The sequence below is a fragment of the Mustelus asterias genome, chromosome 1 (genome assembly GCF_964213995.1).
Source record: "Mustelus asterias chromosome 1, sMusAst1.hap1.1, whole genome shotgun sequence".
NCBI classification, from domain to species: Eukaryota; Metazoa; Chordata; class Chondrichthyes; order Carcharhiniformes; family Triakidae; genus Mustelus; species Mustelus asterias.
In genome coordinates this window covers 93,774,101-93,846,189 of record NC_135801.1, presented here as the reverse complement: position 1 = coordinate 93,846,189, position 72,089 = coordinate 93,774,101, and positions in this window count along the sequence as shown.

Sequence of the window (72,089 nt, the reverse complement as noted above, 5' to 3'; positions counted from 1 at the left end):
AGGGACAGAGACCTACAACTCCAATTGCTCAACCTAGTATCAGTGGAATTGAAAATCAGGTGGCTAACCTAATTAATTAGCCCATGTTATAATAGTGGGAAGATATTTTCCATTATGCCTAGATGGCAAATTAAAAATCAATTCCCTCGTTGAATCTTTTGTAATTTTGCATTAGAAAAGATTCAATAGCGATTCCCAAAGGGAATTCCCAAATGCTTGCCCTTACAGCATGGGAAAACTACGTAAAAGAGGCAGCTTCAAGCTCATTTTTCTATTTCAGTGGTACACTGGACTCCTTGAAAAATCTGCACACAAGTACAAAAGTCTGAAAGAGGCAGGCAACAGAAGCAGAGGTGAACTAAAAGATGTACCTGAGAAGACCGCAAAGCCCCAAGCATTTTTAAGCCATATTCAAATACTCCTAAAGCCAGCTCCAAAAGGAAAATCCCTTGTCAATTAAGCTGAACCAGAAAATACAAATGGGCTCTGAGAATGTTTGAAACAGTTTTGAGAGCTCTACCTGATTTTCTCTCGGCTGCTTTTGGGAGGGGGGGTGGGGTGGAGGGGCAGGGGGGATACGGTGGTAGGGGTGTGAGACTTCAAAACTGGCTTGCTAATAAGAGGCAAAGGGTGATGGCAGAGGGCTGCTTTTGTGTGAAGGCCTGTGACCAGCAGAGGGATTGGTGCTGAGATCTTTGCTGTCTTATATACGTTAATAACTTGGATGTGAATGTAGAACATAAGAACTAGGAGCAGGAGTAGGCCATTTGGCCCCTCAAGCCTGCTCCGCTATTCAGTAAGATCATGGCTGATCTTTTCATGGACTCAGCTCCATTTACCCGTCTGCTCACCATAAGCCTTAATTCCTTTACTGTTCAGAAGTTCATCTACCTTTGCCTTAAAAACATTCAATGAGGTAGCCTCAACTGCTTCACTGGGCAGGGAATTCTACAGATTCACAGCCCTTTGTGTGAAGAAGTTCCTCCTCAACTCAGTCCTAAATCTGCTCCCCCTTATTTTGAGGCCAATGCCCCCTAGTCCTAGTTGCACCTGCCAGCGGAAACAACTTCCCTGCTTCTATCTTATCTATTCCCTTCATAATCTTGTATGTTTTTAAAAGATCTCCCCTCATTCTTCTGAATTTCAATGAGCGTAGTCCCAGTCTACTCAGTCTCTCCTCATAAGCCAACCCTCTCAACTCCGGAATCAACTTAGTAAATCTCCTGTGCACCCTCTCCAGTGCCAATATATCCTTTTCTCAAGTAAGGAGACCAAAACTGGCATCACCAGCAACTTATACAGCTACAACATAACTTGCTGTTTTTAAACTCCATCCCTCTAGCAGTGAAGGACACAATTCCATTTGCCTTCTTAATTACCTGCTGCATCTGCTCCTTTTGTGTTTCATGCACAAGGACACCCAGGTCCCTCTACACAGCATGCTGCAACTTTTTACCATTTAAATAATCAATTTTGCTGTTATTCCTACCAAAATAGAAGGCATAATTAGTAAGGTTACAGATGACATGAAAATTGGTGGTGTTGTTATGATGTGGAGTTGCCGGCGTTGGACTGGGCTAGGCACAGTAAGTAGTCTGACAACACCAGGTGAAAGTCCAACAGGTTTATTTTGTAGCATGAGCTTTCGGAGCGCTGCTCCTTCATCAGGTGAAGGAGCAGTGCTCTGAAAGCTCATGCTACCAAATAAACCTGTTGAACTTTAACCTGGTGTTGTCAGACTACTCACTGTGTTGTTGATAGTGAGGAGGATAGCTTTAGGCTATGGACTGATATTAATCAGCTGGTAAGTTGGGCAGAGCAATGGCAGATGGAATTTAATCCTGATAAGTGTGAGGTGATGCATTTTGGGAGGTCTAATATGGTAGAATATACACAATGAATGGTAGGTTCTTAAGGAGTATTGAGGAGCAAAAGCACCTTCGTGTACAACTCCATAGGTCTCTGAAGGTGGCAGCACAGATAGGTGGTGAAGAAGGCATACGGGAAGCTTCATGATCCGGGCCATAGAACATAGGAGCAGGGAGGTCTTGGTACACACTTATAAAACATTGGTTAGACCACAGGTGGAGTATTGTGTACAGTTCTGGTCACCACACTATTGGAAGGATGCAATTGCACTGGACGGGATGCAGAGGAGATTCACCAGGATGTTGCCTGGGATAGAAATTTTCAGCTATGAGGAGTGACTGGATAAGCTGGGTTTGTTTTCCCTGGAGCACAGGAGGCTGTGGGGAGATCTGATGGAGGTATACAAAATGGAGAGGCATAGGTAGGGTAGATCGTAAGTATTGTTTCCCCATGGCAGAGGATCCAAGACCAGGGGTTTAACTTGAGGAGCAAGTGGTTTGGAGGGGATCTGAGGAAAAAATGTTTTACCCGGAAGAACCTGCTGCCTGAGGGGGTGATGGAGGCAGGTACTCGCACAACATTGAAGAAGCATCTGGACAAGCACTTAAAAATTATCAAGGCATAGTAGGTTGGTAAATGGGATTAGTACAGATTGTATTTGATGCTCAGCATAGACATGGTGGGCCAAAGGGTCTGTTTTTATGCTGTTTCACTCTGAGGGAAATGAGATTACAGGCGGCACGGTAGCACAGTGGTTAGCACTGCTGCTTCACAGCTCCAGGGACCTAGGTTCGATTCCCGGCTCGGGTCACTGTCTGTGCGGAGTTTGCACGTTCTCCCCGTGTCTGCGTGGGTTTCCTCCGGGTGCTCTCGTTTCCTCCCACAGTCCAAAGATGTGCGGGTTAGGTTGATTGGCCAAGCTAAATTGCCCCTTAGTGTCCCGGGATGCGTAGATTAGAGGGATTAGCGGGTAAATATGTAGGGATATGGGGATAGGGCCTGGGTGGGATTGTTGTCGGTGCAGACTCAATGGGCCGAATGGCCTCTTTCTGTACTGTAGGGGTTCTATGGTTCTATGGTAAGGAGTTAACTGAATGAATAGATGAGCATAACTATGAGTATTTAAGGAATAGTAAAGGAACTGATGAGAGTCACGTTTCCTCTCCCCAGTCTAAATGCTACACTCACTTTCCAAATCAGATGCAGCATTGGTGACACCATTCTGTGCTACCACCACCACCAGCTCCCACCCATGAGTGGAGGATGGAAAGAGAGAAAGAAAGAAGCAGATTAGGGTAGACAGAGAGAAACAGCAAAACAAAGATGCCAGAGACCAGTAAAATTGAAAATAAATTCTCAGATGTGTGAAATGTAATACTCTGGGAGATCATCAAGGAATAATACATACTCTCACAAAAGGCTTCATTTCATATCCTTGGTGAAATCAATATGCTTGTTGAGACCAGTTGATGGAAGTGGAGCCCATCTGAGAGCACAGTCTAAGGAAATTTAATTTTTAGCTTGAAAACTTATGAAGTTGAGAGGATAAGATAGTTTCTTATCTGGGGATTGGGTGAAGGTGGGAGTTGAAACCTGTCATTGGAATGCAAAGTTGGAAGGTAGTGTTTCAGCAATGAGCACTGTTGATTTAAACTAAAGTTCTGCAGCATGTTGAAACCACAGAAGCAAATGAAATAGCACAATATTAAAGATATATTTGCCTGGAATTTGCAATGCTTTTGGTGAATTGTCAGTGTTAACCGTAGGAGTCAAGGGTTATGAAGATAAGGTAGGAAAGTGGAGTTGAGGATTGTTGTTCAGATCAGTCATGATCTCATTGAGTGGCAGACTGATGAGCCAAATGGCCTACTTCTGCTATGTCTTATGATCATCACTCCTTCGTATTGATGGCATCTTCAGGGTTTAGTGGAGGTTAACACAGAAATCATGAAGTTGTAGCTCTGCCACTGGCTATGATGTGCCCTCTCACCACCAGAGCCAATAATCAATTGATATGGCTAGAATTTCTCCTTTTCCACTCACATATAACTGTTATTACAAACTTCATAATATAAGCCTTGTTCAGTCAAGTGGACATGCACATTTAGTGGTGCTCTAAGTAGAAAAAACTTCTGCAAACACCCTTGAAAGGGTAGATGCTGAGAGGTTGTTCCCCCTTGTGGGAGAGTCTATGACCAGAGTGCATAAACTCACAGTAAGGGATTGCCCATTTAAGACAGAGATGAGGAGGAATTTATTTTCTCATAGGGTAGTGAATTTGTGGAATTCTTCACAGAGGGTTGTGAAGGCCGAGTCGTTGGGTATATTCAAGGCTGAGACAGATTTTTAATCAGTAAAGGAATCAAAGGTTATGTGGATAAGGCAGGAAACTGGAATTGAGGATTATCATTTCAGACCAGTCGGGATCTCATTGAATGGCAGAGCAGACTTGATGGGCCAAATGGCCTACTTCTGTTCCTATATCTTGGGATCTAACAACAATCCAGCCCTGAAAAAATAATTTTCTATTTGTGAAGGCTGGTAAATGCTTCCATTATGGGTTAAGTGCGAGAGTTTTAATTATTTTTAAAATTTGTTGTTGATATTTCAGCTTTTCCCTTAACCGCATGTGAATGTCAGAATCTTTGGGTGGAATTTTCACTCTGGGAACTAAGTGCTGTGGTGGAACGGTTAAGTGGAACATTTCCTGCTGGGCAGCAGGACAGTTTTTCATGCCCAATTGAATGCTTGGAACCTCATTAATTGTACATTGGCAAGTTACTGTCTGAATCACATGTGGAGGAAGCACTGATTCATCCACCCCACTGTCACCTTATGGGCTCAAAGGTCCTGGCACCATATTTAAATGCCACTGGGAGATGCACGTTCAATTTCTGCAGCTCAGCTGTGTGGTCTGTATTCCCTGAGATGGTCCCCAGGAGAAAGAAGCCATGTGCTTCAAAATTCAACAACAACTCCCTCGTGGCTCTTATCAAATGCTGTGATGTCCTCTTCCCAAGGGATAAAACTAGGAGGACTACCAATCTCATCCTGCCAGCCTTGGAGGGCATTGCAGTGGAGGTCATTGCCATTGGGACCCAAAAGGAAATGTCCTGAAGTGCAGAAAGAGGATGGATGATCTAATCTGTTCCCCCAGGATAACCTTCAGCTCGTTCCAAACTCTCATTCTCATCAAGTTATCAGGCACTCAAAGGGTTACACTCCTCAAAGATCTTGCACACTAATAGCGAGGAGACATCAGCACTGAATGTCTCACACAAACTTTAACATCACTACCAGTCTTGCAATCACTACTAGCATCTTCAGCCCTTACTGGGGAGGGCTCAGTGCAAACAACAGGTATGCATGCTTTCCAAACTCTCCTCCATCCCTTCTCAAAACATCCCATCCATTTATCTTCGTGCAGGCCATGCTGGAACATAACCGGATTGAGAGATCCCAGCTGGGAGGAGGGACAGAAGAATCCAGAAACACACTACTTTTGAGGAAGATGCTGCCATGGAAGACTAGAATTGCTCCTGTGGCAAAAGCAAAATTATCCTCCCAAGCAACCCAACCTGAATGAGTTCTCCATGAGTTGATCACATCCTGAAATTCATGGTGAATGACATGTAATTGTGCATTCTGCCGGCTCATTAAGGGAATCTCTCTTCCTTGCAGGCCCAGACAGAGGTCCAGCCAGACCGTCAGCCCCAGTCTCCAGTCCATCTCGGATGAAGATCCATTTGCTGAAGACCAATCACTGTGTTCCCCTGCTCCCTCCACCAATGCTGCGACACCCACCTTGGTGGATCACAATCTAGATTAGGCTTAGAGTCACTTTCTGGTCATGTCTCCACATCTTGAGGCTGTGTGGATGGTCACAAACAGGCAATCCCCAAGGGTTTTGAGCCCCCCCCCCCCGCCTCCCCCCTCCCCCCCACCTCCTCCTCCCCCCCCCCCCCCCCCCCGCCTCCTCCCCTCCCCCCACCTTCCACCCTCCCCCATTACTACTTTCTTATTTACTGGTGGCTTCCCTGACCATAGCTATTCCATCTGAAGCACAGCACTGAGGATCATCTTATGTGAGGCACTGCCCATCATGTTGTGCATGACCCCAATTGAGTAGACAGGCTTTGTGCAACCTTGAATTGGCACACAGAGCCCCAGGATTGCCTTCAATCTCCCACCCCGACAATATGATCCACAGAGCCTCAGGACACACACTCTTCTTGACTGTTTGGCCTCAGTCTCACTAATGGCTGTTACTCAGTCACTTCCTCTCAACCTCATCCCACCTGTGCCTCTCCCCCCCCCCCCCCCCCAACCCCAGTCATGAGTTACTATGTACCCCTTCTCGCTTGTTCAACACTAACCCCCCACTTTCCTCCAGTGATGAACTTGCATGCATCTCCTCCCTCTTGTGCCATATTAAATCCACCTATTCCCCTTCCGAATCTGCATGCACCCTTTCCATTTTGGGTTCCAGATCGATTTCCTGATCCTTCAGCTCGCCATTTCCCTCCCTCCCCTTGCACCTAATACACTCGCCCCCAGTCAACATTCAGCTTGCCAGTCCTCCCAACCTCATCCCCATCGCCCTCATGTCTCTGCCTATTTCTCCTTCCCAGTTTCCCAATGCTGAAGCTACAGAAGGATATAGATAGGCTGGAAATTTGGGCAAAGAAATGGCAGATGGAGTTCAATCCTGATAAATGCGAAGTGATGCATTTTGGTAGAAATAATGTAGGGAGGAGCTATACGATAAATGGCAGAACCATAAAGGGTGTAGATACGCAGAGGGACCTGGGTGTGCAAGTCCACAGATCCTTGAAGGTGACGTCACAGGTGGAGAAGGTGGTGAAGAAGGCATATGGCATGCTTGCCTTTATAGGACGGGGCATAGAGTATAAAAGTTGGGGTCTGATGTTGCAGATGTATAGAACGTTGGTTCGGCCGCATTTGGAATACTGCGTCCAGTTCTGGTCGCCACACTACCAGAAGGACGTGGAGGCTTTGGAGAGAGTACAGAGGAGGTTTACCAGGATGTTGCCTGGTATGGAGGGGCTTAGTTATGAGGAGAGATTGGGTAAACTGGGGTTGTTCTCCCTGGAAAGACGGAGGATGAGGGGAGACTTAACAGAGGTGCATAAAATTATGAAAGGCATAGATAGGGTGAACGGTGGGAAGCTTTTCCCCAGGTCGGTGGTGACGTTCACGAGGGGTCATAGGTTCAAGGTGAAGGGGGGGGGGGAGGTTTACCACAGATATCAGACGGACATATTTTACACAGAGGGTGGTGGGGGCCTGGAATGCGCTGCCAGGCAAGGTGGTGGAGGCGGACACACTGGGAACGTTTAAGACTTATCTAGATAGCCATATGAACAGAGTGGGAATGGAGGGATACAAAAGAATGGTCTAGTTTGGACCAGGGAGCGGCAGGGGCTTGGAGGGCCCAAGGGCCTGTTCCTGTGCTGTATTGTTCTTTGTTCTTGTTCTGATGTCTGCTAGTAGATTGCAGCCATGTCTAAACTCTGCAGGACCCAATGTGAGCAACCCCGCCTGTGCCCATTAGCACCCAGTGTGAGCATCTCGGCGTGCATGCTGAAGCACTCAGTATGAGCTTCCTCACCTGTGCTCTGAAGAACCTAGTGTGAACAGCTTGGCCCAAACTCTTAGATATGAGCAGCCCTGCCTGTGCTCTGCAGCACCCACTGCGAGTAGCCCTGCCTGTGCTCTGCAGCACCCACTGCGAGTAGCCCTGCCTGCGCTTTGCAGCACCCACTGCTAGTAGTCCTGCCTGTGCTCTGCAGCACCCACTGCGAGTAGCCCTGCCTGCGCTTTGCAGCACCCACTGTGAGTAGTCCTGCCTGTGCTCCGCAGCACCCACTGTGAGTAGCCCTGCCTGCCAACCCCAACAGTCTCATCTGAGAGTGCAGCCTTGGCAGCGATGACGAGTTAGAGCAATTCTGTTGCAGGTGGTCTTACAATGTTGTACACACCTCAGAGTCACGAGTGAAGGAAAGTAGGTGGGTGAATGCCACTTGTATCTGGTTGTGAATCAGACTGGTTTAATTTCTTGCAAGGATAGCACATAATGCTGAAGGGGAACATGATTCGATGAGTTGAATGTATTAATACTTGCAAGTGGGGTTACTGATATGGAGCAGCAGGAAAGTTAACTCACCATTAGGCCGCGATGAAAATGCTGAGGGGGCTTGCTGGTGGAAATCTGACTTTTGGTCTTGCTTCAAATGTTCCGCTCCCATCTACCATGCTTCCCGCCACTGACAGGACCAGTAGATTCCATCTTTTATTTTTTAAAAAGGCAATTGAACTACAACCAACTGCACATTGAGGAGAGGCGAGTTCTTAAAATTCTTCAAGTCAGTGGTGTGTGCCTTTGCTTTGCCACCAACTGCAATGTTCTGCAATTAATTGGATGATCATATTTGTTGAAGAATATGCAAGTACGGGAAAAATTTACACGTTTTATCACACTAAGAATATATTCTCTCAAAGTATATTTCCATCACTATTATATAGGATACACAGGATCTTATTGGGATTTCCTCAACTGCTGTTCAACCGTCATTACCGATTTAACAGAAAACTTCATACTCCTCGGCTGCTTTATTTATGTTGGTGTTCAGTAGTTCATTAACTGCTGGCATGACACTACAGCATTCTTATTAAAGATGTGTTCTGATTGGCTGCGATTTTCATAGTCATTGACAAATTAATATTATCAAGCATCACACATTTCTAAGCTTCATGTTCCCATGATGTAATTAGTTGGTAATTAATTATGCAGAAAATAAGCTTTTTTTCCCATTTTCATGTCAGGCTGATAGATCATAATTTGCAAGATTGCAACAAAAAATAGACTGCATTCTGGCACAAATTGGCACTAAATTTGCTAATTCCTTAGGAGAAATGCTGAATATGGGAAGTAGATTTTTTTTGCTCACATAGTATATGGTACCGTCTTAAGTTATGAATTGAAGCTCACTACTGGAACAAAACAAAGATGGTTTGCATCTAATATTTGCATCTGCAGTATCTACTCTAGGAACGTTTGATGCTGATGTTTTTTTTCTATTCTTATGGCATAACTCCTCTGTCATACAGGCATCACCCCAAAATAATGAGCCACATCGTGCCGCAGCAAGCCATCTCACAGCCAGAGAGGTTGATTGGCATTGCCTTAACAACTACGGCATTGTTAAAATGGGAATTACGCTGTGATTGCCAGACTTTACTTTCTGTTGCAAGTTGATTGGGGAATTAATGTGCAAATCCAAAAAGCACTTAAGAATAATGGCGAGGCTTAGGGCAAGATACCATTTATCTCCTGAACTTGCTGAGTGATTTGCACCTTAATAACACTATGCATCATTTAACACGTTGTTACTGGTTCCAGCAATAGCTGGCCCATTGACTGAAACCTAATGATAAAATGGTTGTCCACAATTTTTTGGGTAAGTTCTAGCAGTTTGCCACCAGAGAACCTTGCACAATTTAAAGGCCAAGCTACTAGAGTGAAATAAGAGCATCATTTTCAACAATTCATTCTGCAACTCACTTAGATTCTGCAACTCAATAAGCACAAAAATGTAAAACACAAAACAGAATTCTGTAATTATTCTTTGTTTCTGCAATGTATGGTGATGTAGGGGGGGCTAAATTAGGCTAATAGAAAACAAATCATCATGGTTTGAGAACATTAACACAATACTGACTTAAGAGTGAATGATTTTAGACTATAGAGAGTGCTGATGAGAGTTGTCATTGTAAAAGACAGCTCTAACTGAATAACAAGTATTCCTCATTTAAAACATGTATTTTGAATTTATAAAATGGATGCAGTTTGCTTTTTGAATACATTTTGTAAAACTTCTTGACGGGATGAGGTTATAGATGAGGCCTGCATTCCGTGGGGCAATGGTTCTACTGAATGCGGCCACTTCGTAGGGAATAAAATGGCTACGAATACCATTTTGAACTGCACAACTCATAGTCATAGAGGTTTACAGCCTAGAAACAGGCCCTTCGGCCCAACTTGTCCATGCCGCCTTTTTTTTTTTAAACCCCTAAGCTAATCCCAATTGTCCGCATTTGGCCCATATCCCTCTATACCCATCTTATCCATGTAACTATCTAAATGCTTTTTAAAAGACAAAATTGTACCCGCTTCTACTACTACCTCTGGCAGCTTGTTCCAGACACTCACCACCCTCTGAAAAAATTGCCCCTCTGGACACTTTTGTGTATCTCCCCTCTCACCTTAAACCTATGCCCCCTAGTTTTAGACTCCCCTATCTTTAGGAGAAGATATTGACTATCTACCTTGTCTATGCCCCTCATTATTTTATAGACCTCTGTAAGATCACCCCTCAGTCTCCTACGCTTCCGAGAAAAAAGTCCCAGTCTATCCAGCCTCTCCTTATAACTCAAACCATCAAGTCCCGGTAGCATCCTAGTAAACCTTTCCTGCACTCTTTCTAGTTTAATAATATCCTTTCTATGATAGGGTGATCAGAACTGCACACAGTTCAGATCACACCAGGATGATAGGTTTCAGATAAAGCTCAGCACAACATCGTGGGCCGAAGGGCCTGTTCTGTGCTGTACTGTTCTATGTTCTAGTCTTCCAAGTGTGGCCTTACCAATGTCTTGTACAACTTCAACAAGATGTCCCAACTCCTGTATTCAATGTTCTGACTGATGAAATCAAGCATGCCGAATGCCGCCTTCACCACTCTGTCCACCTGTGACTCCACTTTCAAGGAGAAATGAACATGTACCCCTAGATCTCTTTGTTCTGTAACTCTCCCCAACGCCCTACCATTAATTGAGTAAGTCCTGCCTTGGTTCAATCTACCAAAATGCATCACCTTGCATTTATCTAAATTAAACTCCATCTGCCATTCATCAGCCCACTGGCCCAATTGATCAAGATCCCATTGCAATCTTTCTTCACTGGAGATAACTTTCTTCACTGTCCACTATGCCACCATTCTTGGTGTCATCTGCAAACCTACTAACCATGTCTGCTATATTCTCATCCAAATCATTAATATAAATGACAAATAACAGTGGACCCAGCACTGATCCCTGAGGCACACCGCTGGTCACAGGCCTCCGGTTTGAGAAACAACCCTCTACAACTACCCTCTGACTTCTGGATCCCATGAGATTTAACCTTGTGCAAGAACCTACCATGCGGTACCTTGTCAAAGGCCTTGCTAAAGTCCATGTAGACAACAACAACTGCACTGCCTTCATCTACCTTCTTGGTTATCCTTTCAAAAAACTCGATCAAATTTGTGAGACATGATTTTCCACTCGCAAAGCTTTGCTGACTCTCCCTAATCAGTCCTTGCGTCTCTAAATGCCTGTAGATCTCAAAATACCTTCCAACAACTTACCCACCACAAAACTGATAATGTAGGTGCAAGGCAAACGTAAGGAGTTTCTCAGGGTTGGATGAGTGTCGTGTGGGTTTGAGTCTGTGGGAATCATTCTCCCGTTTCATTGACCAGCATAAAGGTAACATCCGAAATTAAGGACAAATAATATCCCATGAGCCCAGGATGCAAATTGTTATTGGCAGGAATTGATGACAGATGATTATTGACTGATTTGTATTAATGTTTATTGGATAATGCCCACCGGCAAGGTGGAAAGTATGATTTTGAAAATGCATAATTTCCTTCACGGAGGCATTGATTTTCAGAGTGATATTGAGCTACCTCGAGTGCGGGGCTACTTTATATCAGTCTCCCATTTGATCATTTGGTTAATAAAATCACATCTTAAAATCAGTGTACTGAGTTGATGAGATGAGTCTTTGTGTTTGGCTTGAGTTTAGCAATACATAGTTGCAAGAGAAAATCCTCGTCAACAAATGGATTAATTCTTGGACTTCAGTTATTATACACAAAATTCAGTCCAACTGAATTAAGACCACTTTTGGACTGGAGCTTTATTGCAGCACTTAAAATTTAGAATGATGCATTGTTATAGTCTTACATTACAAAGCACTGCTTTATTGATGATTCAGTACCATGGTTGTGGAATTCTGCATATTGTCAAAAAACCTATTTACATCCAATTTGTCAAACTCCTCAATTTTACAGATGTCTAATTAACCTGTCTTCAATTTTTTCTTGGAAAAGTTCTAGAATGCAAAATTTGTCATAGTTCTGTTTTTGATCTTGTACTTTTCTGTTCTTATAGTTTGATGTTGTAGGTCAGGATTTTAAGGCCACTCCCACCCAACAGGACATTATGGTCCTGCCAAAGTAAATGATAATTTAAATAGTTGGCTGCAGCTGCCGGGGGAAGACGCATGGTGGTGGGGCCAAAAAACTCTGCTAAACCTTCTTCAATAACATAACCTGCCACATCAGGCAGCAATCAATGGAAATTACAAATGCATAACTGAATTTACCAGATCTGTGATTAGTTCAGATACCTACCTCGAAGTGGAATGAATCAAAGCTTGACATCGTACTGGACATAGTTCTCTGGATGTGACCGCACGACAGTCATGTAAACTTTTAAATTAACCTCTTAATTTATATTTTATGCCATTTGTGTTTTATTTGTTTTCTTGACAATATTTTGGACATTGGCTAATGAAATTAACAACAGGAACAGAAATTTTATCACAAAGAAACCAATTTACTCTGTCCTGAAATTTGACCCCTCTTGGACATAATGCTATGTGTTTTGCATTGTTGCTTTGTCCCATGCTTTTTGTGTTAAGTAATTTAGCTGATACTTTTGTGAATGCAGCAATTGAGTTAGTATTGATCACTATCCATTGCAAATTTACACAATCTGGATTTTTGTGACATTACTGTTGGATATTTTGGTGATATCTGAAAGCACTGTCTAAAGATGGGATATGGAACCATTACATTGTTTTGTACTTCAGTTTTCCTGGCCTGGAACCCTACTGCAAGAATGTTGCTGTTGTTTCTCTTTCAACACCTAATGGTTCAGCAAGGCAGATTTTCACTTGTTCCCATAGCAAGTTCTTTCCTGGAACGAGTTGCTAGCCTGTCAGCAAAGGATTATAGTTTGAGGAGCACAACTCCACATCAGGCTTGGCTGACCAGGGGTTTCTCCTGCACTTCCTGACATTGGTGCGCTGGAAGGAATTTGCAGGTTGATACTCAACCTGTTGGCTGCATAATGAATACATCTTCCTTAGCTATCAAATCCTGGGGTGAAACTCGAACCAAGCACTTCTGGCTTAGTAGTAGGAGCACTACCCTGTGCCACAAGATCTCCAATTCAAGAGTATAATGCAGGATTAAAGCACATGATGTATACAAAAATTCCAGCAGTGATCCTTTATTTCACTGCATCAAAGCAATAAGTGCATTCATGAAAAACTTAGAAGAAATGAAGTCTTTTGCAATGAACAACTGTAGTCAACCCTCCTGATGCACAAAAGGAAATGATCAAGAGCTCAACTTCTACTCTTCAATCAGATTTCAGACTTAGTTGTTGAACTGTGGGAGCCGAGATCCTTGTGTTCAGCAGGAGAGATGGTTAATGATGCTGAATCTTTTTTTCTACCTACAATTCCCACTGTTTGCCACATGGTTGGGGTTACAACTGAATTTGAAGCACAGCCAAGGAACAAAGTTGAAAGCCACTTTATTCTTAGCTTTCTTATTGTTAGTTCCCTTCCAACGCATGAACTAGATTACCTTGCCATCCAGAATGCATCTTGGACCTTCTCAGACTTTGTGGGGGGGGGTTCTGAAATGTCCAGGTTGTCCCAGTCGAGACCTCAGGCTGCTCTCTTTGAACTCCTTGTCCTCGCATCTGCTGCTGCTGTTCCTTTTAATTTCTGACTCTGATCCCTCTTCAGCCCATGTCCAGGGCTTCTTCCTCCATCTCCTCATCATCCCTTGCTCTTTCTTCCTCCCATCTGCAGCTCATGCTTCTGGCTCTGCCCCCAAAAGATGTTGCTCTCCATCAATAATGCTATACTGTACACAATGTTTCTTTCCATCTGTGCTAGCCCTTGCTATTATCAGGTGACTTTTGACCTCTTAAACTTAATTGTGCAGCTGCTCGATGTTACTTGAATTGTACTCCAAGATGTGATTGGCTGTTCTATTTCAACAAAATCGTCTTGGGCTTGAGGCAGCTTTCATATCATGGAAAATGGACTGTTACTGAATATATTGTGACTTTTTAAAATTTGTGCACATCTTGTCTGTAAAATCATGATTGAATTCCCCCCAATATCCTTGAATCTGGTTTCCACACAGGCTGCAGTACTTCAAAGTTTCTTATCAAAGTCACAAACCTTATTCGATAAGACAGTGATGATGGTGAACGATACTCCATCATCCTTCTCAGTCTTTGTGGTTGACCACACTGTCTTCTAACAACAGCTTTCCCCTATTGTTCAGCTGAATGGAATTTGTTTGTCTTGTTCCATTCTTATCTATCCAGTTGTCGCTAGAGAATCTCCTGTAGCAAGTTCACTTCCCATTCCCAAGTAGTTACCACTGCAGCCCCTAAGCGTTTACCCTTAGTTCCCTCCTATTTCTCATCTTCATGTTTCCTTTCAGTGATATCATTCCAAAGAAAAGACAGTTTCCACATGTATGTTGATCACAGGACTGAGTGATGTAAGAGAACACACAACTTGCACCGAGTCTAGTGTTCGACACAGCCCTGTGTACAAGCAAATCTGGAGACAGATACTAGCTTGAAACCTTCACTGTATATATGTATGCATATAGTTCAGACAATGAGCATACTCAAGACTACAAAGACTTTATTGACACCGGACCTGAAGAAATGCTTGAGAAACGGCCACATGGAGGAAGATCACCAGGGAAAACCTCCAAAGAATAGCTTGGAAGCTGAAGGCAAAAATTTAAAATTCTTCACTACAGCAGAAGATTCCAAATGATCTCTTTGAAGTCTGGGATGTAGAGTCAGCAAAACTCCCAGATGAACTAAAGCTTTTAAATTCCAGGATACAACAACTTTGCAGAAACGTTTATGTGGTTCAGTGGTCAGAAATTGGTGTTCAAAAACTCAGTCAGAAAACCAAGATACCCGAGTCAGTGTCTGAACACAAGCTTGCTCAAAAAAAAGCAATTTATTTAATTGATAAGAATTGCAACTGAAGAATCAGCGTAAAAAGACCAGCAAAGACTAGGGTTCAATGCTTTTGCTACTCTAAAACATTGCACTGAAATGGAGAAGTCTGCAGCTAGGCAATCCAAGCAGCCACTATGTAAAACTTTTTCAACGCAGAGCACGAACACGATTGTAGCAGCAGTCCACATTTGGCAGGTGTGGGTAAACCCTTTGTCTTTAAATAAATGGCAGTGTCACCTTGAATTTCAGCAGCTTCTTAAAGCCAAACCTACACTTCAAAATTTTTTAATCATGGATCAGAAATCTGCTCTTCCAGATCAATTTGGACTTATTCAAGGCCCAAGTCAAACACATAATTAGGAACTTTGGAGAAAAAGATTCATGATTGCTTCAGTCTGGATTAAAATCCAAATGTTCAATAAGTGAACAGACTGCTTTATTCAGGCCCAATAGTGGATGATATAACTGCTTGAAAAGGAATCAACTATCTGCTAAATTTGAAGAAGTACTTAAATCATTCACAGTTTATTTTAACCTAGAAGTAACAAAATCTGTGAAATGAATAAATTTAATAAACCTATCCAGTGCTAGGAAAAGCTGTTGACTCATTCGTTAATGATCTGTACCAGATAGCTGAAGGCTGTGAATACAGAGACCTAAAATCTGAACTTATCAGGGATAGACTCATAGGAGTAGCGGATGACACACACTCAGAAATGTTGTAAGTGAAGGAAGATCTAACCCTCAAGAAAACTATCCAGATGGTTTGGCCATCTAAATTCCATGTGCAACATGGATATATTTTATGGGGAGAAAGTGAATCATGGTATCAAGGAAACCCCACATTCCGGTTAGATAAACAGCACAGAAACTGAGATACTTAAAGTCAGGAGAGGCAATACCTTAACCGACCAGTAATTTCAGCCCAGTGCTTTTCATGCAACAGGATTGGACCCTTTGGCAAACCAAGGTCTAAATGCATAGAAGATCCAAAAGTAATTCATGAGGTTGAGACTGCACACCAGGGGATGACATAAGTGAGGTCAAAGATCCTGGAGTTTTGTATTGAAATGTGAGCATTTCAATTAATGGCCATCTCACGAACTTTAAATTGGACGCATGAGCTAATGTTATGGTCCTATTAGACAAAGAATCATGGCTAAGAGACCTCTGGCTTCTAACAATAGATGTACCACTCTATGGGCTAGGAGGAATCTGACTTCAAGTCATAGGCATGATTCGGGGTTCACCTAAGGTATGGCGGCAAACAAATCTTCGAACTGATGTACATCATCCGTAACTAGCTTTTCTTCTTTGGAATAGAGATGCCTATGTAGCCCCCTCAAAATGGCAGAAGATGTCAAGACAACCATTGTTGTAAATTATACAGATTTGCAACCTCCCAAGTGCTCCAAAAAAAAGTATCCTGACTAGGACTTCAGCTCTGTACTGTCTTCCCTCTTTTTTTCAGAGCAAGTTTGTCCATTTTCATTATAGATGTTGGAAAGCCATCGTTCATCGGATCAGTGAACCACTCTGATGGTTACCATGATAGCACCAGTGGGGGACAGACATGAGAGCAACCAACAATCAGAAGAACCTCAACCTCCGGATCTGATAAGTTGATGATGTTAACTCGGTGACCACAGAGGAAATGCTGCAACTCCCAGGCAGCATGCTGCAGATGATACTGGAATCAAAGACCAGCTACCCATTGCTGACAGCATTCAACATAGCTGGACATAATGAGCATATTAAAAAAAATACACATCCTCGTAATAGGCATGGCCATCTTCTATCACAGAGAACATCAGGATGGCCCACACAACGAAGGAAGAGGATGAAACATGACATGGAGATGGGCATAACACTCAGCCAGCCTGCGAAAAACAGGATGAAATAACAACCATCTAACACCACAACTGCTGAATCCACAGAAAGCAGCTCAATACCAAGGAATGGAAAAAGAGGATAGCGTTGCGAAGTGGAGTAGAGTAATTGTAGATTGGTGTTTGTGAAATTGTAAAATGTTAGGGAGAAAGCATTTCATGGCCCCCTCAAAAGGTGGTGCGTTTTCTGTGTTTAAAGTTTCAAAACAAATGCAAGTACATATAGCCTGCCAAAAATGAAACATTTGTATTGGAAGGCCAAGCAGCAGGGTTACCAAGGCAACAGGCTTTCAGGCTTCTGAATTTTTTGAATTCAGCCAATCAAATTTGAATCAGGTACTTAGATACCAAGAACCAATTAAATTTAAATTTGATGGTGTTGACAACCTAGGACCAATCATATTGTGGGGGATATTGGTATGTCATCACAGGTATAAAAGAAGTGTGGCAGTGGCAGTAGGACAAAAGCAGAGAGCATTTGCCAAAGTAACAACTCTTAATTCAGTTCAAGAGAGAACCGCTAACTCTCTCAGCTTCATTTATGTCTTAAGAGAAAGCATCATCTCGATAGAAAAGGTACCAAAGAAGAAGTTCCATACAGAAGAATCAACAGAAAAGGCCCAGAATATTCCAGAAGACGCCAAACCTGGTTATAATTGTGAGTGACTAAATTTTATTTTGTTAATGAGTGGGAATTGTATTTACCTGGACAGCATTCCATTAGAATTGTGTTTTATTTGGTTTGTTAATAGTTTAGTTAACTTGCTCATTGTTAGTTAGAGAAATAAATTCTTTGTTGTTGATTTTAGAGTGTCTGTGTCAGGGAGTTACTTTGATTTAACCACTAAAAGTTGCTGAAAAGCAGAAGGTACCACTCATTTTTACAGATTGAGGCGAGGTACTCCTCTTTGAGTGGTTAGGTGTCCTCAGAGAGGGAGTCCAACTCTGCTGTATAACAATAGAAAGATACTCAGATGCCAGAAGAACCTTCAAATCAATTGTGTTTACTTGCAATGACAGAGCCTATCACTCCTCCGACAGTATGTGAAAGAGATATGGAAGGCCTCCAGACCACCAAGACCTATGAACTCAGACTTGAAGTGGAAGATGGAGTGGTAGTAATGATGTAAGTGCATAGATTAACTTGAATAACTTGAAATACTTCAGATAAAGTCTTGCGGTGCGGTGTGGTATAAAAGGTCTGCCATATATAGGGCTAATGTGGGATTGAGTATGGTATTGTCCACACAGTGATGTAGGAGGACACATGTCACACCTTCGAGGGGTTAGTCTTGTGTTGGACAGAGCCATGTGCACAAGAAAACATTGAGACAGCTGAGCGTGAACTCATTACAGTGTATGTGTACATACTTGTAGTTTATTTTTAGTGTGTTTTCTCTCTTTTCCCCTGTGAGGAAGTGATGAAAGGATTCCTGAGCTGATTATCAGCCTGTTGGACTACATTGAGTGCTCCTTCCTTGGCCAACAAGTTGATGAGGTCAACACTGTGACACAGAGAAAACACTGCAACTCCCAGCCAATATGCTACGGATGATGCTGGAACCAAAGAGCAGCTGCTCATTGTTGACAGCATACCACAGTGCCAGACACAAAGTGAGCTTACCAAATAATACACATCCTCCTAACAGAAATGGCCATCTTCTGTCACAGGGAACATGATGACGACCACGGGCAGAAGAGGAAAAAAAGTGACATGGAGATGTGCACAACATTTGTCCACACCGTCCTGGGTTTGTATTTGAACCTGCAGCTCCTGGTCCCGAGATAGGGATGCTGCCACTGTGCCACAAGGCCTCCTATACTTGCAGTTAATAAATACATACACTTGACTTAAGACTATGAAGATTTAATTAAGACCTACTGCATGGTATCCAACAATCTACAACAAAACTTACCTCATCACTGACTGTTCCAATCCTTTATTGTTGCAATGATCTGTTGCGATGCTTCTCCAGCATCTAGTTTTGGATAAGAATAAACTTCCTCCAGTTAAACCAAAAGAGAAAACACTGAAAACCCTCAGCAGGTCTGGCAGCATCTGTAAGGAGAAAAAAGAGCTGACGTTTTGAGTCCAGATGACCCTTTGTCAAAGCTAATCCAAAACTTCTGCTTGAATTCTGATTCATACCAGACACCATTCACTCATCATCCTGCTGTGCTTGCCTGCCTGTAATTGTCCCCAATTTAACAGTAACTTGAATATAATCTCATTTTTTTTCTCCCCATCTGTATCATTATCTTTCTCCAGCCCTGTGACCTTCTGATGTTTCGACACTCCTCCAATTCTGGCATCTAATTCATCCCCAGTTTTCTTTTTCTTTCTATTGTCAGCCGTATCTTCAGCTGTCAGCTTTAGAATTTCCTCCCTGAATCTCTCTGTCTCTATCTCTGCCTGTTCTTTTAAGATGCTCCTTAAACCCATCTACTTGACTAAGCTTTTGTTCACTACTGCTATTATCTCATGTGGATCAGAGCCAAATCTTGTTTGACAACACTCCCCTGAAGTGTCTGGGGATGTTTTAGTGTGTTGCAGATGATCCTTTCAGACTCAGTTATGGTTATTATTTCACCTGTTGCAGTCAATGGATTGAGATGTGTATAGTTTAAATATTTTATGCCAGTTATATAGGATTTAGAGTTTCAAAATGTCAAATATGTGACAATAATGTAATAGTGTTTTGTGCAGATTTGCTCAACACCATGCCATGTAGTCAATAATCCATTATTTGTAAAATCCATGAAGCAGAATAATAGATGTGTCTGCTAAAATGTTTGCCCAGCAAAGCTTTGTTGGCAGACTTGCAGCAGAATTAAAGAGATTGCAATCCAGAGAATTTGACCTTAGTAAATGACATTCAAATAGCCTTGTAACCCGACTACATACTTTGTTTATCCCTGGGGGGGAGAAAGAGATTCCTAGTCGGATTTCCATTGCCCATCAGCACCAGAATGAAAATCCTACAGGAACATTGTTGTTCAACCAGAAGAGCCAGGGAGGGACTTTAAATAGGTAAAGTACCCCAAGGATTGGAAGGCATGTCTAACGGCCTAGGTCTAAGTTTCCACATAGATGGGAATGCCGGTAGGGATTTGAACCTGGAAGTCCTACCTCAGCATCGACCATTTTCATGATGGGGGGCAAATAGACAGTTGTCCAAACCAAGCATACGAGACTGGTAAGCAGTTTAAAGGGACTGGAGGTCCAGGCCACGACAGATCTTTCATTAACCAACTACAGGGGAAATGGTGTCACCTAAGTGGCTCGTTACTGTAAACAATGAATATATTCATATTCCACTTGCTTAGCCTAATTAGAGACAAAAGTGAGTGAAGATAAATGTAGGGAACAAAGTGAGGAGGATTAAGGAGTAAAGAAAAAGTGAATCTCTTAAGGAAATCTAAACAGCTAATGGGTGAGTACAGTTGGGCAGATACTTTCTATTACTATTGGTTATAATTGTTAAGATATCATTCGATGATTCATTGTTTGTTAGAAATATATTATAATAACTGAGTGGAGAAAAAGGCTCCTAGTTGATATTGTTTGATATTTAAAGGATTAATTTAACTTGAAGGATAGGAGAGCTCCAAGTTGTCGTCTGCTCGTCTTGCTCCATGTGGGAGACCAGAACGTTTCCACTTCCCAGGACCATCATGTGTGCAACTAATGTCTCCAGCTGCAGCTCCTGGAAACCTGAGTTTCCGAGCTGGAGCGGAATCTGCGGACACTGTGAAACATCTGCATGGTGGAGAGTATCATGGATAGCACATGTAGCGAGATGATCACACCTCAGGTTCTGACTTCACAGGCAGGAATGGAATGGTTGACCATCAGGCAAGAAGTGCAGGAATCTTCTGTGGCTATTCCTCTGCAAAACAGATATACCGTTTTGGCACAGTGGCACAGTAGTTAGCACTGCTGTGTCACAGCGCCAGGGACCCGAGTTCAATTCCGGCCTCGGGTCACTGTCTGTGGAGTTTGTACATTCTCCCCATGTATGCGTAGGTTTCCTCCGAGTGCTGGTTAGGTTGATTAGCCATGTTAAATTGACCCTAGTGTCAGCGGGATTAGTTGGGTAAATATGTGGGGTTACGGGAATAGGTCCAGGGTGGGATTGTGGTTGGTGCAGACTCAATGGGCCGAATGGCTTCCTTCTACACTATAGGGATTCTATGATACTGTTGAGGGGAATGGCCTATAGGATGACAGCAGGAGCAAAACGTTCTCTGTGAACATATTTCCAATTTAAACATTTATGTTTTGGTTCAGTGTGCCTGAACAGTGATTATTTGTGCATGTTCATTGAGATCGGGGATTTCCTAATTAAATGTGGCCAGGTACTTTTTAGCTCAATTAATATCCTTGTGTGTATGGATAGTGGAGAGACTGGATGTTTAAGTTGTTGGATGGAGTGGAAATAAAGTGCAATCCCTTGTTATGCGTGGTTTTATGATTGTTGTTAGAATACTCTCCACATGTCTGCATGAATGCAATTCTATCAAACTCCTTGTGCCTCGTAGATGGTTATTGTAGATTTAAGAATTGATATACCCACCACAGAACACAGAATTTATGGAGTTCACAGAATATTTTCAGGATAATTTCTTAGAACAACATGTTCTGGAGCCAACTAGAGAGCAGGCTACACTGGACCTGTTATTGTGCAACAAATTAGGATTAATCGATAACCTCATAGTGAATGCACCTTTAGGTCTCAGTGATTATAATATGATTGAATTTTACATTCAGTTTGAGAGGAAGAAGTGCACGTTGGAGACTAGGATTTTAAACCTAAATAAGGGAAATTATGAAAGCATGAAAGTGAAGCTAGCTAATGTGAACTGGCAAATGAGATTAAGCGGTCGGTCAATAGATATGCAGTGGCAGACTCATCTAAATTCTCAAATATCTCTTGAAAAATTCCGAGGCGAGCATCCACGGTTAACTAAAAAGGTTAAAGACAATGTCAAACTTAAAGAAAAAAGTATACAATTTCACAAAGATAGATGGTAGGTTGGAAGATTGGACAAAAATGAAGAACAGTAAAGAATAATAAAAAGACTAATGAGGGAAATTTGGAGTACCAAATAATATCTAGAAATATAAAGATGGCTAGTAAGTGTTTCTATCGATATTTAAATAAGAAAAGTGTTAAAGTGATCATTAGTCCTGTAGAGATTGTGTCAGGCGAATTGATAATGGACAGTAGAGAGTGGATGACATTGAACATATATTTTGCATCAGTCTTCACTATAGCGGATATAAATAAAATCCCAGAAATAGCTGTAAATCAGGAAATGGAAGGGAGGGAGGAACTCAAAGTACAGGGCAGTTATACTGAGCAAATTGTTTCAGCTGTGGGCTGACAAGTTCCCAGATCCTGATGGAGTTCATCCTAGGGTCTTAAAAGAATTGGCTTTAATTTTCCAAAACTCTTGAGATATGGGAAAGATTCCATTAGATTGGAAAAAGCAAATGTAACTCCTTTATTTAAAAAAGGGACGGAGACAGAGCAAGAAACTACAAAACAGTTAGCCCACCATATGTCATAGAGAAAAGGTTAGAAGCTATCATTAACGATGTTATAGCAGGATACTTGGAAAATTCAAGGCAATCATGCAGAATCAGTATTGTTTTCCGAAAGAGGAATTGCCTTTAATAAATGTATTGGAGTTCAATGAAGGAGTTGCGTGTGCTGTTGATAAATGGGAGACCAATGAATGCACTGCACTTAGACTCCCAGAAGGCATTTGATAAGGCAATTGCGGAAAATAAAAACTCATGATATAGCGGCACGGTAGCACAGTGGTTAGCACTACTGCTTCACAGTGCCAGGGACTCTGGTTCGATTCCCAGCTTGGATCACTGTCTGTGTGGAGTTTGCACGTTCTCCCTGTGTCTGCGTGGGTTTCCTCCGGGTGCTCCGGTTTCCTCCCACATTCTGAAAGACGTACTGGTTAGGTGCATTGACCCAAACAGGTACCGGACTGTGGCAACTAGGGGAATTTCACAGTAACTTCATTGCAGTGTTAATGTAAGCTTTACTTGTGGCTAATTAATAAACTTTAAACTTATTGGCATGAAGAGAGGATTGGCTAGCTAACAGGAAACAGAGTCGGAAAAATGAATCTTTTTCTGGATGGCAGGATATAATGAGTGATATAATGTGCCACAGGGACCACTGCTGGGGCCTCAACTTTTTACTCTTTGTATAAATGACTTGGATGATGGGACCAAAGATACGGTTGTCAAAATTGCTGACAACTCAAAGATAGATAGGAAAGTAAATTGTGAAGGGCACATAAGGAGGCTCCAAAGGATTAAATGAGGGGCAAAGATCTGGCAAATGGAGTATGATGAGGAAAAATGTGCAATGGCCCATTTTGACAGGAAGAATAAAAAATAAACATATTACCTAAATGATAAGAGATTACTGAGCTTTGAGATTCAGAGGTATCTGGGTGTCCTTGTGCATTAATTACAAAAGGAAAGTATGCAGGCATAGCATGTAATGAGGAAAGCTAACAATGTTATTGTTTACTGAGGAGAATTGATTACAAATGTATAAAGGTTATACTTAAATTGTACAGACCATTTGCGAGGCAACATCTTGAGTATTGTGTAAAGTATCGGTCTCCTTATTTAAGGCAGGATGTAAATTCATTGAAAGCAGTTCAGAGAAGTTTACTAGACTAATACCTAGAATTGGTGGATTGTCTTATGAAGAGAGGTTGGGCAAGTGAGGCTCACATTCATTGGAGTCTGGAAGAGTAAGAGGTGACTTGATTGGAACCCTTAAGTTCCTGAGGGGCCTTAACCGGGCGGATGTGGAGAGGATGTTTCCTCTTGTCACAGAATCTAGAGCTAGGTGTCTTTTTTTTTATAACCAAGAGTTGTGAGCTCTCTGCCTCAAAAGGTGGTGGAAGCAGATTCTTTGAATATTTTTCAGGCAGAGGTTGATAGATTCTTCATTAACAAGGTGCAAAATTCTTTTGGAGGTTGGCAGGAATGTGGAGTTGAGGTTACAATCAGGTCAGCCATGATCATTTTGAATGGCTGAGCAGGCTCAAAAGAGCTGAGTAGCCTGCTTAAACTCCTAATTCCATACATTCATCTGTAGAATGACTAGCTTCTAAACCTGTACTTGTAGCTAGAATAATATACCGGGTCTATTTAAGTTTCTGGTCAATTGTGACTCTCAGGATGTTGATGGTGGGAGGTTTTGCCAAGGTAATACTGGTGTGTGCCAAGGGAAGGTGGCTGGACTTTAATTTTAGAGACAGTTATTTCCTCATACTTGTGTTGTGTAAATGTTCCATATCCCATATTAGCCCAGGCCTAAATGTTGTCCCTGCCTTGCTTCATGTTTTTATGGACTGCTTCATTAGCTGAGGAGTGGTGAATGGAATGGAACATTGTACAATCATCAGTGATCATCTCCACTTCTGACCATGTAATGACAAACTCCGACAAGAGTGTCCTGGGGCTCCAATAATACAACCGTTTTCCTTCATGCTTGAAATCACTCCAACCAGAAAGAAAACAAAATAAAGATTTGCATTTATACAACATCGTTCATGGCCTCCAGATGATTGAAAGTGCTTTAAAGCTGATAAAATACTTTTGAAATGCGGTTATGATTGTACTGTGGGAAATACTACAGCCAATTTACCCACAACAACCCCCACCCACAAACAAACAACAGTAATATAATAATGACCAGAGGTCTATTTTTGTGGCTTTCCTTGAGGCATTAATATGAGCCAGTACACCAGGGATAATTCATCTCTCCTCCTTATAATAGTGTCATAGCATCTTTTACGTCCATCCTAGAGGGTAGTATCATATTGAGCAGACATAAGAACTTCAATTTTTAAAAACTTGTATGCCCTCTTTTAAAGGGTCGCTGTCAATCTTTAAGATGGCTTCCATAGGTCACCTGAATTTACAACTGCAGTGCTGTCTAGCTTCCAACAGATTCTGAGTAGATTACAAGCAGCAATATCCGTACATGAAAAAACGAATAAGTCCTCAAATATAAAATGGCTTTCTCTGAAGGTTTGAAAACCTTTGCCCCTTTTGAACACTAAGTCTTGAGGAGACACTGGATTGCAAATTAAGTAATAGGAATCAGTGAGAAATGCTAAATAGATATTTTTTTGAGCTGGAAAAAGGTTTATAGTAGTGTTCCCCAAGAGTCCGTATTGGGACCTGCTTTTCCTATTGTATATTAATACTCAAGATCAGGTGTCAATTTTAAAGTTTTCAGATGATTTGGAAGTGTTGTAAACTGTGAAAATGACAGTGTAGAACTTCAAAAAGTTGATGGAGAGGGCAAATCGGTGGAAGATGAACTTCAATGCAAAGAAGTGTGAGGTGATGGATTTTGGTAGGAAGAACATGAACATGTGTACATGAAGGTGTACCCCTTCATGTACACCTCCCATTTACTGTTGACAGTAAATGGGAGGTGTACATGAAGGGGTACAACTCTAAAGGATGTGCAGAAGCAGTGTGACCTGGGTGTATAAGTGCAAATGTTAATCAAGGTGGCAGGACTGGTGGAGAGTAGTTAATGAGGCATACATTACTCTGGGATTTATTAATAGGGGCATAGAATGCAAAAGTAAGGAGGCTATGGTGAACCTTTATAGGACACTGGTTAGGCCTCAGCTGGAGTATTGTATACAGTGCTGGGCACCACACTGTTGGAAGGATGTGACTGTATTGAACAGGGTGTAGAAGAGGTTTACAAAAATGGTTCTAGGGATGACAAACTTAAGTTATGAAGATAGGTGGGAGAAGTTGGGATTGTTCTCCTTGGAGCCGAGTTGGCTCAGAGGATATTTGCTAAAGGTGCTCAAAATCATGAGGGGGGAGGGGGAAGGTGGTGGACAGAGTAGATTGAGAGAAACTGTTCCTGCTTGTAAAAGGATCAAGAATTAGGGGCACAGATTTAAAGTGAATTGCAAAAGAAGAGATTAGTGAGTGAATGAATGGGAGGTACATACCTGATGGATGCTGCTTAAGGATTATATAACTGTTGACAGTAAATGGGAGGTGACAAAGTGAAGGCTGGGTAGTGCTGAAATTTGAATGCATGTAAGGAGTGAGGAATGTTGCGATAGAGGACAAGATTGTGCAAAAAGAGGGCAGGCTTGAGGCACAGGGTGCGTTTGAATCAGCAAATGCACTGACTTTTCATGACTTGCTTATGTCATTAAATCACTTTCCATGTTGCATCCATTATCTGGGTTCAGTGCTCCTCCTGCTCACTTAAAACCAAAATCTTGTCCATCAGTTTTCTTTCTGTTGGCTGTGGGATTCCCTTTTTTAAAAACAAAATGTTATCGGCAACTGCAGGGATCATAACATTGGATATCTAAAGTTATTGGTAGAAATGTACATGTTAGCACTTAGTATTTTCAGATCTCAAGTGCATACAAACTTGTCCTAAATGAACAGGTTTCTTGAAATTTTGTATCATTTGTCATTTTTGGCAGATAATTTATCAATCTTTCAAACTACAGCAAGGACATTTACATGTAGGATTGCTGTTGCAAAATTATAGAATTAGTGCTAATGGTTTTAATTTGGCAGTGTTAACCTTCTCATTTCTTTATCTGTCTTCCTCCAGGGTATGTAAAAGATTCTATGACACTTATTGAACAAAAACAATGAAGCTTTCCCAAAATTTACGGTTGACAGTAAAAAGTTAAGATTTCTCCTCTCGCTTTTAGAATCATAGAACCATAGAATCCCTGCAGTGCAGAAGAAGCCCATTCGGCCCATCGAGTCTGCACCGACTCTCCGACAGAGCATCTAACCCAGACCCTATCCCTGTAACCCCACATATTTACCCCGCTAATCCCCCAAGCCTACATTAAGACATTTTAGCATGGCTAATCAACCTAACCTGCACATCTTTGGACTGTGGGAGGAAACCAGAGCACCCAGAGGAAATCCACGCAGACACATCGAGGACATGCAAACTTCTCTCAGTCAGTCACTCGAGGTCAGAATTGAACCCAGGTCCCTGGCGCTGTGAGGTAGATGTGCTAACCACTGTGCCACCATGTCACCTTGAAAAAGAACAACTGGAAAGAAAGTGTCAGGATGAAAATGAAGTAATAGAAATTAAATGTCTCACTAGAATATACCAAAACTGTACCTATATTGTTTCCTGGTTAAATTAAAGCAGTCAACGGCAAATAAAACTGTAATGAGAAATATTTAAACAGTTTTTTTAACCTTGTTTTCTTAATTACCATTATTCTTTTTTATTTTTCTTGTTCTTGCACTGAGACTAATTAGAATATAGCCACTGGTTCCCAAATATTCTCCTCCTTTTTGTTAATTTACTTGTTCTGCCTCATTACCCATTGTTTGGTTAAATAGTGCGTAAAAGAAGTTTAAAACATATAAGCCAATTGGGACATTGTTTCTTTGGTAGAGCAGTAGAAAACTATTCCCACAGATCTGCTCTGTCCCCATAACCCCTGTGGATGGAATTCTAAGTCCCATGGCGCGGTGGGAACGTGAATTATTTCCTGCAACAGGGGCCAGTGGAAAACATGCTAAATTTTCTGGTCCTGACCGTATTAATTATGGACCTGAAGATTTTGCACCGTATGCAGTGGCGGGGCGGACTTGATGGCGCGGAGTCCGCTGCCCTATCCAGGCATCTTTTTGAAAAGGTGCCCAAAATCACTGTCCCACTATTGAAGAAAGAAGGTGGGCCTCCTGAAAATAAAGTAGGATCTCAAGGGCCACTCTGAGATTGGAAGCTGAACCTCCTGACAAAGAAGATGGATGTGCAAGACCATTGTGAGGCTAGATGATGGATCCCTCCAGGACACTTAATCTGGAAGATCCACCTGTAGATGGTCCCCCCACCCACTGCTGTGTTGGTCCAGGGTTGCTGGTGGCCTTCATTCTGAACTCTGGAGGCAGCTCTGGGCATTGTTCAGGTGAGTCCCGACATCTGCACACCGCTTTATTCCAAACGTGTTTTGCACTGGTGTGCGTTCCCAATGACGCCCATGAGAATTGGGTGTGGGTGGTTGGGCCTTCACCTGCATCCCATTGGCAGAATCCAAATGAGGTTCATGCCGGCCTCCAGGTGGTTTCTCAGTCCACTGTGGCAGCAGGGATGTGGGAGAATTCCACCCTGTAACTTTCTCTTCAAATATTTATCAACTTGAAAGATATAGTTTCCTTTCACGGAAAATTTGTGGAGTACTTTAAATCATGTTCTTTCTGGATTACCCTTCCTTTAAAAGAAACACAAGAAAACAATTTATTTTAAGAAAACCCAATTGTGTAACATCCATAAACTGTTACAGTAATACTGTACTCATTAGGTTTTAACTCCAATTTTATGATGTGTATTCGGCTCACCTGATGTCAGGATCAGTTTTGCCCTAATGGCTACTGTGCGTTGATGGTGGAGAGAGTGAATGTTTGTAGATGGGGTGCCAATCAAGCACTAAGATAAATGCAAATTACTGCAGATGTTGGAATCTGAAATAAAAGACAGAAAATGCTGAAGAATCTCAAATCTGATAGCATCCGTGCAGAGGGTAAGGCAGGGTCTGGAGCACAAGTCCTCATAACTATTGCTGGAATATTGTCGGAGGCCATGGCCTTTGCAGGATCCAGTGCCTTCAGCCATATTTTGACATGGAGTGAATTGAATTGGTTGCAGACTGACAACTGTGAAGCTGGGGACATCCGGAAAAGGTCGAGATGGATCATCCTCTCTGCACTTCCAGCGAGGATTGTGGCAAATGCTTCAACCTTATCTTTTGTGCTGATATGCTGGCCTCCCCATCATTGAGGATGGGGATACTTGTTAAGCCTCCTCAGCCAGTGAGTTTAATTGTCCACCACCATTCACAACTGGATGTGGCAGGACTTGAGAGCTTAGATCTGATCTGTTCGTGGAATTGCTTAACCTTTACCAGACGGGCAGCCAGAAGTCCTGCTTTTATGTTCCTCTGCCATTCCAGTGAGGCTTCATGAGGATTTGGAATCCTATTTCAATAATTTTCATCATGGTTCTGTGACTTGCAGTTGATATTTTGACTGGAGATGAACCGGGACTCCAAAGAAATAGTGTAAATGGCCATTTATGCAACCTCTCTGGAGTTTGTTGACCATCCAGTGAAGTTGCATCATGAAAATTCTAACTCTTTATTCATATATAACATTTATTGTATTTTATTGGAGATAAGAAAGTCTGTGGATGATCTTGAACCGGCTAATTTCTGCAATTTGGACCATAGGGGAACGTCAGCAGTAAAATGCAATTGTATGGGATTTGATAATGCAAATTTTAATTAGGTTTATGTTTTGGAGTTTTGTTCTATTACCTTTAGGCATCAGGGTGTAACCTGGGTTTGAATTTTGGATTTTTACTTGTGGTTATTTGTTTCCCTCAAGACTCTGAATCAGTTATCAATCTGGATGTTGGATGTCTGGTGAAAGGCTAATTGTGCAGGATCTGTCGTTCCATGTTTTTCAATTTCTTCAATAGTTAGGCATGTTGATAATGGACCACGCACATGAAATGGACAAAGACATTGAAAAGTTATTCTAGAATAATACATTGGGGCCATGTGTGTGTCTCAGCTATGCTCATTCAGGATTGAATTCTGGCTACTTTTAAACTGCAGTTTAATATCTCATGATTTTGCGTAAAGGAATACCTAAGGATTATAAATGATATCTTTCCACTTGAATGACACCTTGGTTGCCATTCCTGCTTTATTGTGTATTAAAATCTGCTTGTGCCATGTTTTCAACCTGAATATAATTTACAAAGTACCTTTGTTTCCATTTGATATTCTGGGTGCATGGACCGAACAACTGAAAGACGATGCTTTATGGAGCATTTATTTCTAGAACACTGATCATTTCAAGTTAACAGGTCTTATGTCATTTTGCTTGTCTGCTCACGTAATTTGTCTGATCTCTGGAAAAGCAGCGAGCTTTGCAAGTTGTTTCAACAACAATGCCCTGTCTGGGACATCAGCCAAAATGTTGGCAATCAAAGTATAAAAATTCTATGCTGCTTGACTTTTGTTACAGTTTTTATCTTTCTTCTGGCTTGACAGTGAAATGTATTGAGTTGCAGGTTTCTACTGATCCAATGTTTTGCATGCAACTTTCCACTGGCAATACTGATTGCAGCATCATCATTAAAGAAAGAGAAACAGAAAATGCTGGAAAATCTTAGCAAGTCTGATAGCATCTGTGGGAAGAGAATAGAGTCAACATTTCAAGTCTGGATGACCCTTCATCAGAGCCAATGTCCTTTCTATGCTCTCCCCACAGATGCTGTCAGACCTGCCCTGAGATTTTGCAGCATTTTCTGTTTTTGTTTCAGATTCCAGCATCCGTAGTATTTTGCTTTTATTAAAGAAAGAAGGCCGTCATCGTGGCTATACCACACTTTTTGACTTTCTTGTTATCTTTTATAATCTTGAAATGTTCTTCTTCCATCTAATCTGTAGCTTTGAGAGCAATGGTATGGTCTACTCCCAATATGTTACTACTGTCTGATGTAAGAGGTGCTTGGTTATGGTGCACAGACCACTGTCCCCACTGATTTTTCCTCTATTTCTAATTGTACTAAACAGACATGCTAATGTTTAATTATTAAATTGAATGATTTGGCTTTTTTTTGCAAATATCAAAAGCATTTTATTCACATTCTTAAAGCTGATACTAGTAATAAATGGATAAAAATTCTTAGAGGCAACAGCTTTATTAAAATTTAACACTGGCATTAACCCATTGAAAATACATGGACCAATGTATTTGTTAAAATAACAAACTTGTAGCATTAATCCTAATTATACATCAACATTTCAACCTAAGTTTTGAGAGTTCAGTGTGTAAACAAATTGCAAAGAGAATTGCAGAATTAGATTTTATGCATTCACACACAGTAGTTGGTAACATTGCTAGAAAATTCCTTCTGTTCAAAGTCAGACAGCTATATATTGCCTCAGGCAGGAGGAATGGGGCATGCTATAATTGGTGTGGCCACCACTGATCCAGCATTACATGTCCAACTATCCCCTTTCCCATAATCTCTTCTGACTTGCAAGATGAAGATGGTAAAAACATGCACCTCCTGCTTTCATTTCTCTCCCTTGCTGCAATCCAACCCTCCTGCCTTTCTTCTTTGAGGTACCCAAGAACAGTTACATGGTTAGTTACTGATATAAGGCCAACTAATCCAAGATCATGAAGAAATATCATCACTCAATCTCACACTGATACCAGCTCAGATAGTGGTCTTGTGCATTTTTTTAAAAATCTGGTATCTGCAGTAATTCACTGGGCATGCATTGGCTGCAGCCAGGTCTAGGTGATCCCTGAGGACAAACTTGTACACAAATAATGCTGCAGAGGATTCAGATAAAGACTTTGAAGAAGAGATGTACCAAAAAAGACTGATGGGCATACACAATGAAATGCTTGGAGCTGTGCAAGCCTGTCAGAAAACCTGCTTGTAATTATCAAGGATTTATGGAGCAGTCCTGCACCAACTTGATACGAGCCTTTCACAGAACTTGGAGACACACCTCTCCAGTATGGATATGGTGGACAGCTGCATTCAAATACCTGCAATCCCAGCCATGATTCAGCAGCAACTGATGGTTGGTGTCTCAGCTTCCATTGTAGCTCGAGCAGAAGCCAACCAATGTCTGAGCGCTGCATTGGAAGATCAGACTGAGGTCCTGTAATCTTACCTTGCCGCTTTGAAGGTTCAAACTGCTGCAATTATGGATGCAGATACTAGGGCTTGCAAGGTCTTGCAATAGTTTAGCTATCTGTCCTCTAACCAATTACTTGGATTGCTGAGGAATCACCCAGTATTTTGGGGCATGGAGGTGGTGATGACAACAATTCCATGGAAATGAACCTACCTCCACTCTGAGAATGACTGCATTTGCCCACTCACTATTGCTATCTGCTAGTCTGTCAACCAACCAGTTCAGACTGAACACTGAAAATGATAGGCTAGAATGATCAAATTAGACATATGGGTCGAATGGAGGAATGGGAAGAGGGACAGTCATACTGCTAGGAGTTTACTTTGGACCCCCAAACAGGTGGAGGGAATTAGAAGAGCCCATATATATTGCTGAGAAGTGCAGAACAAAACAGAAGTAATAGTAGCAGATTTCAACTATCCTAATTTTAACTGGAGTAAATTCAGTGGAAAAGTATAGACACAAAATTCATAAAATACATTGAGAGATCTAAAGTAGCCAATACATAGCAAGCACCACAAGAGAACGGGCAGTTCTGGACTTGGTTTAAGGAATCAGGGCAGGTGAAAGGGGTATCAGTAGAAGGCTGTTTTATTGGTAGTGATCCTAATTCAGTTAGACTTAGTGTATTTATGGAAAGTGATAAAGATAGACCAAGGGCAAAAATTTGAAATTGGGGAAAGAACAATTTTATTAAGCTGAGATACAATTTGGCAAAAGTAGGCTGCAGCACTTCTGTCATTTTTCACAGACAGTCAAAGAACAGAGCAGAGCCTCAATGAGAACAGAGAGTAGCTGAGTATTTTATTTTAATGAAACATGCAAACGTATGAGTTAGGAGCAGGAGTAGGCCACTTGGACCAAGCGACCTTGCAGCCTGCTCCGCCATCTGATTTCTTCATGTTCCTGACTGCCCCATGACCTTCCCCCTCATTACCTATCAAGAATCTACTTACCTCTGCCTTAAAAAGACTTTGTGCACACACAGGAATTCTCCCAAAAAAAGCCATGTCATAACAGCCCGAATAATGGAGTGATCTGCACCAGTCTCTCAGATGTGCTCTGCACTGCAATCTTCCCACACTTAGTCACTTTTTTGGAGAGTTAGGAATCTTGTGCCACTATGAGGGGCTAGGCAGGTCAGTGAGCCTAGCTTCAGAGTGCTCAAGCGCACCCTGATCTTTCTGTACACTGGGAGACATCCTCCCTCCCCCCATGGACATCTGGAGCACCCTTTCATCAGCAGCATGCTCCCCCATCCTGACGTGAGTCGCCGGCATCAGTGCCCTTCTAATGGTCTCCCGCCTGTCCCCTGACATGACTCTCTCTCTCTCTCTCTCCTCTCCCCCCCCCCCCCCCCCCCCCCCCCCCCCCCCCCACCACCACCACCACCACCACCACACTACCCACCATCTCCCAAACTGCCTGGGGCCTTCAATGGCTTGACCATCACGCCTGGTCTATGTTGGTGGAGACCAGTAGCAATTCTCGCTCTGCCCCCGAAGGCCGGGGAATTCTATCTGCCAGGATTTGAATGGGCTATGCATATTTAAATGCTACTGTAAATATGCTAATAGGTCTTGTGCCCTTTCTGGGCACAATCCAGTTCACACCATTAGGTGCTGGGAGACTTGGAAACTGTTTGGCACCAGATGCAAAACTGATTTTTAAGCCCGCATTTTTAAGGATCGGCGCGATCTGCGCCAGACACACTGAGGTTGGAGAATCAGCCCCAGCGCCTTTAGAGGAAGAGAACTCCAAAGAATCATGATGCTCAGTGAGAAAATAAATTCTCCTTTCTGTCTTAAATGAGTGACCCTTGATTTTTAAGCTGTGACCCCCAGTTTTAGATTCTGAACTGCTTCTAATGCATTTACATCCATCCCGAAATAAGCAGACCAATATTGGACTCTAAATGTGAAAGACAGAAAGGTACATTCAGACAGAGCATGTATGGGAATACATTTATATCTTTAAGCCTTGGGAGATGAGGCAGAACAGAAATTATGAAAATGAAAAGTTTCAACTCTGATTTGCTTCATTCTCATAAGAACATAAGAAATAGGAGCAGGAGTAGGCCATCTAGCCCCTCGAGCCTGCCCCGCCATTCAATAAGATCATGGCTGATCTGAAGTGGATCAATTCCACTTACCCGCCTGATCCCTATAACCCCTAATTCCCTTAACGATCAGGAATCCATCTATCCGTGATTTAAACATATTCAACGAGGTAGCCTCCACCACTTTAGTGGGCAGAGAATTCCAGAGATTCACCACCCTCTGAGAGAAGAAGTTCCTCCTCAACTCTGTCCTAAACTGACCCCTCTTTATTTTGAGGCTGTGCCCTCTAGTTCTAGTTTCCTTTCTAAGTGGAAAGAATCTCTCCGTCTCTACCCTATCCAGCCCCTTCATTATCTTATAGGTCTCTATAAGATCCCCCCTCAGCCTTCTAAATTCCAACAAATACAAACCCAATCTGCTCAGTCTCTCCTCATAATCAACACCCCTCATCTCTGGTATCAACCTGGTGAACCTTCTCTGCGCTCCCACCAAGGCCAATATATCCTTCCGCAAATAAGGGGACCAATACTGCACACAGTATTCCAGCTGCGGCCTCACCAATGCCCTGTACAGATGCAGCAAGACATCTCTGCTTTTATATTCTATCCCCCTTGCGATATAGGCCAACATCCCATTTGCCTTCTTGATCACCTGTTGCACCTGCAGACTGAGTTTTTGCGTCTCATGCACAAGGACCCCGAGGTCCCTCTGCACAGCAGCATGTTGTAATTTCTTTCCATTTAGATAATAATCCAATTTGCTATTATTTCTTCCAAAGTGAATTCAAACGTAAATAATTTCCAAAATACTTGTACATTTTCAGTCTTTATGATGATCAATATTACTCTGTAATTAAAATCAGGAGAGTGTCCTTCTAGTGATAACAGCGTTTATTGTCCATTCTTAATTAATTATTGCTATAAAATTTCAGAAATCCGAGGCTTTGAGATGTGTGATTTCTGAAATTGCAATTTTTGAATTTGCCATTCAATTACATCCTCACTATGGTTTCGAAGTCCTGCAATATTACTTTATTATTTATTGAAGGTGCTACTTAGTGAGATAAATAAGGGTGGAAAGGGCAGAGGCTCTAGCCACAATCTTTGAGTCTGCATTGGACATAAATGTAGAGGTTTCCAAATGTTAAACCCGTGTTCAAAAGAGGAGAGAAATAAAACAGGAAATTGTAGGCCAATCAGCCTAATGTTGAAGGTGGAGAAACCTCGCAAAGCAATAATCTGATTATTTAAATTAATTACTTGGAAGAACATGGATTAATAATGACAGCCGATGTGCATTAGCTAAAGGTGCTTTAGGTCAAGATTTTCAGTGAAGTGAGAGATTTGATGAAGATATTTGATGTTGTGCAGCTGGATTGAAAGCGTGCACAGAAATTTTAACAAATAGTTCCAGTGTTAAAGGGATTCAGTTATCTGGAGAGACTAAAGAAGCTGGAATTGTTCTCCTTGGAACAGAGAAGGTTCAGGAGAGATCTTACATAGGCATTCAAAATTGAGTTTTGTTAGTTTCCCTCTATCTATTTTATTTGCACTCGCTGGTGAGTCAGTAACTAGAGGACACATTTAAACAATTGGCAAAAAAAGGTCAGGGCAGATGAGAAGTTTTTACGGTATCTAATTATGATGGTGGTAGAGTGGGAAATGTTACTGAGTAATAAAGCAGGCCCATGAGCTCCCATGTATCTTTTTAAAAATTCACTAAGGAATATAGGTTTAGCTGGCTAGGCCAGCATTTAGTGCCATCCTTAATTGTCCTTGCGAAGGTGGTGGTGAGCTGCCTCCTTGAACTGCTGCAGTCCATGTGGTTGTGATACCCCCACAGTGCTGTTAGGGAGGGAGTTCTGGGATTTTGACCCATCAGCATGGTGTGTGGCTTACAGTGGAACTTGCAGCTGGTGGTGTTCCCATATATCTGCTGCCCTTGTCCTGCTAGATGGTAATGGTTGTAGGCTTGTAAGGTGCTGTCGAAGGAGCCTTGGTGAGTTCTTGTAGATTGTGCTGCCACTGTGTGTCAGTGGTGTTATGTGGATTTTGGTGCCTAAAATGGTGGTTCAACTTGATACAACAGTTGCTTTATAAAGGAAAGTAGATATATATGGAAAGTAAAAAATATGCAGGACGATGGGGAAAGAAGGAATTGCTCTTTCAATGAACCAGTATAAGTATGATGGGCCGAATTGCTGCCTCCTGCACTGTATGATTATATAATTCTACCTGTCATGTCACAGCAACTAGCTGCTGTTGATTTGCATAATATCCTGTTCATTTACTGTTTATTCCAGTTGGATTATCAGACAACAGCAAGGCCATTGGTTTGTTCTGTTATTTGAGAGAAATTGTCTCTCTGTCATCACACGCAGCTTGACTGTTCTATTCTTAGAAAAATAACATTAATATTAATGTTTGGAGTGCTGACAAATTGTCGTAATTCTCAATTGACTTAGTAAATGTGACTCAAAGTCAAGCCTATTGATGCAAATGTTAGCACCTCAGATGACAAACAGTAATGTTGATATGATCAGCATGCACAGGAAAAAGGGTTGGGTCAATTACAAGATAATTCAGATTTGTTTGTGTTGCCCTTTGCCTGACTCAAACTACCTCAATTTTAACTAAATTTTTGACTTTTGGGAAAAATTCTGCTTCAACACAGACTGACATTTTCATCTGCAACTACTAAATAAACTTTAAACATTTATTTGGCAGGAGCATTTGATCTCTAGATGGTGAAACTGATACTATCTATTGATGTAGTGATATCAGACTACTTACTACTAGTTGGAATAAATGGGAGAAAACAGTGGGATTTAAGCGCACAGATGGGTGAAAGAACAAGGTTACTTTATTCCACTGGAATCAAAACTGTATAAGTTATCAAGGGGAGTTGTAACACCCAAGAAAAAAATCTTTACAGAGAATATTCACCACTAGTGCTCTCGATCTCTGTCATGTTTGGGGCCTTGGCTCCACCATGCAGTGGCTTAATGTTCTTGTTCTGCTTCCCAACTCCTGGTTGCAGTCCTGCTCTGTCTCTCTCTTTGAGGCTTCTGGTGCCACCTTCTCCTCCAGCCCATGCTCCTGGCTCGGGTCCCACCTCCAGCTGTCTTCATCCCAAGCTGCTTAAGCCTTCCCCCTTTCCCCCCCCCCCCCCCAAGTTTCTTTTGCAGTGAATGCCCCATGCTTTGTGTTCTGAAGTTGAAAGTCAGGACAGTAAGGGCCTGGTTGCCTGTTACAACAGGACAAATTTTGTTAAACTGTCAGTGGCATGAATACTTGGCACAAGATATAAAAGCAGATGCAATCTCATGCACCTTAATTTGCTGTGCACCCAGTTTTCCAAGCTGTGGTTGTCAAAGCACTATTAAGCTATAGGCATGGACGAGCCTCCTGTAAGTTAGGTTCCAGAATAAATTTTATGACCAAGGGTAAAACTCTTTCCTGTTTGTGCACCTCACCATTTAACATGGACTCATAACTGTGGAATAGACAAGATCTGCTTAAAGCAATATGACTGTTCTTTAGCTGCTGTTGAAGTCCATGTTTTGGCAGTGTAAGAATTAGAACCAGGAGCATAGACTACTTTAATTCATTTCATATTTCTGCCTTTTTGCTAGACTTCAGTTTATTACAATTTAACTTGCTGTGATGGGAACAGCACCAAATTAGGTTGGGAGAATGGGAATCCCAATTCATGCGGGAGAAAATATCTAAGTGCAAAGACACCTCATGTAGGATGGTCACTATCATTAAAATTCGAAGTCCACGTTACTAACTACAGTATTATTGCCTGAGTATATTACAGGAGACCTGTGTTGGTCATTGCATCTGCACAGCAGAAGAGTTGACAAAGTTACATAACTTGCAATTGGCTGACTTAAAGGCAACTGAAATGATTCTTCTCGTTCTTCCAATAGTTTTGAAGGGCACAATGGCATTAAGCCTGAATGTAAGGAAATCATTCCAGGCCGCCACAGAGCCATCTGCTGGAAAAGCCAGTCTGCAATTCATACTTTTATGAAGTAAGTGATAAACATGCTTGACAGGAGAAACACCTTTCCTATTTTTCCAGTGAAAGGAGACACCACTCGATCGGGCACAATGTTTCTATCACCTGGCTGACTTCTAAATAGTTTTGAGCCGTGTAGATTGACTATTTGCTAGCCACCAAGGCTCTGCATAACTGTATACATGAGCAGGAATAGAATGCACGCTATGAATGTTCGATGATTTCAATCTGAAAATGTGATCTTGCAAATCAATAAAGTTTTAAAGTTTATTTATTAGTCACAAGTCGGCTTACATTAACACTGCAATGAAGTTACTGTGAAAATCCCCTAGTCGCCACACGCCGGCGCTTGTTCGGGTACACTGAGGGAGAATTTAGCATGGCCAATGCAGGGAGAATGTGCAAACTCCACACACACTGACCCAAGCTGGGATTCAAACCCAGGCGCTGTGAGGCAGCAGTGCTAGCCACTGTGCTGCCCTTTGTCAGTTAACTGGGGAGCAGCCATGGTACTTTCATTCAGCACAAGTTCATGGTCCAAGAGAATTCAGCACAAGTTCATGGTCCAAGAGAATGAGCAGATGGCTGATGACAGATGAAAGCTACTCTTTGTGAGCCATGGTTTTTGACCTCCGATAGATGTCCTGTCGCATACCCTTAAGCAACACCTATGTTTTTGTAGAGCATAGTAAGAAGTCTCACAACACCAGGTTAAAGTCCAACAGGTTTATTTGGTAGCAAATACCATAGCAATCCTGAAGCAATAATTGTATTGTTTGGGCTGCTCAGGAAATCTATTGCTCTAAAGTTTAGCTAGCATCTTCAAAATCATTCGCATCTGTGCATAGTTTTGTCATCTAAAAATGAACTTTACATATGGGAACAAGCATAAGCCATTTGAACCTTCAAATCTGCCCTGCCATTCAGGAAGACCATGGTTATCTGATTATGGCCTTACCACCACTTTCTTACCTACCCTCCATAACCCTTGACTCGCTTGTCAATCAAAAATCTGTCTATCTCTGCTTTGAATGTATTCAATGACCAGCATCTACTTCTCTCTGGGGCACAGAATTCCAAAATCTAATGATCCTCTGAAAAAATATTCCTGCTCATCTCCATCTTAATAGATGGTCCCTTATTTTTAAGCTGTGCTCCCTAGTTCTAGATTCCCCCTCAAAGGGAAACATCTCTCAGCATCTACCCCATCAAGTTCCTTCAGTATCTTGTATGTTTCAATAGGATCACCTCTCATTCCTCAGAACCGCACTGAGTATAGGCCCAACCTGCTCAACTTTTCATTGTAAGGCAACCCCCACATCCCAGGAGTTCAAAACTGTACAATGTATTCTCGGTGTTGTCTCACCAAGCTCTGTACAGTTGTCTCACCAATCAATATTCTGTATCACAATTAATGGTGAATATTTTAAGTGCCTATCTCACTTTCCCTTTTGATTTTCAATTATTCTTAGGATGCTTTTCATGTCTTCTACTGTGAAGATAAATACAAATGTTTGTTCAAAGCCTCTGCGATTTCTTTGTTTCCTGTTATTAATTCGTCAGTCACACCATTTAAAGGATCAATGTTCACTTGAACTCTTTTTTTTCTTTTTTCTTTCATGGAATATAGGTGTCACTCCGTAGGCCAGCATTTATTGTCGATTCCTAATTGTTCTTGAGAATATACAAGTATATTTTTATGTACTTGAAACTTTTACTGTCTCTTTTTATATTTATTGCTCGTTTTCTCTCTTACTCCAATATCTCCCTCTTTTTTAGTAAGTCTTTGCTGGTTTCTAAAAATTTTCTGATACTCTGGCCGACCACTAATCTTCAAAGCAAAGTATGCCTTTTCTTTCAATTTGATACTATCTTTCATCTCCTTAGTTAGACATAGATGGTGCACCCTTCTGGTAGAGTATTTCTTTCTCAGTTGAATATATAATTGAGAGTTATGAAATATCTCCTTAAATCTCTGACATAACATCTCCACTGTTTTACATTTTATTCTATTTTCCCAACCTACTTTGGGTAGGTCTGTCTTCATACCCTTTATTTAAGCTTAAAGCCACCAGTTATGAACGCAAATGTTATACCTTCAAACTGGAGGATCGTTTGCTATGAGTTCCTTAATTGTGTGTCATTACACATGAGAAGGTCCAAAATAGATTGGACCCTGGTAGGTTCCAGAATATATTGTTCTCAGAAATTCTCCCAAATACACAAGAGTTAATGTTCCAGGCTACCATTACCAATTTTATTTGTCCAATCGTTGTGAAAATTAAAGTAACTCTCAAATATTGCAGTACTTTCCTTGAAAACACTGATTATTTTTTGACATGTGCTCTGTCCTACTATATGGAGCCTTCAAAACTACTCCCACCAGTGACTTATTTCTTTTGCTATTCTCTCCACCTATATGGATTCTACATTTTGATCTCAACCCAAGATCATTCATTTCTCATACTTATTGTTTGTTGACTGAACTTCCCACCTGCTTTTCATTTCCTCCTTATAAAATGTCAAATACCCTTGAATATTCAGATCCCAGTCTTGGCCACATTGCAACCATATCTCTGTAATAGCTCTTAGAACATACTCATTCATTTCTATTTGTGCCATCAATTCATTCACCTTGTCATGAATGCTGTGAACATTTACATAAAGAGTTCAATTTTGGCTTGTTTAACCTTTTTCTTACTCTGACTTTATTTCCTGTGCACACTTATGTTTGTATGTTCTGTCATTTCCTGTCACCTTGATTATCATTACCCTGCATTATTGCCTTGTCCAGTGTCCAATTTTCTTTTCTTTGGGGGTTGAGAGTCTGTAGAACTCTTACCCAGGGAAAGGTGGAGGTAAGTCATTCATTTTTTTTTTAAGGCATAGGTAGATTCTTGGCCAAGAAGTGAGGCAAGTGTATCTGGAAGTAGGTAGGAACATGGCATTGAGATCACAATCAGATCAGCCATGTTCTTACCAAATGGTGGAGCAGGGTCAAGGGGCTAACTGGTCTATTCCTGCTCCTAATCCATATGTTCTTGTATTGGGCATCTCTTGGTTAGACAGAGTGTCGAATATGCAAGTACATCCAGCATGAGGAAATCCCCAGCATGTTTGCCCTCTTATCAGTGGTGATTCCTTTAACTGGGTCATATGAGCCACATCCCCAAAGACAAGCTTGTTATAGATATAGGACAAACAGGTTGCCCACATCTCCATACAAGAACTTTTGCATGTGAGACCTCAAGTTGACTGGGATCAGATTTGAAGCATGAGTATTCCTCACTGCTGACTGGTGTGCTTGGACACGAGCAGTCATGAAGAACATGGAAAAAACAAATGGCTAAAAAAATGCACAAATACACAAAAAGAGAGCTTGCTGGAAAGAAAATACCTCAGTCGAGGTCAGGTCAATGCTATTCATCTGTGCCACCTGTGGAAAGGTTTGCCACTCATGAATACTTGGAATATTGTGTACAGTTCTGATCTCCTTGTTGTGGAAAGGATATTATTAAATTCAAAATAGTGCAGAAAAGATTTACTAGGGCACTACCAAGACTTGATTGTTTGTGTTATAAGGAGAGGCTGGAAATACTAGGATATTTTTCCTTGGAATGTAAGAGGCTTAGGGGGAAGATGGGTATAGACGGATATGGGCCAAACTTGAATAATTGGCACTAGCTTAATGGTAAAAACTGGGCGGCATGGACAACTTGGGCCAAAGAGCCTGTTTCCATGCTGTAAACCTCTGACTCTATGAATCACCCTCTGCAGTCACAACATACAGCATTCAATCCAGATATGACGTACACTCTGGGTACAGTCCATCCTTTTCTGAGCTGGACAGGTACCATTGATTGTCTTTTTTTTTTCTCTCTAACTTGCCAAATCTCCCCTCATGTGAACCCTCCCTTCCACCATTTAGTTTAAATACCTCTTTATGATCCTGCTTGTATGATACATCAATACAGTTGTCCCAGTGCAGTTCAGGTGAAGGTCACTCCAACAATGCAGATCTCTCTTTCCCTGGTACTGATGCCAGCACCCCATGAATCAAAATCCATTTTTCCCAGACCAATCTTACAGCAATGCATTCAACTCTGTGCACCTATATACCCTGTGCCCCACTTAAATAGCCACTGCATCACAGTGTGGTTATTTTGCTCATCCTCCCTGCAGCCCCTGCTCTCATCAACATAACTGCAAGGCTCTTTGATCTGTTGGATGGTTGCAAGGACTGTGGTTCCTCTGCTAACATCTGGATTCCCATACTTTCCTCACTTGCAGTTATACCTTCTTTCTCTGACCACTGACCAAATCAGAAGACCTTGGCTTAAGAGGTGTGACCATCTGCTGAAACAGTGTCCAGCTAACTTTAACTCTCCTTGATGCATTTTGGTGTCTTAAGATCAGCCTCCAGCTCATCAACCCTGAACCAAATTTCCCTGAGTCTAGACAGTTATTGCAGATGTAACATAGAACATAGAACATAGAACATTACAGCGCAGAACAGGCCCTTCGGCCCACGATGTTGCACCGACCAGTTAAAAAAAAACTGTGACCCTCCAACCTAAACCAATTTCTTTTCGTCCATGAACCTATCTACGGATCTCTTAAACGCCCCCAAACTAGGCGCATTTACTACTGATGCTGGCAGGGCATTCCAATCCCTCACCACCCTCTGGGTAAAGAACCTACCCCTGACATCGGTTCTATAACTACCCCCCCTCAATTTAAAGCCATGCCCCCTCGTGCTGGATTTCTCCATCAGAGGAAAAAGGCTATCACTATCCACCCTATCTAAACCTCTAATCATCTTATATGTTTCAATAAGATCCCCTCTTAGCCGCCGCCTTTCCAGCGAAAACAATCCCAAATCCCTCAGCCTCTCCTCATAGGATCTCCCCTCCATACCAGGCAACATCCTGGTAAACCTCCTCTGCACCCTCTCCAAAGCCTCCACATCCTTCCTGTAATGTGGGGACCAGAACTGCACACAGTACTCCAAGTGCGGCCGCACCAGAGTTGTGTACAGTTGCAACATAACGCTACGACTCCTAAATTCAATCCCCCTACCAATAAACGCCAAGACACCATATGCCTTCTTAACAACCTTATCTACTTGATTCCCAACTTTCAGGGATCTATGCACACATACACCTAGATCCCTCTGCTCCTCCACACTATTCAAAGTCCTCCTGTTAGCCCTATACTCAACACATCTGTTATTCCTACCAAAGTGAATTACCTCACACTTCTCCGCATTAAACTCCATCCGCCACCTCTCGGCCCAACTTTGCAACCTGTCTAAGTCTTCCTGCAAACTACGACACCCTTCCTCACTGTCTACCACACCACCGACTTTGGTGTCATCAGCAAATTTGCTAATCCACCCAACTATACCCTCATCCAGATCATTAATAAATATTACAAACAGCAGTGGCCCCAAAACAGATCCCTGAGGTACACCACTTGTAACCGCACTCCATGATGAATATTTACTATCAACCACCACCCTCTGTTTCCTATCCGCTAGCCAATTCCTGATCCAATTCCTGATGTGGCTGTTGTGGATCACTCAGATGCCCACCAACACCCAAATGCTACAGCTGCAAAACATCATGTGCTCTGGCATCTTTATTGTGTTTTATTTAATGAATTAAGTTTAGAAATTTCACTCAATGATTATCATGTGGTTCAACTATTGAAGCTATAAATTCAATGGAACACATGCATCTCCCCAGTACCAGTAAAAATGATAGCACCCGTTTAGAGAAAAAAACAATCGCTCACTTATCACTTGATTAATGATTCCAGCTCTCACATCCTGTTGCTGGTCTCTGGGCTCTCTCTTTCGGTCCACTCCTTTTTATGCAAAAGGTCACACCAGCACCTGATACACAAGTTCTTACACTGCTTTGAGCCACAGTGAATTCCCAAGCGCTCTCTCTGCCTCAAGTTGAACTCAATGATGAACTGCTATCTTTGTGCTTGTTTTGTGATGTTTGATGAAAAAAAAATTCATGTGGCTGTATGAATAGGGAGGGCTGCAGGGGAAAATGGTCCTAATTCTGTGACCGAGAACTTCTTTCAATAATGGGCAGATCATTTGTTTAACAACTTACTCTAGCAATGAAATCACATTTTATCCTGCAAAAACATGCTTCACGTTTCACCTACTAAAGTGAACTGCCACATTTCTAGCCCCTCACAGTACAGAGTATGACTGAAAGGAGGAAAATAATTGGTTAATAGGGGAAAAAAAATCAGGAGGAGATTTTACTCTCATTGTTGTCAATAGCAAGCATTTGTTCCAAAGCTAGTGTATAAATACAGGCTTGTAATGTAGACACATAAATGCTTAGTGACACATTACTGCAGAGATAAACATAGTTCCATAAGTCCAATTGCACAAAGGTTGGCAAGCGGTGTGCCTTATTCAAACCATATGATCCTATTTTTGGGCATAAGAGTGCGCCTACAACATGCCCTGAAGTACCCAGCACTACTATGAACACGAAAGACACTAGGAGCTTCCATGCAAACTGTGCATGAGGTTCATTCTTTAAAAATTTACATTTAAGAGATGTATTCAGTGAATTCAGCTGGGCATATTCCAGGCTTCCACTATGAAGGAATCGAACATTTAGTTCTCTCCAAGAGAAATTTTGGAGTTAATTTTAAGATTGACTTTGAAACAAGTTTTCTGTTACAGACACCACTGCTCAGTGGCCTAGTCTTCTCTTTATTCTTGTGCGAAGAATATAATCCAGTTTAGCATGAGTGGCTGTAGGAAAAGGTGTAAGCGTGAAATTCTGAAATTTGCCCAGTACCTGTTCAGGTTTATTACCGGCTCACTAAGCACAGGTAATGCTGTGTTTCTTTTTTTTTCACTAGTTTTTCTTGTGTAATGCTGTTTTATGGATTGTGTGAAAAAATGTTAATGCTATCAGCTTTTGAAATCATCCTTTTTTGTTTTTCTTTTCCCAATGAATACTGTATGCTTGGTGTTTGTTCATTGTGTTTAAAAGAAGATGGCATGTAACAGAAGATGTCCAACTTCCAGAAGGCATTGGCTGGAAAATTGTAGATGGAGTGATTTTTCTGCCCATATTTTTAATTAATAGAAAATTAGAGGTGGTCTTCTACTATTTTGCAACCTAGTTTATCATTTTTAGAAAATGAAAATGCAGAACTCTGGAAAACTCAGCAGGTCAGGCAGCACTTGTGGAAAGAGAAACAGAGTTAATGGGCAGAATTCTCCAGCCTTTCATGCCAGTGGGATTCTCTTGTCCCACTAGGCACGATCATTGAATGTTTATAAGGCACAGGTAAATAGATTCTTGGTTAAAGTTATCTGGGTTGGCAAAATGTGGAGTTGAGGCCATGATTTCTTTGAACAGTGGAACAGACTTGAGGGGTTGAATGGCCTAGTCCTGCTCTTAATTTGTATGTTTAAACATTTTCATAGTATTTAAAGCACAATCTCAGGGCCTGGCATAATCCCCACTCTGCTATTGCCATCAAGTCAGGAGATCAAAGTCTGTTCAGTGAGGAGTATAGGACAGCATTCCAGAAGCAACACCAGGCAAATGTGACAACAAGGTGCCAACCTTCCGAACTATAGCACAGGGTGACACGCTTGCCAAATAGCAGAAGCAGCATGCTTATAGCCAGAGAAAGAAACAGCTCAAATGTTCTGCCAGGACCAGTTGCGAAAGGCGATAGACAATTAACCAACTGGCAGGAGGCTCCAGAATAGTTACATTTGCATATGCACAATGTTCCTCGAAGGACAGTATAGGTTCAAGGATGATATAGCTCAAAATTTAATTTAACTGTAACATCAATATTACCCTGATCATCCTTGGATAACAGTCTAAGATATTTTCACAAGGGGGAATGAGTGGGAGGTTAGTACTGAATCATTTAGGCGCATGATAAAAAATGATGACCCAATACAATCAAAGCAACCCACAGACAAAATCCTTTGAGAAGAGAACAGTTATATAAATCCTTTGTTAGGAGGTTTAAAAAAAATAAGAATATTCTGAAATTTCCTTGTCATTTGTTGTAGTTCAGGTCAGAAACTCCAAAGTGTTTATGGAGCCTGCCTGGATCATAGGTTTTGCATCTTGAATTTGGCTAGGACAAGCATGATGTGTTTCACTTCAGGCATAATTCAAATGACCCACTAGGGAGCTTTTGTCAAATAAAGTTTATTTAAGAATATAGTTAACATGTATAGTAAGAAATATTTATCAATTACAAACAAGAAACCAAAACGACCACTATAATATATAACTCCTAACAAATATGTCTAATGTAGTCCAATCAAAACCAAAACCTTCCCTAGACAAAACCCTTTAAACAAGTTCAATACAGCAAAGACTAATGCTCACGTGATACTGGAAACCGAGTCCTTTCATTGAAGTCTACAGTTTTCTGGATAGATTAAGAACACTTTGAAGTCAGAACAGCTTCCCAGACCAATGAGACTCTCTGGTCAAGCCACCAACAGCAGATATTTTACTCCAGGTAGGCTTTCAGCTAAACAGCATAATTTCCCAAAACCAGGGAAAGAGAAAGAGAGAAACTGCTTTCAGTCTGATGTCTACTCCCTTCTAAACTAAAACATTACTGCCTGCCAAAAACAGAAAATGAAACCTTGAGTTCTCTAGGAAGGAAAAGAAAACCTGACCAGAACCCCTGACCTTCCTCCTAACGATGCAGGACCATAAAACCAATCCCAGAGCAAGCATAAACAATCCCCATTTAAACTATTTATTGGCACTAAAAGGATACCTTCCAGTCAAGCTGGTAACAAATGACATCAGCTGAGATTGTGAGCTAAGAAAACACTGAAGCTGTGAGAGCTGCAGAGATCATGATTTTAAATAAACCTTTCTTAAAGATACATTAACGTCACACATTTCATGTCATTCTCCAATTATGTTTTAGAGGATGATGGGGTAACCCACAGAACAGAGTAGCGTCATTTACATGTGTCAATTTATCTTTGGTACGTTTGTCAACCTTGGGACCTATTTGTGGAAATTTCACCATGTGGTTTCCGAGACTGCACCGCCCAGTCAATGGGCTTTTTTCCCCCCATCTCCAATATTTTTAAAACTAATTCAAAGATTAGGGACCAATTTAGTAAATCCTCACTGTACCACCTCCAATGCAAATACATCCTTTCTGAAATGTGAATAATCAAAATTGTACACAATGCCTTTTGGGGATGTGACCTTGATGCATGTAATTATGTATAAATTTGAATTTATTTGCCTAAATTTTTAAATCAAGTCCTCTCCATTTAAAATATTAAATTGGATAGTATTCCACTTTTCCAGATCTACATTCATTCAATTTCCCAGTGCCATTTCCAGCGACCACAGGAGAAGCCAGCCATTTTTTTAGGGTTTCTAAGGAAACGAGGCAAAAATAGCATTATAGTGTAATATATCTCCTATTTTATATCACCTTAACCACATTAACATTGTTTATGTTCTCATCTATAGATGACAATTCTCCAGGGGTGCTAGGTGAAAAACTATTTAAAATTATGGTACTGATCTTGATAGCATCATTTTAGAGTTTATTTTTACTTTGCTTTTCAGAAGTTTTTTTATTTGTTATTGTCAATGGCTTGGACATCTGCTCTTGCACTTTCTGTGAGGGGGCATCAAGTTTCTACTACATTTTCAGATATGGCACTATCAAAAATTCAACTGTAATTTTTCTTTTTGTGAGGAAGAATAAGAACCGGTCTGGTCTGGTTTAACCCTTCAAGAATCTCAGTTCTGAATGCTAGTTATAAGTTCTACCTGTGCCATTCTCCTTATACCAGTCAATACAGATTGGGTGGGGACCATTTATAGCATGCACAGCTTCCTCATACTGGTGTTATTCGGAAATATACTAAATTCTTAAGTATTTTTACTGTACAGTCACTTGACTGTTATGGGCAAACATCATCACATTGAACTGTCAAGGACTGGGCACACATGATCAAACCTAAGTTACCAGGAATCAAATACATGTACCTTTTAAACTGATTTTAAAATAATTTTACACCAACTAAACACTACAAGAGAAGATGCAGGCACTCAACCCAGTAATAAAGTTTACTAATCAATTAAAAAGACACCTATGTTGCAGCTGTCATTTGTGGCAATTTACCAGTGACAATACGATGCAAAGCATCACACATTTAAAGAGGCAGATTGTCCAAATTCAAATCCAGGTCATCTTGTTTCCTCGTAGTAAGTTTTAGTGACCCAGATTTGGCATTCATAACACATTATATAATTGTATGGTTGGATTGAATTTCTTACAGTCCAGATTGTAAGGAACATTTCTGCATAGAATGTGAAATCTGCTTCATGTAATTGTCCAGACACAGAAGAAACTATGGTAAAGTCAACAGTGGGATTTTATTTATGTTAGTCGCATGAGGATACCTGGACTACTTTGTTCATTCGATTGACAGGAAAACTTCAGAACATCACCCTGTGGGAAAACATGCACTTGCCATCTAACAATGGCTAACTGTAAAAATCCTTTTGCTGTTATTTTTTTAAAGTTTGTTGTTTTTGTCTTGGAACATAGGATTTAGGAGCAGGATTGGGCCATTTGGCCCTTTGACCCTGCTCCACCATTACAAAAGATCATAGGTGATTTGGTCATGGTCTCAATTCCATTTTCCTGTCTGCAAAACACCTCCTCACCCTCCCCACCCCCTCACATAATCCTTGACTACCTTGTATATCAAAATTGTGTATAACTCAGCCTTGAATCAATTTAATGACCCAGCCTCCTCTGCACTCTGTAGTGCAATGGAGGCTGGATCATTGAATTGATTCAAGGGGAAGAGAGTTCTGCATACCCTCTGAGGGGGAAAAAAACCCTCCTCATTTTGGTCTTAAAAGGGAAACCTCTTGTTTTTAACAAGAATAGTTCTAGTCTGCCCAACAAGAGCAAACATCTTCCGGGTATCCACGTTATCAAACCCCAAGGATCTTGCACATTTCAAAAAGATCAGCGCTCATACTTTTAAAATTCCCAATGGATATAGGCACAACCTGTTCAACTTTAATATAAGTCCTTCATCTCAGGAATGAGCTAAGTGAACCTTCTCTGAAATGCTTCTAACACAGTTGTATGTTTTTTTTCAAAATATGGAGACCGAATCACCAACAACCTGTCCTCTTCCCTCTACGCCTACCCTATAATTAAGAAAGCCCACTATACCTCTACTTTCTCAGGAGGCTAAGGAAATTCAGCATGTCCACTACGATTCTCACCAACTTTTACAGATGTACCATAGAAAGCAACCTTTCAGGTTGCATCACACCTTTGTATGGCTCCTGCTTTGCCAAAAAGCTGCAAAGGGTCGTGAATGAAGCACAGTCCATCACGCAAACCAGCCCCCCATCCATTGACTCTGTCTACACTTACACTTCCTGCTGCCTCTGAAAAGCAGCCAACATAATCAAGTACCTCACGCACCCTGACATACTGCACATTCCACATTCTTCCATCTGGAAAAGGATACAAAAGTCTGAGGTCACCTATCAACCAACTCCAGAACAGTTGCTTCCCTGCTGCCATCAGACTTTTGAATGGACCTACCTCGTATTAAGTTGATCTTTCTCTACACCCTAGCTATGACTGTAATACAACATTCTGCACTCTCTCTTTTCATTCTCTATGTACAGTATGCTTTGTATGGCATGCAAGGAGCAATACTTTTCACTGTATACTAATGCATATGACAATAAATAAAATCAAATTAAATCAAAAACTGTACACGGGTATTCCCGATGTGGTCTTACCAATGCCCTGTATGGCTGCACTAAAAGTTCCCTTAAGATTCCATTCCCCTTGCAATAAATGCCAACATTTCATCTGATTACTAATGTTTTTATCGTTTTTCATTGAGAATGCTTTTTAGTTTTTAAATTGAAAGTTTATTTTCTAATCATCATGACATATTTGGATCACAAGAGAATCATGTAACTACAATTTGTCAGTGTTTTGATATTACACTGAATATCTTAACTGTGAGAAAGAAACATCTGTAGTACCTGTTTCAGACAGCATCATGACAAAACTTGTATCATTCCATTTGTGCATATCTTTTGTTTTTGCGACATCATTCAGTATTAGAATTACATGTAAGGTCAGATCCTAAGGTCACTTGCTCTTGACGTCATAAAGCTCCTGGGTTTTGAATTTTTAATCGGGAGATAAGGGACTGGCCAGCAGGTTAGAATGCACTGTGCAAGCTGCAGCATGCTCTTTTTTGGACTGCTGTATGAAAATGAATCCTTGGAGCTTGGTCAAGGACATTGACAGCAGATTACTGTCATCATTGTTACTGGATACAAAAAAAAACAGTTTTCATATTGTGAAACAAATTGACTTTATTATAATGGGTGACAATTCCTCATAAATCCTCATTATTAACATTCAAGCAAGTAATGCCCGGAGGTCATGCGAATGTAAGGCTCTTTTTCCACATAGTCACAATCCCGTTATTTCACAAAGTAGTGCAAGAACTCAGCAATTGATGTTATATCTTTATTGTGTCTCCTTTAGGTGCCACAGTTAAAAGAAATCCAATAAGATCATACAAGAGGTAGTATTACCTAAACTGCTTGTAATCGTGACAACAGGAAAAATGAGGATAAAATATGATTTTTATAATGTATGATATTCCCAATTTAATTGTTATCCTCTTTGATATTTGTGCAATATTTCGGGTCAGCTCTGTTCCATGTGTAGCAGTGCATTTAATCTTTGTACTTCTTTAATGGCTTACACGCTGTGATTCGTTTGTTGTAATGATGCAAGGTGTTAATCACCCACTTTTTATATACTGTATATAATGCAGTCTGTCGCATGACTGCTTCATCACCTGCTGCCATGCTTATTCTTTGAGGACAGATTTCAGTAGCTATACAGGAGAAGCAGGCCCCACCCCCTAGTCAATGGTCTGTGAGGATAGAATATCTACAGACGCTGTGTGAGTCAGTAATATGTAAACTGCTACACTGGCAGCTCTCATCCACTCTAGACCTTCAGCCTCAACTGGCCAATGCCGACTGCCACAGCTGACCTAACAAAAAAAAAGAGCCGATTGGACACAGCAATTAGTATTTGCTTCAGTAGCTGAAAATTTATTTGACAGACATCTGAGGTAAATCAAAAGGTTTTTATTTCCACGAGCCAAAGCAAGTGGGATAGCAGCCTGCAGTCTGAACTGTGAAACAAGTTTTCTGTTACAGACACCACTGCTCAGTGGCCTAGTCTTCTCTTTATTCTTGTGCGAAGAATATAATCCAGTTTAGCATGAGTGGCTGTAGGAAAAGGTGTAAGCGTGAAATTCTGAAATTTGCCCAGTACCTGTTCAGGTTTATTACCGGCTCACTAAGCACAGGTAATGCTGTGTTTCTTTTTTTTTCACTAGTTTTTCTTGTGTAATGCTGTTTTATGGATTGTGTGAAAAAATGTTAATGCTATCAGCTTTTGAAATCATCCTTTTTTGTTTTTCTTTTACCAATGAATACTGTATGCTTGGTGTTTGTCCATTGTGTTTAAAAGAAGATGGCATGTAACAGAAGATGTCCAGGCATTCTATGTTCCTTGTCAGTAGATGTAGAATGTGAAGTGAACGTGTAACATAAATTTAGCTACATTGGACACATGAGCACTTTTATCCTTGTTCACGTTCTTCATGGATGTGAAGACCAAATGTTTAATAAGCTGCAATAGACTAGGATGTACTTGTTGCATTAAATGCTGCTTTGCAAACCTGTTATTAATAATTACTGTGCCGTCTGAAGGATCCTGTTTGTTTATTTATTCTAACTGTCATACTGTTGAATTGGTCATTTTACTTGAATGTTACATTAATCAAACAGAGCAGAAACGCTACTTGTACAATGCTTGTGAAATGTTTATAAGGATTTATTGGAATGTTTAAATGATAACTTGTATTTCTCAGGAATGAATAGTTCAGTAAACAGCTGTGGGCAACATTTAATGAAAGTACAGAGGCAATTCAGTTCCAAGAAACGTCCAGGCAAATGAAATATCACGCAACAATTTCAGAAGAACTGATACATCTGTAATAGTTTGCCTACACCATCAATTTTGTTCAGGATATAGTATTTAGGAGCTTCTTAACATGTTATCTTCAATGCCAGATAACGGTGGAAATAGTTAATTGTCACATAATTTGAGTTTTAACTTTCATTGAAGAGGAAACAATTATAAACTAGTAGTTGTCATGCAGTTTAATATTTAACTGATTATCTGCTAGGAACTGTGGCAGTAAACCTTTCCAACCATAAAATGATTTTTAACAGTTAAACTTAAAAAACTTATAGAGCATAATTATTCAATATTATTATTATATCTGGTTTTATTGCATTTGAAGTTTTTATTCTGAAATGAGAACAAGCCTGAAAACTAATGTTTTAATACAAGTGAGTTATACAATTTCCAAAATATGGTTTGGAAATGTGATGTCACAGCCATGTTATAATGCAGCTGAGCAATGGTACTTTGTGTTCTGATTTGCTAATCTAGCGCTACAATAAATTCATAGGTGTTTGATGTTATTTTAAACACCAGTCTCCATTCCTGTCTTGTCCGGCATATCAAGCAATATAATTTAAAGAGATGGAGACCTTTCCGGATGACATCTATCTGTCCTTTTTTTGTTCAATGGGAATGGTCAACTTGAATCCAGGTCATGAGACTAGTCAGATAACATTGGTGTATAGTCCCTTGTCACATCTTTTGCACCTACTGGTAATAAAAATCTTTGTTAGTCCTGATTTCATGTGATGGGAAAGTATGTTTGATTCTAAATGAAGGCAAATTAAAATCCTCCTCTTAATGTAGAAGCCAAACCTTATACTGGGCTGCTTCCGGTATCAAAATATGATTTATTATGTCCTAAGTTCTCAAACCCCGAAAATTTGGGCATAAATTGCAGAGTAGACCATCGCATAAATGAATTTTTAAAAGATGTATTCTATTCACTAAGATGAAATGGCAAGCATTTCAGAGATTTATGTGCATATATAAGAGCTGCATTGAGATAGGAGTTGAAACTATGAATGGTGTATGCAGTTCTTCATGTTTTCCAGGCTGTGTCCTATTCAGGAATGCAAATATCTTCATAAATCACTTCTGCAGTCAGCTGCTATTCTAGCACTTGATGTTTTATACTGTTGCACAGTTTTACATGGTTTGATATTTTAAATCTATCATTAAGCAAAGCCTTTCTATTTGTAATTAAATTAAGATATCCAGGTTGTTGATGAGGAAGAGTGAAATGTGTTCCCCTGGTTGCTATGGTAATTGAGTGATATGCCATTTATGGGAGATGCTTGATTGGAACCCAAAGCTACAATTCTGTTTCATTATTGCAATCTGGATCAAGGTTTTACATCTGCTATTTTCTGTTTTTAAAAATCAAAAAATACCAGAGTATTTATAGATATATGTTTCCATAGTAAACCAAGTGAATTATTAACCTGTTAAGTACATGATCAGGAATCCATGCATAGATTGAATGAAATTGAACAATGCAGGAGTGTGATAGCTTAATCTTATACTTGCTTCTATTAACCACATACAAGTAATTTAAGGGCAGTTTAGAAAGCTCTCAAATGCAAGAATTTCATAACATCCCTTGTTTGTTTTGAATCAAGGTCTCAGAGCTTCAAATGTGTGTCTGTAGCTGTGTTTTTAAACCACAAAAGAATGAATATGTACAGACCATTAACTGCAGTGTACATTTTAGCATATTTCCACCAATGACAACTGGCACTAAACCTCACCTAGTATATGGAGTAAGGGGAGATAATATTTAAATACACCAAGTGACCATCTTTGACCATCAGAAGAAAGGGGCCACAAAATGCAGTCATCAGTGCCCCTCTTTGGGATGCCTTGGTTCCTGCCGGAGTGTACCAACATCTTCCATTAGAAGCAGGCTAGTATTTCTTCTGTTACTCAGTGTAACAGACTAGAGATGAAGAAACACATGGCTTCAGCGATCCTTCTCTTGGCCACAGCCTCTCTTTTGTGCCACTGTCCTTGTTTGGGATGGGTGAAGATTCAGCCTGAAACACGATCTGCAGAAACAGGGTGGCAACCTGGCATATCTAGTACCCAGCGAAAGTTCCAACTCTTGCCAACACTTCTGCCAAACTCATTGTGAAAGTGCACTAGAGGGCTGTGGATTTTGGCCCCAACATGTTACTGTTTTGTGGTAAACCTTTATGAAATCTATAGATATTTTCATGAACTATATACATGTAAAAGGCAGAGTAGATATCAACTGTAACTGATGACGCTTTAGTGCTGTACAAAATATTAATCACATAGATAATTGGGAATCCAGAGGTGGTAATTGCAACTTTGAATAGTAGATTATAAAGTATTGATCACTATTGTCATTACTGTATTTGTGAAAGAGGCTGCAAAGTTTTTGCACTAAATATTGGTCAATGTTTGTTAAATAAGTATCCATGTGGAGCACATTTACCTGCATTGTGTATAAGAATGTTATAGTCAAATTTGTGCATTTGGTAAAAATGTCACTGTAGCCACTCTTGTGGTTTTTCAGTGATTTTTATTACACATCAATGGTTGACTTCAATGTGAATTATTCTTCCATTTGTTACGTATTAAAACAATCAAACATATTTCAACATATTTGTGCCACTTGAAATAAAGCAGCTGTGTACATTTCTATCTGGATCTGTAAATTCATTTACAGTGATCCAAGCTTTCACTTTGCAAGCTGACTAGCATTTTGAAGCCTTGAGTGGCTTAACCCATGATTCTTTTAGAGATTGCTGGAGTCCACTTAAGAAGCCACAAGCCTACCAGCTGCTAGAATCAAAATTGATCAACATTAATAATTTTGTGAGGTTTCAAGATTCCAAGAATATTGTACTTGTAGGTGGAATTGTAAATCTGATGTTACAAAACCAAGTACAATTGAGCAGCACCTGAAATTAAATGATATCCCCACTATTACTCAGTGTAATTTTGAATTTTTATTATATATTTTTCCTATATTGACTAAAATAACTACCCGGAAAATTACATACACAATTGACTCTGAAGATATATAATGGTTGGGTTCACAGTAAGTGCACGGGCATGGCAAATGCTTTTAAGTAACTTCAATTGTGAGGATATTGCACATTTAAGAAATGTATTTGTCATGTTTCTGTGCTAAATGTGTTTACTAGTCCTTTACATGTTATCGGAGCCATTTTGCCTAGGTACAGAAGCACTGTATTACTGCAGCAACATAATTGATTTTAATTGATGCAGTGTTTGTTTTGATCTGAATTAATACAGGGTTCTGTTGCTTTGTGTTTTCCCCGAGTTATTGCAGAATGGGGCTTGATTAAGTTGATTGACAGGTAAGGTCATATAACAGGGTTGGGCTAGGCTTTCACAGAGAACTCGAGGCAGTCTGTTTTTGGGATCTTTAGCGAGTGTTGCTTTCTCTGTATCTCTTGCTTTGTTTTAAGTGGAAACTGGAATTAGCCAAGAAATAAGCCTTTTCTTTTGAGATTCTACTGTTTGGAGGGGTGAGAATTTGAAGACAGGTGTCTGTCTGGATTACACTCCAGAAGGGTCAAAAAGCTGGAAAATCTAGTACCTATGTAAGCATCTTTGGTTTCTGTGCTAACTGGTTCTAAAGAAGGCATTGATATCTGTAGGGAATACTGCTAAATTGGAACAATAGCGATAGCTAGCTGTTAAGAATTATACTTTGTCATGTTTAAGTATTTTAATTGGTAAAAGTTATGCTAATTATTTTTGTTATATTCTAACTGTTTAAAGTTTGTTTTAATAGACGCTTCCTCGTGGATCACTTGAATCACACCAGGAATGAAACACCTTGTGCTTACCCTAATGCCAAAATCAATTGTAAATGTTAGGGTCCCCGCTAACTTCATAAAATACCTTGGGAGTTTCTGATCTGGTCCTTAACAATATGTGAACCCTGTAAGTGTAAGAAAAAATAGGTTGTTGTGCAGCCAAAATACTAAGTTATTAATTTTGACCTCGAAACTTCACTCTTTACCCACAGTTAAAATTAGTTTGCCATTCTCTCCTCTTTCTACTGAAATGAGAAGTCCAGTCATGGATAATTCCCCTAAAGTGTATTCTAAAGAAATCATTACTTTAAAAAAATGATTTCCAGGCTTGTCTTCAGGCTCTATAAACAATTGTCAGCGGTAAGCAAATTTCAGAAGCATGCTTGACTGATACCCACATTATTGCAATTGTCGGAGTCAAAACATACCAACGTTTCACTCTGAAATATTAAGAGCAATGTGGAACCATCCATACTATGAACATAGACTGTCTTTCAACACCAGCTTTTACACCACACCAAGAAACCTATATTTAGATCTATATTCCCAATTTGCAATTTCAATCTCCCCACCGCTCCAACTGAGTAAAACCTCTGGGCTGAATCCTTCTCTTTGAGTGCAACTCTCCCACTCACCACTGAGAAAAAAGTTCTGCCCTCTTTTCTCCCACCCTTCTTTCCCACTTCCAACTAGTATCAGTGGGTGAACTATTTCCCAAAAAGTAAGTTTCCTGTTTGATCCCTCCCTCCCACCTATATTACACTCTCTCCCACCGATCCTACCCAACAGTAGACAGATCAGTACATGTTCAGCAGGAAATTCAACAGTAGGATATCAGCCATGTGTCTTTCCTTCTTACCTGCTGGTTGGATTCACATGCAAAGAGGCAATCCATCCTTTGCTCATTTGCCCTTATTATTCTCTCATCTCTTCCTTTGCACCACTTCCTATGCTCTATCACCTCTCCCCTTTCCCATTACTATCCCTTTTCCCTTGCCTTATCCAAATATCGGGCAGATGTAAAAGAGCCTCCCAATTCATTGTTGTTTACTTTGCTGACAGTCAACTTCAACCCCAAGGACTTGACTTCTGGCCAGCTCCATTTAAGTGTACTTCACTATGTACTGCAGCCATACTTGTCCTTTTTTCTCTCTATTTATATACTTTCAAATTGGTAATACCTTCCTAGCATGCATAATTAAGACTGCAGGACAGCACTGAATTACAGTTTCCAATTCTACTCTACTACTTGATCAACTTAACTTTGTTTTATTGCCATTTACTCCATCAAGATCCATTCTGTAAGAGACATAATTTATGTGTTCTCTTCTGTGATCAGTATATTTGCATGGAAAGAGGTATGTGTTTTCAAGTGTGTATTCCAATTAAATAATTCAACAGCAAGCATTTGTGAGTTTAAAAATAGAACAAAATGTTAATTAATCTTTCTCACTCCAAACTAAACACAACATCTCACACACACTCCATGACTGGATAAAAGTCAAGGTAATGCACCTTTACAGATTACAGTTATCTTAGTTTCTGGTCTTCAATGTGATCTTTCAAATGTATTAAATGATATAAAGTTGGAGTGAAGGTCTTGTAAAGTGAAGGGTTCATAGCAGGTTGAGAGATTTCTTGCAGTCAAATAGGTTGGAGTTTGGTTCTGAGCTGAACTTTGAAACTGGAACAGGTTACGTATCCTGGCTGCCTGATGTCCTGCAGCTTGTTTTGTAATCTGGTCCGCAGACAGGCAAACTGATGCTTCTGCCTATAGCTCCTTAAGGCAAAAAATGGCTGTCTTCATGTGGTTTTTCACAAATTCATGGTCTTTTGCAAAGTTGAAGGTATTTTCAAAATAATGTGCAATGCTCATATTGATTCCACATCCTATGTTATGGGTTAACAATTCTGAGGATTTGAAATAGTCAATGTCTTTGTTTTAGAATGCCCCATTCAAATCAAATAGTTTGGTTTCTGTGAAAAGCATCAATTCTCTTCAGTCTGGAATCTTATTTAGTTCCCTTTGGAAACAAGGGAGTGGCTCTAAACCACAAAAGAAGTCAGATGACCTTGAGTGGCCCTCTTCTCCAGCCTGTTGTCAGTTTTTGCTTTAAATATAAAATTAGTTTGAAGATCAGAAAATAACATGCCTGTACTACAAATGACAATACTGTCTTTTTATAGTAATTTCCCTGCAAAGATGTACTCTAGCATCGTATTCTCTTGTCATTGTATGTCAGTTGTACTGTTTATCAAGCAGTTAAAGATATTTGCACTGGATTTTTGTTGTTCAAATAAGCAGTTGATTCTTATTTGGAAATTGTGAAACTGTATTCATTGATATTTGTTAAGTTTCTAAGGAAGTCTAACTAACAATGAATAATGCTGGAATACAATCTACACTGTCCTGTTTTAGTCCCATAAACAGTATCTTAGTACCTCTAATATGCAGTTCAGTTTTTACTTGCATATGAATGTATTATCTTGGCAGTATGTTGTTACTGTCATTGCATTTTATTTTATCTTTGCAGTCAGGTTCCCTACTAATGGCTTTATTGCCATCATATAAATTACTAATTTAATCATTGCATCTACCAAACAACCAGCAGCACTCGCCACCGAGGTGACTTACAACTTACATGATGGAGATTTTAATTTTGAATTCTTCGCATTGAAAGTAACAAAATATCAATTTTATGGTTTTTTAAGGTTAGCATATATGCAAACCCCATGAGTAGATTATCACCCAGATGGTGAAGAGTGTGTGAAGCATAGATTAATCAGGATGCTATCATGGATGGACAAATACTTGAGGACATCCGTTGGAGCAGAAAAAGTTGAGGGATGGAATTTTCTGATTTGTTTTGGCAACTCAGGTGGGAAAAGTGGATACAGTGTCAGTTTTTCCCATCATATTTTTAAGCTCTTAGACCAAAAAATTCAAGGAGACAGGTTCCACAACATTAGGCCATTGAGCAGGCACATTTAGGGCCTGACTCACCAGCAACCTCAGCTCTTGACCAATCAGATATAAAAAAGATAAAAGGAACTCCCCCCAGCATGCACTCATCCTGCTTCCCTTCCTCCAGCACCAGAATCCACCAGCCCATCCCCCCCAAACCATGGATTCCACCCCCCCACCACCCCAGAGACACTGCACTCCTGCATCTCACCCCTGGTGATATAACTCACCTGTGTGCCTATGTGGGTTCTGTTCGCCACCAGCAGGGGAACTTTTCTTCATGGTGGGATGTTACAGCGGAGAGGCCTGCTAATTATATTTAAATGTATTATAATGGGGTTCCTGTCATTGTATGGCGGGAACCCTGTTGCATCACTGCTGGAAGTGGGAACAATTGAGTGGGGAAATCCCGCCGATATAAAAGCAGTTTTGGGTCTCCTGCTCGATTCTCCACCCCCTCCGGTAATCCTGCCCACTGAAAACAGGCGGAAAATTCCCCCCCCATAGGTTTTTCAAATGATCAATTTTGATAGAATTAAAAAGACAGAGAAGGAAAGACAATTTCCTTTGGTTTCGAAAACAATAAACCCCGGGTCATCAAATTAAAATGAATGCTAAGGAATGAGAGATGTAAAGAGAGTTTTATTTGCATAGAGAATTGTTGGGAACATGAAATGCTTTGTCACTTGAATTGGTTGAGGCAGAGATTATTGCACCTTGGAATTGAGATTTGAAGTCAAGTAAGATGCAGGGACATGGAATAAGTGTAGGGCATTTGAGATTAATTATAGATTGCTCTAGAGCACAGTCCAATGTTCGTATTAGACAACACTGCTGTGGCAATGGTCTAGCACTCAGGATGAGCCAAATGACAGCCTTCTGTGCTGTGATCTTTTATGGTTTGATCTTGTATGAAAACTATCTTTTTTTTCAAAAATATACTTTATTCATAAAAAAAACTCTCAAATAAACCATTGCAAAACGACATATCCAAAAATTACAAACAGTACAGAAAAAAGCATTCATTTTTACAGTACTATACGATGCTTATTTACACATTACATTCATTACATTTCAGCACTTGAAACTATATACATACATCAGATTTTACTGTGTGCTGTTGTTTGAAAACTATCTTTTTTTATTGTTTTTATTCCAATCAAATCAAGTCCAATTCAGAGTCTCAACAAGTTGAGACATTCCCGATCCAAGCTGACAAGACAGGGCTCTCACCTCCTGTCTTGGGCTTGATCTACATGATCCAAGCTGATTGGAGTAGGAATAGCTCCTCCTCCAAGGCTTGATCTCATTTGCATCTTAGCCAAAAGGCCGAGATGCCACTTTTAAAAATTGCTTCAAATGAAGCTAAAATGTAACCTAATGACTTCAACCAAGCACAGCATGTCGAAACTACACTTGACCTTAGCCAAAAGGCCGAGAAAACTATATTTAAAATTTTTTTTTATTCCAATTCAATCAAATCAAGTCCAATTCAGAGTCTCAACAAGTTGAGACATTTCCGATCCAAGCTGACAAAACAGGGTATGCAACCCCTGTCCTGGGCCTGATCTACATGAGCTAAGCTGATTGGAGTAGGCGCAGGTCTTCCTCCTCCAAGGCTTGATCTCATTTGCATTTTAGCCCAAAGGCCGAGATGCCGGTTTTAAAAATTGCTTCATGTGAAAATGAAGCTTAAATGCAACCCAATGACCTCAACCGAGTGCAGCATCCGCATAACTACACTTGATCTTAGTTTTCTCAGTCTCGGCCTTTTGGCTATCTTTTTTTATTTCAAAAAATATACTTTATTCACAGAAAAAAACTCTCAAATAAGACATTTCAAACGACAGATCCAATAGTTATAAACAGTCCAATAAATGAATCATTTTTACCCTACAATACAGTGCTTATTTACAAAGCATTGCATTCATTACATTTCATTACTTAAAACTATGTACATACATCATCCGAGTTTACTGTGTGCCGTTATTTTTCAGATTGGCACACAGTTACGCAGGCCGAGGGATTGGCTATCAATTTAATAAAGAAAATAATTTGTGCACATTGATGAAAATACCCCTGTCATTGTAGGAGTTTAGTTAGAGCAAAGCATTTCTATGTCAAACTTGACGATGACAACATTTAAATCTCAAAAAGAGAAAATGCTTAATCTTCCATCAATAACATATCTCATTTTGAGATATGTTGTTAATGAGGAATATAGTTTGTTATTGGAATTTCACAATGTTTTGATTCAAATGTAGGTAAATTAGGCAGTAGATTAATAGAAGGTGCATTAGTCTTTCTTTCCTGGCATCATGCAGATAAGACACATTAAGTTACCAGTCTCCATGTGTACAGGAGAAATCTCCTCCTGCAATGTGCAAAGTAATCATAAATGTTTCCTTTATGGACAGTTTTATCTCTCGGTGCACAGGATAGTGTGCTTGACATTTTTATAGAAATAAAGCCAGATGGTGAGAGAGATTTGCCTGAAGCAGTAAAATCCACACAGATATTGTGAATTTTGATGCACAAAATTAATTTATACATTCTTAGTCTACAGGAACATTGGACATGGGCATTCTACAAATAATTGTTTTTTCCTAACTCAAATGTTTGTTTCATGCTCTGATTCCAGCAACAACCAGATACATTTTGGTACAGCCCAAACTTATTACTGCCACTTTTTCACTGCCTAAACCTTCCAATCAGAGTCAGAACCGCTACATCTGGATTTCCTGATTAATCAAAACTACCCATTTACCTGGATACACTTAAAAAGGGCAGACTTCCAATCCACTGTCCTTCATATCAACTAATTTCTTCAACACAGAAGTCCATGCAAAGAGTAATGAAGAGAATCATCGCAAAAGACATCACGATTTTTGTGGCACCAGCTACTGTAAAGTTTTTTAAATGTCCTATGTGAAAGTTAGTAGATGAATGAGCAGGATGGTAGTGTGGATGAGGAAAGAGGGTAGATGGACAGAAGAAAGTTGTTAAGTGGATGGGCCAGGGGTAACAAATGGATGGATGAGGTAGTGAAGGATGGTCAGGTCAGGGATGGTCAGTAGGTTGAGTGGGGATGTTGGGGGCTGGTGAGGAAGTGGGGGTAAAGTGCAAGTTTTGGGGTTAGTTGTATAGTTACTGTTAGTGTAATTTTAAGTTAGCAACACCATGGCTATGTTAGGGGTGATCGGTGAGCTCAGTGAGAGAAGCGAGGAATGGGCTGAATACGTGGAGAGCATTTCCTTTTAGCAAATGGAATAGAAGATTAGGTGAAGCAGTGCTTGATTCTCCTGTGTGCGGGGCAAAGACTTAATGAGGAACCTGACCACAACGGAAAATGGTGATATTTCATCTGCAGGCATACGAAGGCTCTAGAATTTCTCTGGGTGTGGAAATGACTGCCAGCAATGCTAGACATATTTAGCAGACTAATGATAGTGCAGTTACCCAGGAGTTAAACCAGGATTCTTTTTGTCTGAACATTTTCTGGGTAACTACTTGGGTAAGTACTGCAGAACTGTCCAAAAGACTTACTTGGATGGTGAAAGGGAATTGGCCATCAAACTTCCTGGGCAATTTCTGTGGAGTCAGCACATTGAGACTTGCATGGAGTATCAATGTACATCTTGGGTTGCATTTGCAGTCTCCAATGATCCCAAGACCAGAGGATCTTGGTCTGTGTATATGTTGCAAGATGATCGCTCAATCTACTCATTTTGTAATAATTTTGTGTATTGCTTATTGAATTTTGTATATAGTGTTAAGATTGCTAATATGGAATATGTTGTAGTTACAGGCTTCAAATTAATTTAGAAAGTAAGATTGATATATCAGTTTTTACCCCTTTATTGCTTTTGTTGACACATGTAAAAGATAGATCCTTTGCATTTCAGATGATAAGAAACTCAACAGCACTAAAAATCCATGGGCTCATGATCCTAGCAATTATGTTTTCATTGGACAAAGTCCATCATTTGTTGTAGAACACCCCATGGTCAAGATTGGTTCCCTATCTTGCAATGACAAACATCCATGGACCTATGGATGCATCTTGGGCACTAACCTGTTATCAGTGACTGCAATAAATAGCTTTCGATAGCAGTTCTTAAGGGGTATCAGTAATCTTCCTTTGAAAAAACGTTTTAATCTCCTCAAAGGCCCCTTGGCTTGGGGAAAAAATTTGCAAAAGATTAGGGTCCCTCCTCAGGAATACAGGTCAAAATTCTGGCCTGAACCAAGGCTCAGATGTAACAGTCAATGGCCCTTTATGCCTCATGGTGGCAATCAATCCAACTAACACTAACTGAGGGGCTGGGAATATGAGAATGCTCAACATTGGCAATTCTACTATATCTCCATCTCTCCTGATGCCGCTGGTCTTTTAAGGGGACAATGAAAGCCATGTCCACTACAAGGGTTCACAACATTCCTAACATTTTAAGACCCAGCATATTTGGCTCTCCTCTGACCTCCCATCAGATTTACATCAAGTCCACTGAAGAAGCTCTAATTTTTGACACTAACATTTATTCATATCAAATTTGGCTGGTCAGAATAAATTTTCTTTGCTGTAACAGGTGATTAGGCTGAATATGTATGCAATCACTAAATAATATCCAATGTGTTTGTCATTCACTTGGGAGAAAAAGCATTATTCATTTGTCAATATGTTTTGATTGCAAGGCAAATGGAAATCACTTGATGCAAATTGGTTGTTTTGTCCTGAAAATAATAAGCTTAAGGTAAAAGGTTTGGTAACGTGCAAATAAGTTTTGGTCAATCATCCAGGCAGGGTTTGTAAAATGACTATTTGAATTGCACACCATTTATTCAATTGTGCAAGACATTGGGGATAATTGTGATTTTGGGTGATTGTGTAAGTGGATGATGTTGATTTATTTCTATTGACTTCAATTGATAGAACCCATTTCACATTTTTTAACCAGTCAAAATTACCCCCTTATTCATTCCATGCATCCTTTTTCAAATTTCAAAAAATACTTGACGTTTTCTTTGGCAGTGCGCTTCAACCATTTAAGTTCTTTGGATCCTAGTGAGATAAAGACAAGAGGTCACATTATGGTTAAAAATATTAAACCATAGAATTTTTCAGCACAAGAGAACATTTGGTCTATTGTGTCCATGCTGAAATCCAAAACTAATTGCACCTTGCAATGTTCCCTGCTTCAAATATTTATTCAATGATCTCTGCCTCGACCAATCCACATGGTAAAATATTTTCATCCTTCAGTCTCTTCCACAAAAATGTTCAATAGTTTCTCCTTTAGTAATAATTTTAAATTTGTAGCCACTTGTCACTGGCTCCCTGTTTGCTCTATTGTATTACTCTACAATTTAAAAAATCTTCATTGATTCTTTTAATCTTTTCTGCTTCATTGAAAGCAGTCCAAGTCGCTTAAATCTCTCATAATAGTAGATTCACATAAGATCATGGAATCACGAAGCAGAAAAGGAGGCTACGTGGCCCACCAGACGTTTGCTGGCTGTTTGAAAGAGCTAGCAATTATTCTTGTTCCCCTGATATTTCCTGCAAGTTTTTCCTTTTCAAACGTTTATCCAATCTCTCTTGATAGTTGCTATTAAACCTACTTCCACTACCCTTTCAGACAGATCATTCTAGAATTGAAACAACTCGCTGCGTTAAACATTCTTCTCGTCTCTCGTCTGGTTCTTTTGCCAATGCTTTAAATCTGTATCTTCTATTTAGAGACGCTCTTGCCATCTTGTTCCTCCCTATTTAATTCATCAAAACCCTTCATCAGTTTAAATCACTCAATTAAATCTCCCTTCTCCTTCTCACCTCTTAAAAAAACAACTCTAGCTTCTTCGATCTCTACACATCCACTATATATATTAGTAAATCCATGCTGCATGTGCACAATGGCTTTAATATCTTGAATGTAATGTGGTGCCTAAGATTGCGCAAAGTACTTTAACTCTGAGCTAACCAATGTGTTGTATTAATTTATTCTTACTTTATTCTTGTATCCCAAAGCTCTGATTTATAATACCCAAAATGCTTTGGGTGTTTTTATAGTTTTATGTAGCTGCACTTTCATGGAATTGTGCATTTAAGCCATTTTACGATCCTGGACCAGATCCCCAAATGTTTGGTATAGTCCGATTAGGGACCAATAACTTTTTGTTTGAAGTACACAAAGTTTGCGATTTAAGACAGTTGCTAAGAGAATAATGTGACAATTTTCCACTTGTTTTGGACAAACAAAATAAGCTTGAAGCTGAATATTACTTGGTTTAAAAAAAAGCACTGCAATGTGTCCATGTCAATGTTTTAGTAGGCATGATAATATTGGGTTACATTTCCAACATCATCAAACTGGAAATCTATGATGCTGGAATGCAATAATGTGCTAGGCAGGCAACCCTAGAAATTGGAAACCCACTCACAGTATTCAAACAGTTGTAAAGCATATTAAGGGTGCAATTGACTGCCATAAATACATGTTGGATGCTATAATACAGTTGGAGAGTGAAGCACACCAGATGGACAACTCATTTTTTGCAATGAATGAATGTAAGGGTGGATTTAAAGGCAGCAGCTGGGCCTTTTGTTTGACATCAGCAGTTCAGGCTGCTCAGTGTTGTTCTCAATTTCTATTAGATGCTGTAGTCCAATGTATGCCTTTGCTGGGTTATGATTTGAATGAACCTGCAGAAATGTGTAATTAGTGCTTCATCTGCACCTCCACCTATTTGGTTTTAAGAAGATGGGGATAATGCTTTCCATGGGAGGTGCATCTTTCAGTGAGGAGAAGGAGTGGAGGAAGAGAATATGGAGAGGGAGAAGACCAGATGGTCTGCGAAAGAAGCAGTAGAGGTGCATGAGGGTAGCAGACCCACGTTGGAGCAAGTGGCTGATGAAGCCATGGAATAAGGATTATGCTCCCAGTTGAATGTATAGGCAGAAACTGAGTTACCTTCCGATGTCTGTCTGAGACACAATGCCAGAGGAGACTCGGGCTCTCCAGAGCCCCAGCAACCTTTCTCCATAAGATGCTCGCAGGGAACATAGCTTCCAACTGTGTGGATGGTCACCCAATGCTAGCAGCCATCAAGATCGCACTGTGGAGCTGAATTTCTCTGTGTCTGGATCGTTTCAGGCAGCTTGTCGAGACCTCAGTGGCATTACGCATCCCACTGCTCACCATTGCATTAAGGTTTTCACTGATGCAACATTCCAAAGGACAGGTCAATACATTGCATTCTCCCTGGACCACCACAGTCAACTTGAACGAGCCAGAGATTTTGCAATGATAGCAGGTTTTCTCAGGGTTCAGCGAGCATTATAGAATCATAGAATCCTACAGTGCAGAAGGCCACTCGGCCTATCCAGTCTGCACCGACCACAATCCCACCCAGGCCCTATTCCCATAAGCCCATGCACTTACCTTAGCTAGTCCCCCTGACACTTAAGAGGCAACTTAGCATTAGACTGTACTGCAGTCACCACGAAGATTTCATCAGGCCAGTCCTGTACATTCATTAACAGGGAGAGCTATCACTCTAAATGTCCAGTTGGTGTGTGACCACTATGAAAGATTTATGCAGGTCTGCGCTAGGTAGCCAGGCACTGGCCATGACTCTTGCGTTCTCCAGAACTTCCAGATGCCAGACATGTTTAATGAACCTGATGCCCTGGATGCTTGGCTTCTGGGTGACAAGGGGCTACCTTTTGAAGAAATGGCTCTTGACACGAATGAGGGCCCGAGGAAAGACATAAAGACGAGCGATCACGACTGCCATGGGACCACCATGGCCATTGTGAAGCAGATAATTGGGCTGTTAAAAATGAGGTTTTGATGCCTGGATAGATCAGGAAGAGCACTGAAGTATGCGTCATCCAGACTTTCACTGATGGTCAAAAGTTACCATTTCTTTAGTATTAAAGTTGATGAGAAGGTGAGGGAACACCCCAATAGGGGCCTGCACAGGAGCGCAATAGATGGGCATGATACATGGGAGGCCTTAATAAAGCAGAATTTCCTGTAGGTCTAGTATTTGTGGCCTCTGAAATGTGTCTCAATCATAGAATCCCGACAGTGCAGAAGGAGGCCATCCGGCCCATCGAGTCTGCACTGACACCAATCCCACCCAGGTCCTATCCCCACTTAGGTTTGAGGGATTAGCAGGGTATCTAATTGGGGATAGGACCTGGGTGGGATTGTTATTGGTGCAAGCTCGATGGATCAAATTCTGCACTTTTTTTGCGTTGTAGGGATTCTATGATTTCCAATTATAAAGGCCGTTCAAGCTGTAACAAGGGATCAAGATGATGTATGATGACAGGACTCTCTGAGAGAGATTGCTGTGTAAGTGGAATGACTGTCTGTGTGGAGTTTGCACATTCTCTCCGTGTTTGCGTGGGTTTCCTCTGGGTGCCCCAGTTTCCTCCCAGTCCAAAGATGTGCAGATTAGGTTGATTGGACATGCTAAATTAACCCTTAGTGTCCCAGGATGTGATAGGTTTGAGGGATTAGCAGGGTATCTATCAATAACAATCCCACCCAGGCCCTATCCCTGTAACCCCTGCTCACCCGCCTGACACCAAGGGTCAACTTAGCATGACCAATCAACCTAACTTGCATATCTTTGGACTATGGGAGGAAACCAGGGCACCCAGAGGAAACCTACGCAGACACAGGAGAACGTGCAAACTCCACATAGGCAGTCAGCCAAGACTGGAATTGAACCCAGCTCCCTGGTGCTGTGAGGCAGCAGTGCTAACCACTGTGCCACCGTGGACCCTTTGGGCTTCCCTGGCTTCCTGTGAGGCCCCAAGGGCTGGATCAGTGTTCAGGCTTTGAGTCCCCTGCCACCTTGCAGAACAGAGCACATAACTACAATTGCTTCTGCAATCTGGTAGGTTTGCCCCTCCAGGACAGTCGTCTGATTGTTCATGGTGGAACCCTCATGTTTTGAAAAGGGAGTGATCATAGTGCAAATGGCTTAAATGGACACTTGCACAGTCTGGGCCAGAGCATAACATCCTTCTGGTATATCCACCAAATCTCTGTGCATTTTACTCTGAACATCCGGCATTTGCCACCTCATTGACTCCAGAGGCTGATCATCCAACTCTGACTCAGTCTCTGGATCACCTCAAACACTCCTCTAACTGCCCAGTGCCTGCTCTGCCACACTCTCCGCCAGCAGCACGTGTGAATGTGAAGTGCCCTCACCAGATTGTTCTTGCCCTCTTGTCACTGTACTGATCCCTGCTGAAGTGTCAGTATCTTCATTGGTGCTTGGTGCAGGGAGAGGATGTGATGATGCTTGCTCTTGCTCCTCTGAGGCCCGTGGGGTCCTCAGAGCTGATGGGCTCAGCAGGCAATGGTTCACCTGTGCAGGGGACTCAAAAGTAAAGGCATTAATTGGCCTTTTTCATGGGATTTGCAAGGACACAAGATTCAACATTATTAGCACAATGTAGATTGAGATATGACACCTTGCAACGATTAAACTGCTTTTAACATTCTTTTTTCTATGTTTCTAAAAGCGGCACTCATTTACTAATTGGAGCTCTTTTTTGTTCCTCCTCTTGGTGGTTCCTACCAGTGGTCATTTCCTCCAAGTGACTCCTTCCCCAGGTCTTTCATTTTAACTGGGATCTAGCCCTGTCCCCTCTTGCTGTCCCCTGCCTGGAATCTTCATCAATTATGGCCCCCATTTTCAGGTCAAATGGTCTGGGTTTTGCGCTGTTTTCCTTTTACACAGGAACACTGCATCCATCCTCGGCCCAAAGAACCACCAACTCTGTACTGTGCGTGTCCTCATTTGTGCATGTGCATAAAATCCTGGGATATGCTGTGACTTGTAGTTGCCAGCCTCCACCCGACAGCGAGGCAAGTTTGGATCTTGTGACAACCAGTGGATCAATATTTCTAAGTACCCTTCATCATTTTCCAATATGCATTTAAAATTATTTTTTCCTCTCAAAGATGCATTATCCCATACCTATTCACAAATTGCCTTTTCTGTATTTACTACTCATTCTGCTAACATTTTTGTGTTCCCAAAATCTTTTGCTATTCTTATCACTGTTTTCCAAACTCCTTATTATTGTATCATTATCAAGCTTGTTATCTAAATAGCTGTCCGAACCCAGAGAAAAGGAGGCCTAGCACTGACTGCTGGGGTATTCCACATCCAACCTATCTGTGTAACAGCTATAATACTTTGTTTCCAGTCCATAAACCAATGTTTTATCTATGCTGCTCCATTTTCTCTTGTACCATACACCTAATCTTTCGTAACAAATGCCTTTTGAGAAATCTTATTAATTGCTTTCTGAAAATCCACATTCATTACATATTCCCTTCCCTTCATCTTGCCAATCACCTCTACAAAAATTATTTTACAAACAAGACTTGCATTTAACAAATCCATGCTACCTATTCTTGATTAATCCATGTATTTCTGAATCCTCAATTATGTTTTCTGTAATTATGGATACCAGGAATTTGCTCACAATCACTCTTAGACTAACTTGATCTTAGTTCGAACCGCACACTCTTTTTGAATAAAAGTATTACATTAGCTGCTTTCATTTACAAGCTTAGTATTACAAAGGGAATTAAAGAATTGCGCAGTTTCATTTTTATACATCCAAAGACATGAATTCAAGTTCTATAATCAAGTAAAACCTGCCATATTTATTTTCTGTTAATGGACTGCAAACTGAAAATCAGGATTAAGTCTCACAATCTGATAGAATTTTTATTTTTCTGTTATCTGAGGACTTGGAGATACCAAGTTTCTCCTAATACAGTGAGCTATAGATGAGTAAAGTTTTGTTTTGACCTGTAGGTAAATACTATGTCCTTTATAGTTGTACTCTGATTTATTGGAAATGAATACTTGTTTATAGGCAATGGTTTTCGGCAATGCATGCATAGCAACATATCTATTGAAGCATTATATGTAATAGTATGGTTTGAAATTTATTTTGACAGTAAAGAAACTCTTCAAATAAAACATTACAAATAAAGTACATGTCTTGTACCCGACAGCAACCTTTAAAAAATGGGAATTAACATCTTATTTAACACTTCTCTATTGTCAGCTAATGGAGTTTATACTATAAGGTTGATGCACAGTCTGACCAATAGGAATTGCAACATCCTGAGAAAGGCTTGTGAGAACAGATTTGTGCTCCACAAAACCACTGCCAAATTCCCAGAGTGTTGCCTCAGCAGTCCTAGTAATCTATTGGTTTAAATTTGCTGGACTGCTATAACACCCTTTAAACAATGACATCTGCAGCCATGATATCAGAAGCTTGAGATTATGTGGCAGCAACTGGTATTCAAATGACCAAAGTCTGAACTTCTACTGTGGTACTCAGAGGTTGGGTGGCTTCTGCTTCTGGTGAATTGAAAACTGCATATCGGCCATCAGACATTGCATCATGGTTGTATCCAAAGATGTATAGTAAAATTGGTCACCACGACCATACTGGAAAGTATAGAGGCTCCAAGCACTGCATAAAGGCCTGTGCCAAGTTTATATCAGACTTCCTATGCTCTTTGACATTGCACACAGGCTTTTTTACAAGCCTGCCAATGGGCCAATGTTTGATTATGCATACCGATCACCCTTCTTCTGTAGCCCCTCACTGATCTCGTAATGCTCTGCTGCCTGTGATCTGGTGAGCTGGACCTCGATTGAGTAAAATCTGAGGCGACTAGTGCAGTTGATGGGATATGGAGATTAATTCAATGACCGTGGCAACTCATATGAGTTGATGTCATTGAACTTTTCATTGTACTAGGGGTGGGAGGGAGATCCAGAGGCATCCGGTCCTTGAGAGTAGGGATTCTTCAGTCAGAAGGGGGATTCTGATGGAAGCAGCACCCCCACCTTCTTGCCTGAGATTTAGGAATTTTAATTTTTCTATTTCCCACCCTGATCTATCCAGCACCCATCAGCCTAAAAGTTGATATTCGGTGGCAAAAGGCCCTCAAGAAGCCACTTTAAGGGCCTTAACTGGGGCAAGGGCGGATTTCCCATCCAAAGCCCTGCCCACCCCACTTTTAAATAGTGCAATCGTGTCCAGATTGAGGTGGCGGAATCTCAGCAGAAGTAGTCCTGTCCATGCAATTTCACATTCTACACTCTCTCCACCCCATGTACCTCAAATCCCACTGGAAGGAGCATGAGACTATGCCAAATTAGCTGGAATCGAAAATCTTCCCTTTGCCTGCAACTTGACTGCTCGCTAAGGATCTGCCCTTGGCCCCCATCCTATTTCTCATCTACATTGCAGCCCCTCTGCGACATCATCCAAGGGTACATCATTATTTTGCTCCTGTATGCTGACAACACCCATCTCTACTTACTAGCACCACCATTTCCTTCAATTTCTCCACTGTTGCTAAATTATTAGACTGCTTGTCTGACATCCACCACTGAATAAGCAGAAATTTCCTCCAACTAAATATTTGGGAAGGTTGAAATCATTGTTTCCTGACCTGTTCCAAACCCATTCCCAAGCTGTCAACTCTCCATAGCAACAATCTGAAAGCAAACCTGTTCGCAAGCTTGTTGTTATACCTGACTTGGAGATTGCTATCCGATCTAACATTCATGCCATCATTAAGTTCACTGATTTCACAACATTGCCCAACATCACCCCTGTCTCAGCTCAACCAACTGAAAACCTCCATTCATCCCTTTGTTGCCTCTCGACTTGATTTTTCCTTGGCTGGCCTCCCACATTGTACCTTCTGTAAATTTGAGGTCATCCAGAACTCTGCTGGCTGTATCTCAACTTGTACCAATTCCTGCTCCCAAATCGATCTTGTAGCTCACTGACCTACATTGGCCCCCAGTGAAGCAGTGTCTTGATTTTAACATTTTCATCCTTATTTCCCCCATGACCTCGTCCCTCCCTATCTATGTAGTCTCCAGCTCCACAATCTTCGGAGATATCTTTGCTCCTCTAATTCTGGCCTCTTGAACATCCCTGATTTTCATTCCTCCACCATTGGTGGCTGTGCCTTCGGCTGCCTGACTGTTAAGTTCTGAAATATTCTCCCGACACCTCTCCAATTCTTATCTCAATTTCATGCAAAAAGACATTCCTTAAACCTACTAATTTGACCAAGCTTTTGGTCATCTGACCTAATATCTCCTAAGTGGCTTGGTGTCATAGTTAACATAGAACATAAAACAGTACAGCACAGAACAGGCCCTTCGGCCCATGATGTTGTGCCGAGCTTTGTCTGAAACCCAGATCAAGCTATTTCCTCCCTATCATCCCGAAGTGCTCCATGTGCCTATCCAATAACTGCTTAAATGTTCCTAAAGTTTCTGACTCCACTATCCCTGCAGGCAG